Genomic DNA, 72,089 nt, shown 5'->3' with positions numbered 1-72,089 from the left:
ACACTCTTGTGATGATACTCATTTCTTGGCAAGATCTCAACATTATTCATGTCTGAGAAAAGCCACCATATTGTATCTAAGAGGGCAACATGTTTTCTTCCAGTCATTCTTGACCTCATTTGTGGCTGTGTTACCTTCCCTGCCCCCATGCCCATTATCTCCAGATCCTACAGAGAATTGATTCATCTTCCCAAATGCAAACTTCTCGGAATATTTATTTGAAATCTGCCTGATGCTAGGCCTGGGCACTGTCCCTGAGCTTTTGTGCTCAAGGTTAGCACTCTACTTGAGCCACAGCTCTACTTTCAGCTTTTGTGGTGGCTGATTGGAGACAACTTTCACAGACTTCCCTGCCCCAGATGGCTTTGAAACACTTCCTGGGCGGCTCTCTCTTGGTTAAAGATCTCGGCCTCCTCTTCTCAAGCACACTAGTTCATGGATCTTTGTCCAAGGTGGAGATGGGGAGTATGGAATAGAAAAACATCACAAAAGATGTCTATGCATGCCCTTAACGTAAAGTCCTAGAAGTAGAATTCCTGTCTCAAATGTATGGACAGCCAAGCTCATGCCTATAATCATAGAGGGCTGAGATCTGAGGATACCAGTTCAAAGCCATCCCTGACAGGAAGGTCCATGAGACTCCTTTCTCCAATAAGCTACTCAGAAAACACCGGAAGTGGCGCTGTGGCTCAAGTGGCTAGCCTTGAACAAAAACAGTTCATGGACAGCACTCAGGCCTTGACTTCAAGCCCCAGGACCGGCAAAAAAAAAAAAAAATGTATGGACACTCTATAGCTAATGATACCCATTATAAAGTTGTCCTATAGAATGGTCAAGCTAAGATATGGACTACACTATTTATTACTAGACGTGTACCTCTACACTAGACATTACCAGGTACTGCCACAAACTCTAATAACTAGTTGTCACTTATTCAACATGCATGTTAGCATGGTATGTTACCTTTTTAAAATTTATTTCTCGTGGCCATACTTCAACTGAGATAATAGCTTGGCCATTCCTAGAATTCTCTTCCTAACATAGCTTGCATGGTTTCCCCCATTTGTAGTAGCTAGACTGTGCCTATAAACCTACATGTAGAGGGCTGGGAATATGGCCTTGTGGTAGAGTGCTTGCCTCATATACATAAAGCACTGTGCTGTGGCTCAAGTGGCAGAGTGCTAGCCTTGGGCAAAAAGAAGCTAGGGACAGAGCTCAGGCCCTGACTTCAAGCCTCAGGACTGGCAAAAACAAACAAACAAAAATCCCTACAAGTAAACACAGTGGGTGGTGGGAAAAAATACACCAAGACATGATAAATTATCCAGGATTCTAGGAATTCACACACAGTGAGACCAAAGGAGGACACTCTTAGGGGAGGAACACAAAGGCATAATGCCTATATGCATCTAATCATATAAAATACTATTTAACTCCAAAAAATAGAAACCAGAAGTTTTATTTTTCTTCGTTGCTGTTTTTGTCTTATTTTCTTTTTGTCTTGTTTGTTTGTTATCTGTCTTTGGGAGAGTATGGGGGAGCACAGAAAGGGTAGGGCAAAGGGTAAACAAATGCAGCAGTGGTACTCAATAGACACTGTTGAGAATGGACTATACAACTTGTGGGTGGGGATGGGAGGGAAAAACTGGGAGACAGGGAGGGAAAGGGGGACATTGCCTGACTTAGGTAACTATAACACCTCTGTACTTTACCTTTACAATAACAATAAAAAAAGAGCCTGAATAAAACTCTCTTCCTGTTGCTCTGTCTCTTTATACTATCTTTCCTGAACTTATCCAGCCTGATATCTCATGATGTTTGGTTTGGTTTGGTTTGGCTTGTGCCCTTCACCCTCCGGTAAATTATAACCTTATAAGAATTAGGGTTAAAGGACTCACTTCCACCAAGCCTTCAAAGAACAACAACACACCCTATTTCACTGAACTCTCATAATGGCACTGTCTCCTGCCTATAGGAGGCATATTTGGATTTTGTTTTGCAATAATGTTTTTTTGTCCATTGGCAGGTAGTATGGATTTCATATTATCTTTGGGATAATGTCGATGTGACTTGGTAGGCCAGTTCTTCTGGTCCCTGGGGATAGATGCTACTAGAAAGAAAATACTTCTTCCTTGCTGATATTTGCCTTACATTTTAAGGCTATCGGAGTGTGGTAACCATTCTCTTTCCTCACTCAGCCCAAGGGAAGGTAGCAATGTTTATCTGAGTGAAAATACTTGACATGTTCATCTCAATAACCCTGTGAATTCATGTTGACTATAACATCATGGGGCAAAGTATGATTAGAGTAAGCCTTGGTAGGGAAGGAAAAGCTTCAGGAAAGACTTAGGCCACTATGATGTTTCCTAGTAGGTAATATGTTCGGGTTGCTAATACAATCATCTTGACCTCACACTAAACTGATCCTTGAAGTTGCCTTTCACCAGCAATGAGGGAGATGGTGTGTTTCTGTGCTTTAGTGAGCCAATCAGAGCTGACACTGTGCTTTCACAAGAACAATGGGATATTGACGAGTCAGGCTTTTCTCATGGGCTTGAATGGAACAAGATGGCAGCCTGTACACTTAAAGGCTATCATGGAAGCAGAGCCAAAGCCAAGGGAAAATCCCAGTCTTACTGAGTCCCTTAAAGCTACTTCTTCCTGAAGACAAGTCTACAATGTAAACTTCCAGATTAGTGATCCAATGTGTTCTTCCATTTGTTTATGCTGATGGAAATTGGATTTTCAGTTGCTTCTACTAGAAACAGTCAAGTTATGGGAATTACTGAATGATATGTAGGCAGGGCATTGGGGCTCATGCCTGTAATCTTAGCTACTCAGGAAGCTGAGATCTCGGGCTGGGAATATGGCCTAATGGCAAGAGCACTTGCCTCCTACACATGAAGCTCTCAGTTCCATTCCCCAGCACCACATATATGGAAAACGGCCAGAAGGGGCGCTGTGGCTCAAGTGGCAGAGTGCTAGCCTTGAGCGGGAAGAAGCCAGGGACAGTGCTCAGGCCCTGAGTCCAAGGCCCAGGACTGGCCAAAAAAAAAAAGGAAGCTGAGATCTGAGGATCGAGATTCAAGGCCAGCCCAAACAGGAAAGTCTGTGAGACTCCTGTCTCCGATTAAACACCAGAAAGTCCGAAGTGGCACTGTGGCTCAACAGTAGAGTGCTAGCCTTTAGCTGAAGAGCTTAGGGACAGCACCCAGCCCCAGAGTACAAATCCCACAGACAAAGGGGATAAGGGGATATGAAGGTGAAGTGAGAAGCCACTGGTGGATTGCCACTGGAGTGTGTAAAAGAAGCTCGGGTGAACTTTATGGAAAAGCTCCGAGTTTGCATCAGTTAAAGATACATCATGAATCACGATCATCAACTAAGATATCAAAACAAATAAAGTAAAGTCTCAGCTGGACACTACTGGTTTATGTTTTCCATTCTTTCTACTCAAGAGTCCAAGATCTGAGGATCCCAGTTCAAAGCCAGCCCCAGACAGAAAAATCTGTAACTCACTTATCTGTAATTAGCCACCAAAAAGCCAGAAGCAGAGGTGTGGCTCAAGTGGAAGAGCACCAGCCTTGAGTGAAAAAGTTAAGGGGCAGCACCCAGGCCCTGAGTCCAAGCAGCGGCCCAAAAAGAAAACAAAGTACCCTCAAGCTAGTTGCTGTCATTTAGTGAAGATAGGTGTAAGAATCACCTCATGCAAGGTGGGAAGTTGTGTGTGTCATGAGAACACATAGTAGGGCAACAGCTACCACTGCCTATGGGTGCCAGCTGGAGTGAGGACTTATCAGAAGACACATCAGCTGTGTTTTGAAAGCTGAGTAAGGAGTCACTTGGAAGAAGACAGCAGGATCGACTTTCCAGACAGAGAAAGAAAGTTGCGCAACATTGGAGCACAAGATAATATGGTGTTGGGGAAGAACTTAGACTTACTGAACCCTGAAGAATGAGAGCAAAGATATAAGCACACGATGATATGCTTACAGTATATAATTCACATAAAAGGAAAGCTAGAGGCACAGTATAAAAAGGGACATTGTCACCAGACTTTAGAGCACCCTAAATGCCAATAGAAGCTGTACAACTTCACCCTGTAATAAGTGCTGGGATAAAAGTGAAGTGACACTTTTAGTAGACAATTGTATGATAGAAACAATAGAAAATAAACAATCTGCTACCCACCAATAGTGCCAACTGGATGCTAAAACACATTAGAAAGCTATTTTCATTAGTTCATCTGTAATAATTACAGTGGTTCTTTGCATTTCTCTTGGCAGACAGTAGGTATTCAGTCATCATTACAAATGATCATTGAATTGTATCCATTTCTGCTTGTTTTATCTCTTCTTCAAATATGTATCTATGTTTCATTGACAAAGTTTATACTTGTTGGCCCAAGTTATCAGCATCTATAAGAATGAGTTTATAATGGCACTGGTCCAGGGTAGAGAATGCACAGTGATTCCACAATTGTCTATTGAAAAAGTACATCCTGCTAAGTCTCTGGAAAACAAAATAGTGAAAAACTAGAATACTCTTTTGTGAAACATCTAAAATTTTTAGGTTTAAAATACCAAGAAGGAATAAACACACAGGCCCTTCCCTCAAGAAATTCACAAGGGGGGATGAAAACTGCAATATAATAATATGGATCATCCTCTTATTCTTAAGATCATAATATATCCTTAGGCGAGGAACTTCAGAGCTCTGTGGTTATATAAGCAAACAAGATGGTTTAATAAGAAAATAAAAGGCCGCTCTCCAAGTATATGTTTTATTGTTTTTAAATTGGTAGGTCTGACTGAAAGAATAACAATATGTAGAGAAAAGGAAGCAGAAGCAGATGCTTGTGGCTCACACTTGTGATTCTAGCTCTTCTGGTGACTGAAATCTGAGGATCATGGTTCAAAACCAGCCTGGGCAGGAAAGTCCATGAGATTCTTGTCTCCACTTAACCACCAAAAAACTGGAAGTGAAGGTGTAGCTCAAGTGGTACAGTGCTAGACTTGAGAAAAAATGCTTAGGGACAGTGCCCAGGCCCTGAGTTCAAGCCCCAGGACCAGCACAGAGGAAGGAAGGAAGAGAGGGAGGGAGGGAGGAGAAAGAAAGAAGAAAAGGAAATGGAGGGGCTGGGGATATGGCCTAGTGGCAAGAGTGCTTGCCTCGTATACATGAGGCCCTGGGTTCAATTCCCCAGCACCACATATACAGAAAATGGCCAGAAGTGGCGCTGTGGCTCAAGTGGCAGAGTGCTAGCCTTGAGCAAAAAGAAGCCAGGGACAGTGCTCAGGCCCTGAGTCCAAGCCCCAGGACTGGCCAAAAAAAAAAAAAAAAAAAAAGGAAGTGGAAATGTCACTACCATTAACTGCAACCCAAGCACCTGCAGGCAAACCCTGGTTTGCTTCCCATAATGCTTTGAGGGCACAGCCCCCAGCTTGTTCCACAGATAAATGCAGTTCATGGAAGACCCTCACTTTCAGCGAAGGCCTTGTGCTTCTTCAGTGGATACAACAATGGTTCTGAAATTTTAATGAACTGGAGATTCACTGCCAAATTTGGTGCAAACTGCACTACCAGAGACTCTTAGGCAGTAGATATGGGCTAGGATTTGCACAGATTAAACATTCCATATGATTCTGAAGCTGAAGGCCCATGGACCATGTCTGGAAAATCATTTGCTCTTTAAGTTACCAAGAAGACAAATACCTACATTTAGAGTTTGATGCTGTGATTTGGACTGTAGTTAAGGTGTAATGCCACAGATGAGAGAGAAAGATGAAGTTTGCTCAGTGGAAAGGAAAACCAGGATGAAAGTAAGAGAGATCCCCAAGGAGAAGGTGATATTTGGTCTGAGGTTAAAAGATGAGAGGATTTTTTTCGGTCAGGAAGTAAAATTAAGAAAAAGAACAAGGAAAACAAATACAGGGGGGAAATGATGGAAGAGATGACATGTGTCAAGATGCATTGTCCTCATAAACTTCCATGTTGAATCGAAAACCCTTCATATAACTACTTGGAGATAATAAGAAATTTTGATATATAACAAAACATAAATTATAATCATAAACTGACAAGTTGAAATCTTTTTAGCAAGTACTTAAAGATATAGCTGGGTGCTGGTGGCTCACACTTATAATCCTAGCTACTCAAGAGATTGCAAGTGTGAAAGAACTCTATGATGAGAACTTTAAAAACCTGAAAAAGGAAATTAAGGCAGAACTTAACAAATGGAAAAAACTCCCTTGCTCCTGGATTGGGAGGATTAACATCGTGAAAATGGCAATATTACCAAAAGCTGTCTACAAATTCAATGCAATACCCATCAATATCCCAACATCATTTCTTCCGTGAAATAGAGGAAGCAATTCAGAAATTCATATGGAACAATAAAAAAAAAAACAAATAGCAAAAACAATCCTAAGTAGAAAGAACAGTGCAGGAGGAATATCAATACCAAATTAAGTTGTAATACAAAGCTATAGTAATAAAAACAGCTTGGTACTGGCACAAGAACAGTCCTGAGGACCAATGGAACAGAATGGAAGACCCAGAAATGAACCCAGAGACCTACGGCTACCTAATCTTTGACGAAGAAGCTAAAAATATAGCTTGGAACAAAGCCTCTTCAAAAAATGGTGCTAGAAAAACTTGGTAAACATCTGTAACAAACTAAAACTAGACACCTATTTATCACCCTGCAGCAAAATCAACTCCAAATGGATCAAAGACCTGGAAATAAAACCAGACACCCTGAAAACGCTACAAGAAGGAATAGGAGAAACTCTAGGACTCCTTGGCAATGGAAGAAACTTCCTCATCAAAGGCCCAGAAATGCAACAAATCAAAGAAAGGCTGGACAAGTGGGACTGTATCAAACTGCAGAGCTTCTGCAGGGCACAGGATATAGCTTCCAAGATAAATAGAAAGCCCACAGATTGGGAAAAGATCTTTACCAGTCATACAATGGACAAAGGCCTGATATCTAAAATATACACACAACTCAAAAAGATAAATTCCCTAAAACAAACAATCAAAGAACCAACAGCCCTCTCAACCAATGGACCTAAAAGGAGACTTAAAAGACCTAGAAAGAGACTTCTCCAAAGAGGAAATGAGAATGACCAAGAGTCACATGAAAAAGTGCTCTACATCACTGGCCATAAAAGAAAGGCAAATCAAAACAACATTGAGATACCACCTCACCCCAGTAAGAATGTCTATTACCAGGAAATCCAACAATAACAAATGCTGGAGAGGATGTGGCCAAAAGGGAACCCTACTACATTGTTGGTGGGAATGCAAACTTGTTCAACCCCTCTGGAAAGCAGTGTGGAGGTTCCTAAGAAGGCTAAACATAGAGCTCCCCTATGATCCAGCAGCCCCACTTTTGGGCATCTACCCAAAAGAATACAAGCAAAACCACACTACAGCCACCAGCACAACTATGTTCATCGCAGCACAACTCATCATTGCGAAAACATGGAACCAACCAAGATGCCCCTCAGCAGACAAGTGGATCAAGAAAATGTGGTACATATACACAATGGAATTCTATGCCTCCATCAGAAGGAGCTACACTGCCCCATTCCTAAGGAAATGGAAGGACTTGGAAAAGATCATACTAAGTGAAGTGACCCAGACCCAAAGAAATATAAACCCTATGGTGTCCCTTATAGGGAATAGCTAGTACATGAATAGGCTAGTCATGGTAGAAGATCAAAATACCCCAATAGCTAGATCACATAAGAAGATGCCAAGTGAAATGAAATCCATGTTATGGAAACTTTTGTAATTATTTTCAACATGCCATGTGAACTCATACTATTTTTTTTCTCTTTTACCTTGTCTGTTTGTTTGACTGATTGGTTTGTTTAACTTTGTTTCTCTTGTACTCCCTTCCTGTGGCTGTACCCTCACTACCACTATATCACATCTGAGTACTCTGGATACTGTTTATACAGGCATTAGAACTGGGGAAGGGAGAGGGAATACCAAAATCAAGAGACAAAGAACAAAAAGACAAAAAGACAAACCACTCAAAAAGCAACAAAACCATTTAGTATAAACCAACTACACAACTCTTGGGGGAAGAGGGGAAGGAGGAGGAGGGGTGGGAAATGAGGGAAGAGGTAAGAAGTAGAACAAGAAATGTACTCACTGCCTTTCATATGAATCTGTAACCCCTCTGTATCACACTTTGACAATAAAGAAAAATAAATAAATATAAAAAAAGAGATTGCGAGCTAAAGATCTCAGCTTGAAGCCAGCCTAGGCAGCAAAGTCCTTGAGACTAATCTCTAATTAATCTGCAAAATGCCAGAAATTGAGGTGTGGTTCAAATGGTAGCATGCCAGCCTTGAGGAAAAAAGAATAAACCAAGGGACAGTGCCCAGGCCAAATTCAAGTCCCAGCAAACACACACACACACACACACACACACACACACACACACACGATTAAAAAATAAATTTATAGGGGCTGGGGATATAGCCTAGTGGCAAGAGTGCCTGCCTCGGATACACGAGGCCCTAGGTTCGATTCCCCAGCACCACATATACAGAAAACGGCCAGAAGCGGCGCTGTGGCTCAAGTGGCAGAGTGCTAGCCTTGAGCGGAAAGAAGCCAGGGACAGTGCTCAGGCCCTGAGTTCAAGGCCCAGGACTGGCCAAAAAAAAAAAATAATAAATAAAAAAAAATAAATTTATAAAACAACAGTGCATGTAAAAAAAATAGCAGATAGAAATAGCAAGATATAAAACTACGAGAAAAGACATGAGTTGTGTTAGAAATTGCTTGTGATGTTAGAGTGTCGGGTAGGCAAAGATGACTTCTGCAGAGGGGTACACCCTCAGACAAAAATCCCAGCATGCAATCCCACAGAGCAGGCAGGCTGCTCCTTTTTTATCTCTCACCCAGCAAACCCCACCCCTCTGCTCCCATTGGCTGAGCTCAGGTTCACATTCTACAAAAGGATGTGGTTCTGTTACAAGGGTGTAATTAAAATTCAAGGAGCTTCTAAAAGGATGTATTAATTAAGGTCCTCAGAAAAAGGATGTGTGTGACTAAAATGTAATTAACAAAGCCAAGCCAAAGCATGACCCAGAACAAAGAGGCAGATGACAGATGAGAACTGAGTATATAAGGTGGATTCTAAAGGGAACATGGAAGGCGGTTTCTAGTAATAAAAAGAAAGGACACAGACAGCTGTTCATGTGACGTGGACTCCAGGACTCCACCCAGCACTGTCAGGGCAGGTGGCTGAACAGTTGAAAAGACAAATAAATGGAGGGATAAATCAGGAGACAAAAAAAAAATAATAATAATAAGCTAGGGTTGGGATACTAAGGTCCAACAGAAATTCTAAGACTCTATGACATTGTGTGAGCTAGAGAACTGACTTTTAAGGAACAAAGAAAAAAAGAACAAAGTAGAGTGAGTCATTTCTCTCCACTATATAAATACCCAAGAGATGTAGTATTCAGTTTCCCTTTGGGTAAGCATGGAGGACTGTTCTTTAAACTGCCAGTAGATGGCGCCAGAGTTTTTGAAAGTGAAGGTAAACAAAACTAGATTTAAATCCTTGTTCCATAACAAAACAAAACAAAACAAAATTACCAGGAAAAAGACCCCAAAATCAAAGTAAGACACAGAATTAGAATGTATTTAGGGTACAAGACTCAAATTACCTTCTGTATTATAGTTCTCTATCTTAACTTGTGACTGAAATATTGCATAAGCTATCCAGAAATACAAGGGATGGGTCACCTGATCATCAAGGCCACAACTATTAAAACCATGAACAAGGACGAACTCCAGCGTCTCACTCCTGTAATCCTAGCAACTCAGAAGGCTGAGATCTGAGGATTGAGGTTCAAAGCCAGCCCTGGCAGAAAAGTCCATGATATTCTTATCTCCAATTAACCAAACAAGGCCATAAGCCTCTTATCAGAATTAAAACTATGACTCAAGTGATAGAGCACCAACCTTAAGATAAAATGCTAAGGGACAGGGACATTGGCCCTAAATTCAAGCCCCAGTGCCAGCACACACGCACGCGCACACACACACACACACACACACACACACACACACACACACACACACAAACACTGAACAAAACTACATTTATCAGAAGTTAAAAACATTCATTTTCTGGGCTGGAAATATGGACTAGTGGTAAAGTGCTCACCTTGTATACCTGAAGCCCTGAATTTGATTCCTCAGCACCACATATATAGAAAAAGCCAGAAGTGGCACTGTGACTCAAGTGGTAGAGTGCTAGCCTTGAGCAAAAAGAAGCCAGGGACAGTGCTCAGGCCTTGAATTCAAGCCCCAGGACTGGCAAAAAAAACCAAAACAAAACAAAAATATTCATTTTCTGTAAAGCTTCTAATCATAAAAATACATGATAAATATTATATGTACATATGATATAGTTATATGGGTATTTATAAAACTTATTTTCAAGGCTATACTATATAGTCACAGTTGATTTAATGACTGCTTTGGAATATACTTCAAGCTTGAATAATCATTAAATATTATTATATTCTTTATAGCTTTGAATTTAAAATAAAGTTCAAATATATTTAGAATCTACCCCCCTAAGTCCTACATAGTGCACTTAATGAATATGTCCATGACATTGATAAGTCTGGCTGATTAAAGATGTGTAAAAACGAAAGTTACACAGAGAATAATGCTAGAGGGAGAGGGGTTTGAAGGAGAAGGTTGCCCATAGAAAAATGGCAATTCTTTTGAACCTTCATGTTTTATCTCAAAATTATAATCAAATATTGTAAATATATGTGTATTTCAAATCTCTTGCCATACAAATAAACTGAAGAGTTTTTTTTCCAAAATAAATACAAATGACCAATAAATATGTTGAAAATATTCAACATTGTTAGCCACCAAGAAAATGCAAACTAAACCTATATTAGGATTAAATGCATGCATCAACTGTCAAAGTGTCTCTGAGTACCATCAAAAAAAAGGAAGAATGAAAGGAAAGCAATGACACTGACATTCTATCTGCACCTAGTCACAAGGAAAGTCATAAGCAAGCAAACAAGCAAGCAAGAAAGACCCACAAGGGGCTGGGAATACGGCCTAGTGGCAAGAGTGCTGCCTTGTATACATGAAGCCCTGGGTTCGATTCCCCAGCACCACATATATAGGAAAAGTCAGAAGTGGCGCCATTCCTCAAGTGGTAGAGTGCTAGCCTTGAGCAAAAAGAAGCCAGGGACAGTGCTCAGGCCCTGAGTCCAAGGCCCAGAACTGGCAAAAAAAAAAAAAGAAAATGAAAGACCCCCACAAGTGCTGATGTGAGTATGAGAATGCAGGGAGGAAAAAAAATTCTTATACAGTTGTTGATGGAAATATAAATTAATCCAACCACTAAAAATAACCATATGATTCTGCTATACCATTCCTGGGTATGCCCATAGAAATCAGAGTCAGTCAACAATAAATATAACTACATTCCTGCATGTATAGTAGACCTACTCACAAGAGACAAGACTTTAAATCAGCCTGGATGCCCCTCAACAGATGGATGAAGAAAATGTGATACATATATACATATATATGTACACACACACACACACACACACACACAGAGTAGTATTTAGCCTTGAAGAAGAACAAAATCACCAGATGCTAGTGGCCCACGCCTGTAATCCTAGCTACTCGGGAGGTAGAGATCAAGAGGTTCTGCAGGCCAGCCTAGGCAAAGAATTCACAAAACTACATCTCAACCAATAACTGGATATGATGTCCAGAGACACTTACAGCAGCAAGCACACGTGGGGTAATAGAAATCCAGGCCTGCACTGTCTCAGAAATAATCAGAGCAAAAGGCCTGAAAGTGTGGCTCAAGTAGGTAGTAGTGCCTACGTAGCACTCTGGCCTCCCAACATTGGTATTCAGAAACTTACTGCACAGGGAAGCCAAAGGAAGTGTGCGCTGATACAGAGTAGCTGTAAAAGGAAGTTGAACAAGTTTATGGAAAGGAATATTTTCATATTGAGGGTTGTAGGAAGGATAGAAGGAGGAAGGAGAGAAACAGAAGGGAGTTACTGTAATTCTGAAAAGTGATGAGTTTTAAGTCCCTATATAGAGTATAAAAATAGCAGCTGAAATACAATCCCAAATCCAAGAAGCAGAGAGCTCAAGACTCAGGGAGCAAGAAGCAAGCAGCATTCTAGTGCATTCTGAGAGGCGTAAAGCAGGGGGAAGCATCTCAGGATATCTGGAATCCAGGGATCCAAGGGAGGAGAAGAGCCCTTTCTCTTAGTGGATGATGCCTTTGAATACTGATTTTTGCTACAGAAATTGTAGCTTGGGCACTGGCCCTGAGCTTTTCTGCTCAAAGCCTGTACTCTGCCACTTAAGCCACAGCTCCACTTCTGGTTTTGGGGGGGAGTGTTTAATTGGAGATGAGAGTATCATGGACTTTTCTGATCAGGTTGGCTACAAACCCCATGGACCTCAGATCTCAGTCTCTTGAGTAGCTAGGATTACAGGTGTGCGCTACCAGCACCCAGCTTCTTTTAGGATTGTGAATCAATTAGAGCACCCATTTGTTTTTACATAGATCTTAAATCAGGGCTGGGAGTATGGCCTAGTGGCAAGAGTGCTTGCCTTGTATACATGAGGCCCTGGGTTCAATTCCCAAGCACCACATATATAGAAAACAGCCAGAAGTGGCCCTGTGGCTCAAGTGGCAGAGTGTTAGCCTTGAGCAAAAAGAAGCCAGGGACAGTGCTCAGGCCCTGAGTCCAAGGCCCAGGACTGGCCAAAAAAAAAAAAAGAAAAAAAAGAAAAAAAAGACTACCATAGATCTTGAATCATAAGCAAAATTGTTTTCAAGTGGACCTATTTCCCATGATTTTTCCTAGGTTTCCTAGTTGATAAGGAATGTTTTAGATTTAATTTACCCTTAATGTTTTACATATTAATATAGCAAGTCTTCAACAACTTCCCATGTTGTCAAACAGAACTACATTCTTCATTTCAAAATGAAATTATATTATCTGCTCTTTACTTTTCATTTAAACTCTAATTTTCTTTCATAATATATTGGTGTGGTCGAGTGCTCACTTTCATCACTGATTCGTACCATAACCTTTTGCACATATTGAAAGTTACAAAAAAAAAAAAACAACTCTGAAGACTAGACATACCAGATACCTGAATTTCCTGATATAATAATAATAACCTACAGTCAAAATGGAGTTTAAATACATTCCAAAACAATTATTTCTATGCAAAGAACTTGTGGATGAAGTCTTGCCAGAGACTTGTCTGTGTTCATAATTCCAATTTTTTTTAAAGTACTAATTATAAAACATGGAAAGTTGCTACTATTTACTTAGTGGTAATTCTGAGAAGTGTTAGTTGAGTCTAGCTCAAGGTCTCATGAAGATGATGGACTCTGCTTGATTCCATGCTGTGGGATGCCCAAGGAGCAATGGCACAAAACTGCATCCGTGGCACCTTTTCCAATTCTGATCACAATGCTGATCAGCACATGCAAGGAGTGGTGGTGGGACTGAGGTCTTTACATGTGAAAAACCACCATTGTAGCCTTCTATGCGTCCTCCAACAGTTCTACTGCTTGAGGAAGCCTAATGTAGGTCACACTGCACTGAACATTTGTCTTTCATTCTATCCATGAAGGTTGCACTACATCCAGTAATGCAATTCATTAGGAGTGAGCAGGAGTATCATGAAGAGAAGTAGTATAAGGTTCAAAACCAAATTACTTCAACTCAGGTCTGGCCACTGATACTAGTTGTATCACCAGAAGCAATGCCTTCTCAAACCCTCAGTTCTAAAGCCATAAAATAGAGATCATGATCATAATATCTACCTCATAAATATTTGATGACAATGAAATGAGCTATTTCACACATAAGCTCTTAGCTCGGAGCACCTGCCACAGAATAGGGGTTCAAAGTGAGGTATTCGTCATAGTTCTTATTCCAGGAAATGCCATTTAGGAGATGTTTGTTCAGGATGGTAGAGACCCTGGATGTGAGACAGAAAGAGCTGGAAGCAGAGAAGTTTCCTCCAATGCTTCTGCCAAAAGCAACTTGAAAGGTAAACATTTGTTTGGGAATAGTACAAGTTCAATGGCAATGAGCAAGAACTGAAGGTCAACAGTTGTTTCCTGTGGGAACTGGCTTGTGATTCCACATCTGGTGATCAGCTCTAGTAGAGAGAAATAAGCAAATTGTCCTCTCTGTGACCTTACAATATACCGACTTTTATTCTAATCTACCTTATGTCCCGCCCTTTCCTTGCATAAATATTTTAAATAATGGTCTTGTGTAAGTTGATTTTTTTGTTTATTTTGCTGGTACTTGAGTTTGAACTCAGGCCTTGACCTTAGCTCAATTTGCTTGCTCAAATGATGCTCTACCACTTGAGCCATACCTCCATTCCAGATTTTTGGAGACAGAGTCTTAAAGATGGAGTCTATGTCACCATTGCGTCAATGATGAAGACATGCTATGTACTAAAACAGTACATTGCCATTGGCTTAAAAATATCCTCTTTCCCATTCACAAATCATTTCTTATTCCATGGTACATTACTGTATTGTGATGTAAAATGTATTCCCAGTCAACATTTATTTGATTCAAAATCCTTTTGAAAAGATCCATGTCCCTCATAATTTTAGTGCTACATGTACCCTAACACACACAATTTGCCTTGAGCCTTAATGGAAAGATATTCATCCTCACAGTCTTTGTTCTTTTTGCAAATAGAGAATGAATGATTTCATATGTGTCCTTTAAAGACGCTTGAGATGCAGAATCAAGGAGCGAAAAGATGCAATTAGTATCCAGCTCATGTTCCTCAGGTCTAGACGGAATTTTTTTTAATATCTTACCTCAAACCTCTGCTTTTATCCCTTCATTTGCACTGCATACCACATAAATGGAAGTCGCCTATATCCTCAGTCTCTAAATTATTCATTCTGTCCTCAGTATCAGCCATCTAGAGATGCCAGCCATACACAAAACAAGACTTGACTCTTCAGAAATACTGCATGTTAATATTAACAAATAGTTGGAATGTTTTCATTAATTCAAAACATATTCACTGAGCCTAGGTGTGGTAGTGCAGGCCTATAATCCGAGCACTTAAGAAGTTGAGGCAGAAGGATCAAATGTTTTAGACCACACAGCATAAACCTGGGCTACACAGCATAACCCTGTCTCAAGACAAAAATAATAAATTTCATGAAACTCTGTTGGTTTTCACATTGTGCTGCTAAGTGTTGCTTACCCAAAGACAAGTAAAACAATGACTTGCCTTTGTAAGGCTTACTATTTAGTAAAGGCATTGGATATGAAGCAAGTAGACACAATTGATTTATAATTGTATTTAAATTTATAATTTAATATACTATAATTTATCATTATAATGAACAAGGAAAGAAAAGCAAAAGGGGATGTGGATTGTGAAGGGGAGGGGCCGAATGTATGTTGAAAAATCAAAGATGAAAAAAAAAAAAGAAAAATCAAAGATGACATGAAGTATGATATGTAATTTGAGGACCAAGGGAATTTTAGAGCTTGGCCAATAAACACTTGTGAGAAAGTCCTTAGGACAATAGATTGCTTAGCACATAAGAAAATTCCAAGAAGTGGCACTGTGGCTCAAGTGGTAGAGTGCTAGCCTTCAGCTGAGCACAAAAGCTCAGAGGCAATTGCCAGGCCCTGAGTTCAAGCCTCACAACTAAAAGAAAGAAACAGAGAGAGAAAGAGAGAGAGACAGAGACAGAGACACAGAGAGAGAGAAGGAAGGAAGGAACGAAGGAAGGAAGGAAGGAACGAAGGAAGGAAGGAAGGAAGGAAGGAAGGAAGGAAGGAAGGAAGGAAGGAAGGAAGGAAGGAAGGAAGGAAGGAAGGAAGGAAGGAAAGAAAAAAGGAAGACAGGCAGGCAGACAAGGGGGGAGGGAAGGAAGGAAGGAAAGATGTAAGGAAAGAAGGAAGGAAGGAAAGAAATAAGGAAAAGAAAAGAAAGGAAAAGGAAAGAGTCCAAAATGGTAGCACTTAGGGAAGAATGGAGAGAATTATGTAAGTTCAACATGTTCCATAGATGGGTGATTCCTTCCAGTTATTACTGTGAATTTTCAGATAATTTATGGTATGGATTTAAATATCAGGTTCCTAGTAAAATTATGCAAATAAGCAGACTCCTGCATCTCCTGTACTCCCCCCACCCCCCGCCACAGCTCCCCTCAGAAATGTCCCTGAGAAATAGTGGCTACATCTTTTAACCAAATAGATCAAGCATTCTACATTCATTATAAAACAAACATAAAACTTACAATTTTTCTCCTTTAACCATGCAACATAAAATCATTTTCCTATATTTTCCTATCTAGAGCAAATTATGTAATGATTGTTACTGCAGTCATTAATACACAGCCTAGTCTAATGTAGTTTTTACAATGTAAGTCTCCATCTCATTTTACATTGGCGTCTTTCCCTAGATTGAGCAAAGGTCCACTGGGCCTGCATAATGCAGAAAGAACATACACTCATTCTGCTCATTCTACCTCTCTTCTTCATACTGGTGACAGAGGAGACGGCTTGCAAAGCCTCAGATCCTGAAAAAGTATTCTATATCAAATTAAAGTGTCTGTGTGAGTGTGTGTGTGTGTGTGTGTGTGTCTGTGTCTGTGTCTGTGTGTTGGCATAGGAGCTTGAACTCAATGCCTGCATGCTATCCCATAGGATTTTTTGCTCAAGCCTGGTGCTCTAATCACATAAACCAAACTCCACTGCCAGCCTTTCCGTGGTTCGTTGGAAATAAGTGTCTCATGAACTTTTCTGTCTGAGCTGGCTTCAAACCAGGATACTCAGATCTCAGCCTCCTGCATAGCTAGTGTTATAAGCATGAACCATAGGCATCTGACAGGACAAAAAAAGGCTATCCTTACTAGGAATTGGGTTTTATCTTGTCAAGGGACAAAGAAAAATTTACAAGGGAATTACACAAATAAGCGCTCATTTCAGCTTGACCCTTTGGACACAGCATGAAAATGGATTAGAGAAGGGCGAGGCAGAGATGTGCATTGCAAGAACACTGGCCTCTGTTTTGCTTTCTGCACAGGCCCTCCTCACAGACTTCTCTTAAATGACACATAGCAGCCTTCGTCACTTTTGAAGTACCCTTCCAAGTCATTCCTCTGACTTGGGACAAGTGAGATGAGCCATTTCTGAGGATTTAATAAAACACCACTGTGAAGAAAGAAGCACTTTTGTTTGATTAACCATGACTTGAGGGTAGCTTGGTTTGCAGCATAAGAAAAATAAATGCAGAAAGGGCAAACTCAACAGTCCAACAGATTTTATTTAGTCTCCATTTGCCTGGGAAGGGCAATCCAGCCTCCTTCAACCTGGGAATGGAGCCCTCCCTTACAACTAGGGTCCCTTTAAATAGTAGGCAGAATAGGTGAGATAAGGGGGTAGGATGGGGGAGGGACAGCATCTCTGTCCACCAGGGGCATCAGTGTCTTGGTCTTGGGCTCTCTTCCAAGATACAGAGTGCATTTGTTCAGGGAGAAGGGAGGGAAGATGATTCTAACATACGGCTGTCAGGAGGAAAGCTGAGTGCTTTCATTGTAAGCCATTTTCCATCATGGAGTTTCCGCTGGGGCTTCAAAATCTGGGACAATGTAAATTGAAGCACTAGACTCTGGAGCAACACGTCTTAAGGACTGATAATACATGACCCAACCTCCCACCTCCAGGAGATGTTGAGCAGAGGAAGCCTACCATGAGAAGTGCTTAAAAAGGGCGTTTGGGTAGCATGGATGGGATGACTCTACAGGTACAGGAGCTTCTATGCCCTCTCAAAAAAAAGAAGAAAGCCTACAGCCTGGAGAGATGGGAATGCCAAGGTTGACAAGTAGACATCTTTGTTTGCCTGCCTCTGCTGTGAGAAGCCTAAAGATATGAGACAATGATGAGACTGGCCTATTATAGCTAAAAGAGAGCTATGCCAGACAAGCTCTGCAGTTCAGTAGAAGTGAGAAAATGATGTTTGCCTCTCTGGACCTAGATATGCACATTGGAGCAAAAAGGCAGCCTGGGATCTGAGAGATCAAGGACCCACACAGAGCACTGGAATTACTTTGTGTTACTGGAAGACTGGAGCTAAAGGTGTGAAGCGGGGTGTTAGTGGCTCATGCCCTTCATCCTAGCTACTCAGGAGGCTGAAATTTGAGGACTGAGTTTCAAAGCCAGCCCAGGCAAAAAGGCCCTGTGACAATACCAATTAACTACCAAAATCACGTAAAGTAAATGGTGCTGTGGCTCAAAGTGGTAGAGTACTAGCCTTGAGCACAAAAGCTCAAGGACAGTGCCCAGGCCCAGAATTCAAGCCCCAGGACCCTCACAAAGAAAAGGTTTTTTTTTGTTTGTTTGTTTTTGGCCAGTCCTGGGCCTTGGACTCTGGGCCTGAGCACTGTCCCTGGCTTCTTCCCGCTCAAGGCTAGCACTCCGCCACTTGAGCCACAGCGCCGCTTCTGGCCGTTTTCTGTATATGTGATGCTGGGGGAATCAAACCTAGGGCCTCGTGTATCCGAGGCAGGCACTCTTGCCACTAGGCTATATCCCCAGCCCACAAAGAAAAGTTTTAAAAGACTAAAGGTGTGACAGCATGACTCCGTTAAAAGGAACCGCAGTGGCCCCCTTCTAGTAGGAGGGTCTCTCGGAAGAGAAAGTACTTTAAGAGAAAAAGAGCTCTGACTTGCTTCACTTGCATCTCCAATCTCTCATCTGTGTCTCCTGCTCTTCACACTGGGTTTGAGTGTGATTCACTATTTTTTTCCAGTGTAAAAATTGAACCCAGAGCCTCACATGCATGTTGGACAAGCAATCTACCAGTGAGCTACATCCCAAGCCCTTTTTATTTTATTTTGATACAGGTTTCTGTGTTTCCCAAAGTGGCCTCAAAACTTGCGACCCTCCTTCTTCTGCTACCTGGCTGGATTTAAAGGTGTGCACCACCTTGCCTAGCTGTGAATGACTTTTTGTGGGCCAGTACTGGGGCTTGAACTCAGGGCCTTATACTCTCACTTGAATTTCTTGTTCCGGGCTGGCACTCTACTGATAGAATTACCCCTGAAGGCCAGGCCTTTCTCTGGTTAATTGAGGACAGAGTCTCACAGTCTTTTCTACTTGAGATGGCTTTGAATCACAGTCCTCCAGATCTCAGCCTCCTGAGTATCTAGGATCACAGGCATGAGCTACCTGCTTCTGGTTTGTGATTCACTTTTAACCATTAAAATGCAGCAAAAGTGACCCTGCATTGCCATTCTGAGGTTAGATAAGAAAGGCTGGTGTCTCTTTCATGTTGTTTGCTGAGAAACTAACTTTTGGAATGCCGCTGAATTCACCATACCTTGAGGGAGCCCAGATAACACTGAAAAGCCAAATACAGGTATTTCCATTTGACATCCCACCAGGCAAAAAAGTGAAGACACTTCTAGATGATTCCAGCTCCAGCTCTGGAATTTCCCCTGGCCATCCGGGCTACCCAGCTGAACACCAGAGAGTATGCTGGGATGAGCCATGGAATTATACTTTGTCCACAAATCCTGACCCACAAAATGTGTGAGCATAATAACATACTTATTTTAAGCTCATAACCTTGGGGTAATTCATTATACAACAATAACAACTACAGTCATTCAAGAATTTAATCCACAGTACTCTCTTTATCTTACAGGTTCAATTCTACCTTATATATCTGCTGAGATTTGAATTATGCCTCCAGCCCAATTGACATACAGCCATACTCTCAAGGGCCTCTGAATGTGACCTGCTATGGAAATAAATTCTTTGTGGAGGTACTCCAGATAAAGTGTGGCCATTAGAGCATGTCTCCAAAATGTAAAGACAGATATAACCTCTGAGAAATTGGCAATATACAGTCATTAAATATTAAAACAGACATTTTATCTCTAATTAACCAGCAAAAAGCTAAAAGTGGAGCTGTGGCTCAAATGGTAGAATGCCAGCATTGAGTGAGAAAGCTAAAAGGTAGTGCTCAAGTATGTTCAAGACCCAGTACCCCCCCACACACACATACATATACACGCCTATATATTAATACTACCTAATAACTTACAAATAAGTGAGTTTACAGTCACTCAATGAAGAGCTTTGAAGACTCAAGAATGTTGTAGAGAGGTTACTCAATCAGATAAAATATTAAATTGGTCTCCTCAAGAAAATCTTTTGTTTTTTAGTATTTTACGACACTAGAGACTTTATATTCTCTCCTGAACTGTGCAATAAAAAAGATACAGAGGGATACCTAGTAAAATTTTGATAATAACATTTTATTAAGACCTCAAAGAAAAAGAAAACTAGAAAAAGTGATTGAGAACATTCTGGAATGTAAACAAGAAAGCACACAGGGTTTCATCTTATTCAATCAACTAAGTTTTCCTCAATCCTATCGCCATAGAAGCTGGTGGTAGCATTTTCTCAAATGCAATTTACATAGAATTAGATATAATTGGTTCTGTCACTATTGAAATGTAAGGGCGTAGAAAAGGATTACTTTTATATGGGTTGTCTCCGTGACATTTTCAAACTATCTTGTCTGAGGGTCAATCTCTGAAACAGTTTCTTTTTAGTACACTGTACTTAAAGAAAGCTCTGATTCTAAAATAAATAATGAAAAGGTTAAAAGGTCTGTCCCAGTGTACAATATTGTTAATATTTCAAAGCTGTCCATCTTCTTTCTAGTTTCTTTAAAAAAAATACCATTTAAGAATTCTTAAAAGCAACAGGGAGGCTGAGACAGGAGGATTGTGAGTTTGAAGCCATCCTGGGCAACTTACCAAGACTGTCTCAAAAAGAAAGAAAGAAAAGAAATGTGCTTGTGGAGTTCATAAATAAGCTTCAATTATGACCCTTGCTATCAAAACAGGAAATACAGAGCTAGGTCAGCTGTACAGTGATTGCATAGTGTATACAAAACTCTGAGTTTGGCCCCCAGAAAATACAGAATTATATATGCCCAAGGGACCATCATTGCAGTCACAACCCTATTTTTACCTTGGAATGATGAGCTCTTTCCAATCTACACAGTCTTTATTCTTTGGGGAAAAAATAAATTTAGAGAAAGACTGAGGCGGGCTGGCGTCAAAGGAAAGAGTTGCGAAAGTCAATGAAAGGACTTTCCCAGCTTTATAAGATTCCTCAAAAAAAAAAGGTGGTTTTATTCCTTATCTCAAAATAAATTTAGGTTTAAGATTTTAAAAAACTTAAACCAAACCAAACAAGAAAGACACCAGAAACATTCCCCCCCAAATTATAAATCCTTTTTTAATCTTCAAAGTGGAAGGTCTTAAAACACCAAAGCCAGTACATTGGTAAATTTAATTTTATAAATTTTAAATATCTTATATGAAGATATACAAGTAGAAATAAAATAAAACCATGAGCAACACAACACAAATGGCCATTCAAAAAAACGCTACTTGATTTCATGCTTACTTAAAAGAAAATTGAAATTGAATTGGGTGCTGGTGTTTCACACCTGTAATTTCAGCTACTTGGGAGGCTAAAATTCAGGAGATCATGGTTTGGGGCCAGGCTGGGCAGAAAAGTTCATGAGACCCCCATCTCAAGGACAAGAAGCTATTAGGGATGGCATTTGCATCCCAGCTGCACTGGGCAGGAAGTGACTATCCAAACAACCCATGCAAAACAGGGATGGAGACATGCCAGCCATGCTCAGTGCCAGCCTAGCCCTGAGTTCCAACCCCATCATGCTGTACAAAAAGAAGAAAAAGGAGGAGGAGGAGGAAGAGGAGGAGGAGGAGGAGGAGGAGGAGGAGGAGGAGGAGGAGGAGGAGGAGGAGGAGGAGGAGGAGGAGGAGGAACAATCATATAATCTATATTCGAATTAATAAAATCTATTGTCATGAGTGGAGAAAACCAGACCATATCATATACCGTTTATGAAGCACAACTTATAAATATATAAATATTGCTATTAAAGATGGTGTACAGAGGGGTTACAGTTACTTAAGTCAGGTACTGAGTACATTTCTTTTTGAACATTATCACCCTTCCCTTGCTCTCTTCGAAGTTGCAAATTTGGGGGGGAAAATTAACATCATGGACGCTTCCTGAAATTACCTTTCTATCACTTTAATGTTTCCTTTTATTTTTCAGTCTTCCAACATCTATTCAACTGATTCTCTATATTAAATCTGTTAAAATAACTGGTATGTTCATAGTTTATCAACAATACAATGAATAGAGTGTAATTTATTTTTAACATTTTTGTTAGCTTACATTAGTTATACAAAGGGAATTTCCACATATTTACAAGATATTCCAATCAATCTTATCCCCTTTATCCCTCTCCTTCAGTAAAATATAATGTACTCTTAATATTAAGTATAAAAAAGAATGAATAATCTCCTAATATACCTAATGATATGGATGCATCTTATGAATAATTATGAGTGAAAGAAACCAAATACAAAAATAATATCTGGTTCTATTAATGGAATATATAAAACTAAGTAAATTTAATGCACAATATCTAGAAGTCAGGAAGATTGTGCAACCCTACTATGCACTAATAATCTACTATGTGCTTTTCATGTGCTTTAGTTCCAGCCTAATGCCTCTCTTTCCCACACTCCACCTGTTTGACTGTACTCATTCCAATTTCAATCTCCCAGTTGTACTTCATCCCCGTGGGCGGGGCAAACACTCTCTTTGGCAATGACTTGTAGATATAATGATCTGATCCCATTTCCTGAAGGGTTACCTACTTCAAGTCCCAGCCCTCCCTGATCTTCCCAGTCCTGCATTGTCCTTAGATCAGAATCTAAAACACAATTTTTCACAGACCTACACACCTGTGCAATGACAGCCCAAATCATCACGCACAACACCACCATTGTGTCTCATAGACAGGTTATGCAATATCTGAATGAGACTGCTAAAATCATTAATTCATCCTTAGGTACTGTCAGCTTTCCCCAATGCCATAATAGCAGCTACTCTTCCGGGATCTGATGAGGCCTTGGAAATTCAGGAGGGCCAACCATTTGATCCTGACTCTCACATTTTTATGATTTGCTTTTATTGTTGTTGTTTCTCTGAAGGGAGGATTCAGTAAGGAAGTTTGAATTCAAGGCCTTTATCACTTCAGCCATGCCTTGATTGCTTTATAGGTAAATATATGCATACATACATATATACATGCATACACACACATTCTGGTGCTAGAGGCATAGCTCTAGTGGTAAAGCACTTACATGGCAAGGGCTTTGAGTTCAAATCATACACATGCAAAAAAACATTCTAAGACTTGAGAATTATCTTTAAAAAGAAAATTACAAGGGTAAAATAGTGGCTCACCCCTGTAATTCTAGCTGTTCAGGAGGGGGAACGAAGATAGAGAGAATTAAGTTAGTAATGTAACTTCAATGTACACGCAGAGATATTACTAAAGCAAGTCAATTTCTTCTCTGGTGCTTTGGGACAACATCTATACAAGTTACCAAAGAAAGTAGAGGTGGGGCTCAAGTGGAAGTGGGGACCAGTGTGTGAAGCAGTTGGAAGTCAACATCTATTCCCCTCCACCCACCTACCCCATCAAGGACTAGAAATTTAAAACAAACAAAACACTGAACTCCTATATGGAGACTGCCACTAAAAGAGGGAATCAACTGAAAGTCTGAATGCACTGAAAGCCAAGGCTTGCTGTTGGATTTTATTTTTTTCTTACTCTACTTTCAGACAGCATCAGCATCCCTACCTACTGAACTCCCTCGTAGTTTCCCTTCTTCCCCAACTCGGGTCACACTTTTATCCAAAACATGGCTCAGAGGTATGTGACAGAAATCCTTGTAACACTGGAAAAATCAACAAGGTCTTAGGAAAACCTGGCAAAATGAAAGGTGATAGAATTATTAACTGAGGAGAAGATATTGTATGATAAAAGCTGTGGTGCAATGCACAACATAGCTCCACAGAGGCTAACATTTGCAGAGTACTGTAAACACTGAGTAATGATTTAGCCATAATCAGTGCTGCCCCCAACATGAAACTGTGTCCCCTCCTTGAGGGAAGGACAGGATGGGACATGGGAAGGCTCTAGCTATAATCATCTAACCTTCAGTTCATGCCATCCTCACCACTTCAATGTACCCCCACTCCCCACTTAATCCCAGAAACTGGGAAGTTGATGATAACCACATTTCCTCAAAGCTCTTGCTACAGATCTGGATGCAATCCAAGTTCTGTCATAACATTCATGAGAGTGCTTTTCCTGGTGGCTGTGGCTGTTAGAAAATGAAGTAGTCAGACTACTGAGAACCTTTGCAGTGTTTGGGCCTTCTGGGAACACGGCACCACAATGAGATGAAAGCAGCATCTTCATCCCTGAGCCAAGTAGTCCTCTCATGACTTTGCCCCTATTCAACGATTGCCTGCCCACCCTACTCCCAACAATGTGGTACGTGCCTAATTCCTTAATTCCTTGCATTTAATTCACAGATTAAATATTGACCAAGACTAAGAGAAAAGTAAGACCCAAATAACATATTGAGAAATAGAAGTACAATACTTTAGAGATCTAGAATTACCAGAGAAATGAACTAGACGAATGGAGACAAGGAACCCTGGAGAATTGACAGGCTAGAATAGATCTAAATGATTGTAACTTATATGTTATACTTAAGGTGCCTCCGAAAACATAACTCAGGACATACCTTATTCATCTGATTGTTAAAGTTAAAGGCAGTTAGCACAGGCCAGGTTTTCACATGCACACATATCAGTTCTCTTCTCTAAAAGTTTTCTTATGTCCATTTACCTGTGTTAACATTGCCAGAGAAAGAGGTATATCAAAGGCTTTCACAGTATGTTTGCCTTAATAGTCTCTCACTGACTGCTAAAAACAAAATAAATATCAGTAGGTGTGAATACAAACAATATTTTGATGCATTCATTTGAGCCAATATTCTCTTTGGCAAATTTTGAACCACTTTCATCCTGTGTTTCTATAATCACTTTTGGTTCTTTTCCTTGCACTGAATGATCATTTTTGCATCTGCTAACTCCAGCCAGCCTGCACAGAGTCACACAAGGTTGTCCACGTGCCTTTATTGTATTCTGGTTTATAGTCTTTACATGCTCAAGAGTAGTATTGTTTTATTTTGTAACTGTACCCCCTTTGCACAACACCTTGTCAATAAAATTTAATTTTTAAAAAAGAGTAGTATTTCTGGATCATATGATAATTATTCATTTCTGAGGAACCTTCCTACTGATTTCCATAGTGGTTAAACCAGTTTACATTTCTGCCAACAGACAGCTGTTAAATAATAGAGAGTGAGGGAAATGAGGAAACCAAGAGTAAGTGAAGGGGTCAATCTGACCAAAGAGCCATGGTGAACCCCTTTGAACAATTAACATGCAGGTCCTGTTGGGGTGTGGTATTAGTAGGAGGGGGAGGGGCAAACAGAGATAGAAGAAGAGTGAAAAAGGTCAAAATACATTATATACATGTGTGAAGATAGAACAAGGAAACTGGCTGCGATTGTTGTGGGATGGGGGAAGGAATGAAAGATAGTAATGGTGAAGGTTGAGTAATATACCTTGTGAGCATAAGCACACATGTTCAAATGAACCACTTCCTACCCTGGTACAATCAACTGCTAATAAAAAGTATGAGGGGAGATCAGCTTACAACATTCCTGAATGAATTCTAATAAGCTAGAGGATCCAGTACCAGCCTATCAGAGAAAACCCAAGATTACACTGGTAACAAACAGAAATTTTATTATTTAAAAATAACAAACTGCTATGGAGAAATTTACATCTTAACAGTCATGAAGCCACCAATCTTCATACTGGAGTAAAAGATGCAATTTTATAAATCCAAGTTAACAGATTATTTTTTTCTAATCCATAAACTAGAAGCCCTACAAAGAATGGGGAAAAAATTGTATTCTGAAGCAGAATACAGACACAATTTTATAACAGTGGTATCTCCATCCCAAATTAGGTGACGTGGTCTGTGGTAAACTTGGGGAGTTTGTTCCATGTTGTTTGAACCTCCCTCAGGTAGCAAGCATAATTCTGGCCTGTATAGTCAAGTAGGGTACCACTTCATTTCCTTAGCATCCTGAGGCATTTTCTGGAAGGACATATTGCCTGACAATTTAAGTGAGGCATTACAGTTTTCCAAAGTAATAATTCACTCTTCTCCTGCTATTTAATGCATGGTGTTTGGGATTTTTTCTTTTTTTGGCCAATCCTGGGGCTTGAACTCAGGGCCAGGACTCTGTACCACTTCTGGCTTTTCTGATTATGTGGTACTGAGGGATCAAATCCAGGGCTTCGTGAATGCTAGGCAAGCACTCTACCACTAAGCCACATGGGGAAATATTTTTAAATCAACCATTCTCTCTTTTGAATCATGTAAGCTATCCCCTGCACCAGCTATGGTGAGTGAGGAGCAGTGCTCCAATCAAGGCAAAAGTCAAGACTTTCAATGAGTGATTAGGCAAGCTGGCTGCTCTTACGCCAGGACCCTATAAGGTCCTGAGAAAAGTTGGCTGGAGCATGAACTAATACACAGATCATGGCAAAGCTTCAAGAATCTGAGTGAAAGAGCCAGAATTCTGATGCAGCCAATCTTGAAAATGGCCCTATCTCTTCACTTGTTTTGTATCTTTTAAATTAACTTAAAGTAGTTATACAAAGAGGCTTCAAATAAGTGAGCAAATAAATCCCTTTTCTTTTAGCCAGTTTAAATTCAATTTTCTATTTCAATAAAAACATCTTCTTAGGTACAACTTATCAATTCAACATATTAATGTATGTGTGTTTTATTTTGTTTTGCTTTAAATTTTCTGTGTTATTCAACACTGCCAAAATACATGTCCCTGAGCTTATTACCTTTCTTCTGCTCTTTTAACCCATCCAGTATTCCTGGGACAAGCATAGATAATAGCAAGGTGCTGTGAACTTAGGCTCCTTTCTTTTACTTTTCTAAAGGAATCTTTCCTTCACACAGGCCCGTGTAACCCAGTTTTGAGCTATTTATCCTCACTCGAACCTTATACACCATCAGAACACTACACCTGCTAATTACACAGTGACTTCTTAAAGCCAATCTGGCACTTCAAGTAAGACACACCTGCCTTGGAGCCCAGCCCTCGGCTCCAGCAAGCTGTCCAGGCTGAGTCCTTAAAACTCACCTGTCTTAGAGGAGAACAGAGAACAACAGCAGTACTTTCTACCATTGGGGAGGGGGGAATTTTTTGTTTTTATGACAAATCCCTTTCTATTTTTAGCTGCAAAGTGCTCTTGTTTATGCCTGCCCTCCTGAACAGGAGCATTTCCTCAAGTTTGGTGACCTATAATTCCAGTTTTAATTCCAAACAAGCTGAGTGCTTGGAATTCAATATTCCAATGTCATTGGATTACTTCTCAGAGAAAACAAAACAGCCTCAGACTGTGTTTCATTGAACAACCTGTGAAGTACTTTATATTTGAGTTTAAGGGTGACGCGTTAAGCAGAATATTTATGGAAAGAAATACATCTTAAGAGTGATGGATGCAAAAGGCAGTTAGGTAGGGAAAGTAAAAGGACTAACACTGTCCTCTTGAGAAGAAATCTCTCTCTCCCCCTCCCTCTCCCTCTCTCTCTCCTCCCTCTCCCCCCTCTCTGTGTGCATGGGGGGGGGGGGACCCAGGGTCTTGAAATTGGGGCCTGGACATTGTCCCTGAGATTCTTTGCTCAAGGCTAGTGCTCTACCACTTCAGCCACAGCTCTACTTCCAGATTTTTTTTTTTTTTTTTTTTTTTTTTTTTTTTTTTTTTTGGCCAGTCCTGGGCCTTGGACTCAGGGCCTGAGCACTGTCCCTGGCTTCTTTTTGCTCAAGGCTAGCACTCTGCCACTTGAGCCACAGCGCCACTTCTGGCCATTTTCTATATATGTGGTGCTGGGGAATTGAACCCAGGGCCTCATGTCTACGAGGCAAGCACTCTTGCCACTAGGCCATATCCCCAGACTATTTTTGTTTCTTGGTAGTTAATTGGAGTTAAGAGTCTCAAGGACTGTCCTTCCCAAGCTGGCTTTGAACTGCAATCCTCAGATCTCAGACTCCTGAGCAACTAGGATTACAGGCATGAGCCTCTGGCACCTGGTTGGCTGAGATGAAAATTCTTAAGAAGAAAAGTGACAGCTGTCTTCAACAGCTAAAAGTCTGTCTAATCAGAGTATTTCATGCTTTTATGATATGTAAAAACAATGAGTAAACAAAGCAATTTAGTCCAGATTAAATGCATAATAAAGGATTAAAATGCATAATATTATGCATAATGGTGCATAATAATAATTAAAATTCTTCCTGAATGTAAGAGGCTGACTTGTATGATAACGAGCTCCTATCCCTAAAAATTTTCTGGTGGCAAGTCAGCAGCACTCACGCCATCAGGGAATGCTGGAAATGCACACTGCCAGCTGGCTTTGAAGATCTTAGATCCTCTTGAAATTCTAGAGCATATCTCAAAATTTCAATCAGTAAAATCTTTATTCGGCCTTCTCAAGCTTTAGTATGCAGAAGAGAGTAAGTTAAAGCATATATACAGGCCCCCACTTCTCAAAGATTCTCATTAGTAAGTCCAATTCTTTTTTTAAAAAACTAAGAATTTGTTTTTCTTTCTTTTTAATCAGCATATATTAGTCATACAAGAGGGCTTCTTTTTTAGAAAAATGTTATTGTAAAAGTGATGTACAGAGGGATTACAGTTACATGATTCAGGTAATGAGCGCATTTCCTTTTTGAACCATGTCACCCACTCCTTATTCTCTCCCAGTTTTTCCCCTCCTGACTTCCGTAAAAGTTTTATAGTTCATTTCCAACATAGTATCGCTGTGATATTTTCATACATGTATATACATACCTTGATCAAAGTTACCCCCTCTTTGTTCTCCCTCATTCTTCCTCTACACTTCTTTTACAACAGTTTCAACATGCTTATAAAGCACTTCAACCATATTCACCATCTTTCCCTCTCTCTCTACCATCCCCACTTCTTCTGGTACCCATGTTCACCCTGTTGTACAAAGCTCATTCATTTCTCTTTATAGAAATCAAGCAAAGGAGTTTCACCATGGCATTTCACAAAAGTTATACGTCATATTTTCGTCAAGAAATTTGAGGGGCAGTACTGGGGTTTGAACTTGCTAGACAGGTAGCCTATTACTAAGCTGTGCCTGTAGACTTCCTATGTTAATAAGCTCCTAAATGATGCTTTATTCTGTTGGTCCGTGGACAATGCTTTGAATATCCCCACAAATCATAATTATTTATTAGGTATCTGTCAAGAGATGAAGGAAAACTAAATGGCTTTGGCAAGCAAAAAGGAAAATAAAAATGAATGCATAGTTGGCAATCATATAGGAAACAAAACAAATGTAATGACTACTTCAAAGGAAAATAAGCCTTCTAAAATGTAGACCACATCTACCCAACACTATGAAAACATTTGGAGGAGAAATTAATTGGTACATATGGTTGTGGGTGTTCCCTCTTAACCACACTAAACATTCCATCAAAGCCCTTCTTTAAAACATTTGGCTAAGTAATTCTGAAGAGCTATAAGACTTTTTTAAATCTCTTGTTTGGGGATCAAGAGACCATTCAGGCTCAGAATTTTTTTTGAGCTAACTCAATGCCTCTTTATCAACTTTCATTGGACTAGTAAGAAACTGTGGTGTGAATTCTTCAATTATGAGTAAAGCATAGCAAGTTGGAGCTTATCATACAATTTAACGTATAAACATTTTTATTCCTCAGTGATGAGGTAGGAATCACAGCATGTAGATACTGTCTTTCCCCCCAAAATTAACATTGGAATAACATTTTAAAGAGCTTTGATGTTTATGAATTAAACAATAAAAATAAATTTTCTGACAAAAGTGCTTGTAGAATTTATGTATTTTCCTCTTTCTTCTGAGAAAGCCTATAACTCTGTGTTAAATGTATAAAACTATATATGTTAAAATATATAAAACTGTGTATATGTATAAATTAATATTACATTTGAATTTTGTAGATCTTTGAAAATTTTTCTCTGCCCACTTCACAACCCAGGCCTTGTAATTCAATATCCACTTGTACATCTTTTGATTGAATGGATTTCATTTTTCTCTGTATAAAGTTAAAATACTGGCTGCTAAAAAAAGCTTCAGCTATTTCTGTCAGCTTTCTCCTGGGACTATGCTCCCTAGATAGGCAGTTATTTAAACTAGTGCAATTACACTGTCTTTTTTTTTTCCTTCTACTAGTTATCATTTTTTAACTCATCATTCTATTCTTTAAGAAAACAATAGAGAACAGAGAAAACCTCCTTCAAATGGTCAGTGTACTCCTCCAGGCACAGCAGAAACTGGCTATATTTGGATTGAAGTATGTATTTTGACCCTTTGTCCTAAGGAGCCCAGTGTATTGCACTCTGAAAACCCATGTTCTTCTCTTAGTCCTTTGGAGAAATTAGTTTTTCCTTCTCACTTGAATAAAAATATATAGGCAGTCAGAAAGAAGAAATAATTTTATTTAAAATAAAGAAGGGAAGAAAAGCAAAAAGTGAATCACAGGAAATCACGTTCCTTGAGTCTGAATATCCCAGCATCTGCTCTCCGCAAGAGAAGATCCTGTAGCTCACAGATGGGTCACAAAATTCACTCTGCCTTGTGTGTGTGTGTGCCCCCAGGGTGCCATTGGAGGCTTGCTGCTGTGCATTCTATTAGTTACTTGAATGTTTGTCTCCTTGTGCCCCAAATCTTCCTGAAATTGTTGAACTACACACTGATTTCATAAAGCGTGATATCAACACAACTCCTTGGATGAAATTCACCTATGGCGTTGTCTAGCAGATGGGAAGTGATCATTTGCTCATGTCAAAGACTGGGAAGAATTCTATTAACCAGGCTTAAGGAATCATTTGATAACATTTTGTCAACATGTCTTATGGCTCAATTAAATAATTTACACTAAAGGGTTTGTTAATTAATAAAAGTATGGTAATTATAAAAGCACTATTCAAAATTAATTTCTTTCCATCTCTTTTAGATTTGGTAAAAAGTATAACGGGCCAAAAACTTGTGAATGGAACACAGAGAGAAGCAATAGGTCTTAGTTGTTTATGGTACAACTTTGAGGTTGACAGAAAATAATAGGCATACTTCCTGGGGAAAATGTTCTCTCTCTCTCTCTCTCTCTCTCTCTCTCTCTCACACACACACACACACACACACACACACAAAATCTATCTCCTTACATTATCTTTATTATTTAAATAGCACTTGTGTATGTGCTCAGGATTGAACTGCAGGTCTAGTGTATATTAGGCAAGTACTCTTAAACATTTGTAAATGCTTTGTGTTTCCTATTACATTTTAAACAAATATGTGTAATAATGAAAGAACAATAATAATAGCAGAAAATGTAGACATTAAAGTTGTATATTCTCATCAATGAGTCCATTCATGGTAACTTTGAACCTATAAATGTCAAGAAATAATGGAGAAATATATATTTTATGTTACTTAATGTAGAATGTAACTTAATCACACAAACCATAACACTAATTAGAATTACAGCACGCATTCTTCACACAGGTAGAGAGAATAGTCTAAATTTCCTCCGAATGATCATTGGAGTTGTCTCAAATTAAATAAGCAGGATTTTAAAAATAATAAAGACTTGCATACACCATGACTAATGGCAACCTCTCATAAGATACATCAAAATATAGATCCAAAATAAAAGATGATCTCTAACGGTTCAATTGAAGGCAAAATTGGGAGGTTATTGCAGCACTCCATGTAGAAACTGAAAACCAGCTGGGAGCACGAAACACATAAGGTTTCTTCCAAACCACCCACCCACACAGTGGCTGTCTTCCTGCTCCAGGTCTGGCTGTAGAGACCAAAATGCCCAAGCCTGGGGAACATACAGTACTCGGAAATCTGTGGTGTTGGCCCCATTCCCACCACCCACACCAGCTCTGTCCTCAGCAGCATCAATGGACTCATGTGGTGGTAAGAAGGAGCTTGGACACAAGTCTCTTGCACAGAGGTTGAACAATGCATCATGAGTTCAAGTTCAGCCAATGTTGAAAAGGTACATTCTTTTTTTTTTTTTTTTTTTTGGCCAGTCCTGGGCCTTGGACTCAGGGCCTGAGCACTGTCCCTGGCTTCTTCCCGCTCAAGGCTAGCACTCTGCCACTTGAGCCCCAGCGCCGCTTCTGGCCGTTTTCTGTATATGTGGTGCTGGGGAATCGAACCTAGGGCCTCGTGTATCCGAGGCAGGCACTCTTGCCACTAGGCTATATCCCCAGCCCCTGAAAAGGTACATTCTTCAGTGCAGGAAACCTGAGACATGAGGGAAGGAGATTTTCCTAATTATAAATAAAGAAAGGAAAAGAAAATACTAAGAAGGAATCACAGGAAGAAAACCCATGTGAGAAGTGAAATCCATTCCAAAGGAGTTAGAAAAGGAAGAAAAATAAGTAATTGAGTTGCATAAACGACAATTAAAGCCTGTCTGCCTAAAATCATTAGTGAATGAATTAGGATGGTGAGCAGTTTTCTGGGGGCCTGTGAATTTATCCTTTAACTAGTAGTACACATTTAAATACAAATTGAAATCATCTTGAAAGCAAATCCTTCTCAAATCTGGGGCACATTGCTTTGACTTCTTCAACATAATTATTCTTACAAATACATGAAAGGAAACATGGAACAATGTTTTATAAACTCCAGCCTGAGAATGGGCACTTAGTAGACTCGTTAGAATCAGGTAGAACCCATTAAAATACAGAGAAAAAGTTTTTATTTTCTGGGAAAGGGGTGATGTCCATAAGTCTATGCTTTTTAAAATATTTTCAGGTAATCCTGATTTGAAGTCAGTTTCAGAAACCAAGAGAGTAAAATGAATACTAGCTTAGCCATTCATGCTCAGAAACATTTTGCATAGGCATGCATGCTTTCAGTATGCATTTATTGATCATCTGATATGTCTTAATACTGAACTCTGTCCGGCTCGTTTGGACTGCTATAACATAATGCCATAGATTGGCTGGGCTGAAGAACAACAGACATTTATTTCTCACATTTATTTCTCACACTTCTGGAAACTTGGCAGTCCAAGATCAAGGTATTCATAGATTCAATGTCTGGGAATGGCCTGCTAGTTTCTCCTAGACAGCATCTCACTATGTCCTCACATACAAGAAGAGCAAGGGATTTCTTGCTGTCTCTTTTATAAGGACATTACTCTCACTCATAAGGACTTTCCCCATTTGAACCTCCAACTAATAATAAATACTCTGGCACACAAAGATGAATTTTACATGATTATTAAAGAATTCATATTTGAGCTAAGTATGTAACTACAGTGCAAAAAGGTCAATCCAATAATAGGAGTTAGCTCTCTCTCTCTCTCTCTCTCTCTCTTCCTTCTCTTCCGGCCATGGATCACCTCGGCCACAGGCCAGCAGTTCGGCCTGAAAAAAAAAAAAAAACAATAATAGGAGTTAATGAAAATCTATACTAGACAGTGAAAGTATCTCTAACTCACCCCAAGCTTTCAAGGAGAGCTGATATCCTAGATTTGAGTCTTAAGGATTTGAGAGAGAATGAGGGGAGATTTTCCCACAAATCCTACTACCAGAAATTGATGGTAAACAGAAGAGAGGGTTGATAGGAGTTCCAAGGTTATTTTTCAGGCCATAGGAAACTGTGCAATTAAAATGTCAATGAGCTGGGATCCAGTTCAAAGGTACTGAGAGGAGGCTGAGATCTGAGGATCACAATTCAAAGCCAGCCCAGGCAGGAAAGTCTATGAGACTCTTACCTCCAATAAATTACAAAAAAAAAAAGCCAGAAATGGAGTTGTAGGTCAAGTGAAACAGTGCTAGCCTTGAATAAAAGAAGCTCAGGGACAGTGCCCAGGCCCTGAGTTCAAGCCCCAGGATTGGAATTAAAAACAAAAAAGAAAGTCAATGAATAGCACTATCACACTACATTACAGTAAGATGACTAGCTGGCTACATGGAAGAGACGGCAGGTATGGATGGTCTGAAACTTAAATGTAACCAAGGGTATCCTCACACCCACTGAATAGCTCCAGCTGAACTCACAGTTCTCCTCTCTCAGCCTCTCAGTGATGGAATTAGTGGCATGTATCACCTTGGAGTACAGATTTAAGATGTTTAAGAAAAGGAAGGAGACATTTGAGTTAGGAACCCATGAAAGAATTTCAAGCTGAAGGTATCAAGAGGCTCCTAAAAATTAAAAACAAAACAGGTTGATGATTGAAAGGGAAGGGGAAAGTGAGAAGAGGTACGAAAGTTAAGGGCAAAAACAAAAAGGAGTTAAGAATGCTGTCTCCATTCCAACCATTTTAGGTAAGCCATTTATTCCTTCTACATGTTATTAATACTATGTGGAACTTCAGTGGCTTCTAAGAGAACTTTTAATTCTAGAAGTCTATGAATCATTATGATACTGGTTATGTATTATTCAGTGATGGCCTCAATGCCTTTTAAAGATTTCCCTACACTAAGTGGCCCCTAGACTTCAATGTAGATGCTATTCTAAAATACTATTAAATTCTCTCTTTTGATGTTAACTTGTGAACTATAATGGCAGCTGCTGACAGCTGTGTGCTTACACTACATTGACTTTTGTAATAACAAAAGAAAAAGAATGGCAAAATTCAATTAAAGTGTCACTATTATTCAATTACAAAAATAAGCAGTACAGGGCTGGGGATATAGCCTAGTGGCAAGAGTGCCTGCCTCGGATACACGAGGCCCTAGGTTTAATTCCCCAGCACCACATATACAGAAAACGGCCAGAAGCGGCGCTGTGGCTCAAGTGGCAGAGTGCTAGCCTTGAGCGGGAAGAAGCCAGGGACTGTGCTCGGGCCCTGAGTCCAAGGCCCAGGACTGGCCAAAAAAAATAAAAATAAAAATAAGCAGTACAGCCAAAACTGGGCTTCCTTTCTCTACTGGCTCAAACTAATCATTTTCCACCTTCTAAGTACACTGGCACACATTTTATTCAGGGGTGTCAACAAACAATGTGGAAAGTAACATTTGGGTAAAATTTCCAAAATTTAGAATTAAGCATTGTCTATAATTGAAACATTTAATTGAAACATTAAGGAGTTATAAAATATAAATATTTTATTCTGACATTTAATGGATTGGAGCTAATGGACTGCAGAAGTAGAAAGGACCTGGTTACTATTCACAAATGGTTTTCAGGGTCTTCAGGCCTCTCTCTTCCCTACCTAAATTATGAAATTGAAAAAGAAAGTCTTAGCCATCATGAGTATAATACTCCTCTATATTAATTACAGTTTGGCAAACATCTTTTTTCTCTTAGTCAAGATAATTATTAGACTTTTCAAAAAATATTTTAATGAGAAAGTAAGCAGAGCAAACATTTTTTATATACATACAGGACTGGGTGAGTTTCTACAGGATAAGGACCCTAGATCCATAATTAAAATTCAGCAGGTCCCAGTGGCTCAAGCCTGTAATCCCAACAACTGGAAAGGCAGCAATGAAGGGATATAATTTCAGGCCATACTGGACTTTCCTCTTCTGGACTTGACAATATTGAGACAATTGTCAAGTTTTCTCCTTGTACCCAAAACTTGCCTTTGCTGGCACTCATACCTAGACTAGAATAGACAAATTGTGTGTCTTTGTTTATTTGTACTGCTATAACAAAACACCTGAGATTGAATAGTAAAAAGATCATATAAATTTATTGCTCACAGTACTAGAGGCTGTGAGTCCAAGATCAAGATCTACCATGACCATTGTCCCTTCTCCTAAGTTGGTGCACAGAATGCTAAGTCCCCATCAGAGAAGGGATAAACGGGAAACGGGGTGGACACTATGTCCCAGTACAGCTGAGCAGGAGAGAAGGAATTCACTGCTGCAAGGCCTTTTAGAAGGATGCTATTGCTATCTGGGCAGGCTCTGCTTTTATCATTTAGTTATTACAAGCCACATCTCTTATTATTATTTTTCCATTGTTCATTCAGCTTGAGCATACGATTTGGGGGAAGGACCATAGCAACATGGAACTGGGCTGTTGCTTGTATATCCCCTGCCATGACACTTATTCTTTCCCCAATAAGTTTTCTCAAGCCTTACAGAGTGTGCCAGATAGTCACTACCCATAATTGGCACATGAGATGAAATCCATCTGCCTTTCTAGAGCTAGGCTTATATCCACTAGAACCATATTGGCAGATACGATTTAGGATCTGATTTCTTCTTCAGCTAGAAACATATATTCTTGAATTCCTGTTTCAGGACTCTGAATTCTTTTTTAAGCCAACTACTAATTTAGTTGCTATGTGAGGAAATTTAAGACCTATACTTAATGGACCATATCTGGTCCATTCGTATGATATTAATGCTAGCTAATATACTCTGAGTATGAGCTTAGGCAACAATAATACCTTGTATCTTGCAAATATGAAAACTGCGAAACACAGATGGCCAGGTTTCAGGAAGAGTGAAGACTTAAAACCATTAACTTCTACAGCTATAGCATCTGTACATCTCCAGATCTTTCCAAATGCTCCTGGGGAGAGTATTTCTTCATATATGCATTCAGAGTGACTGAAAACACACACAGTGAAAAAAATATAGCAAAATATTAGCTATGCAGTTTGGGTTATAACTCTGTGTTCTCATCGTATGATCCTTGTCATTTGTGGGGAGCTGTGACACTTTACAAACTAAAAGATTGGGGGAAAAAAAAGGAATTCTAAGCCTACTTTCTGCTACACACAAAAAAAGAACTATTCAATTATGTAGCCTTGAAATGTGTCTTAGAATTGCAAAAGGACAGTATATTCTCACAAGACATTTTGAAAGATTGAGTTGTTTGATTTTTTTTTTGCAGTGAGGAGAGATTGATAAAATAATATTTGATACTTTAGCTATGACTGGCCAAAAAAGATATAGCATGAGAAAATTGCTTTCACTCTTTTGCTTAAAAAAAAATTAAATTCTGGACGTCAGGTGTAGTGGTATAAACCTGGAATCCTACCAACTTGGGAAAGAGAAATTGGGGGATCATGGTTCAAGATCAGCCCATTCATGAAACTTTATCTCAATCAAAGCTGTGCGTGGTAAGGTGTACCTGTCATTCCAGCAACAATCGGAAGTACAAATAGTAGGATCATAATCCAGACCAGCCCTGCCATAAAGGAGACCCTATCGCAAAAATAATCAACAGGAAAAAGGGCTTCAAAAGTGGCTCAAATGGTAGAGTGACTGCTTCATGAACACAGGGACCTGAGTTCAAACCCCAGTATGACAAAAAAAAAAAAAAATCAACTTCTCCAATCAGAACAATATGACTAATTGGAATAAATTACAGCAGTTGAGATACTTTGGTTAGAGCTGGTTATATAGAAACATAGAATTTTTAAAGCAGGAAGAAGTATTTCAAATTTTCAATCCAACCTGTTCATTTTACTGATGGTGAAAATCAGAAGCAAGACATTACATGAGTTTCCAAATTTTCTACAGTTTGGCAGTAACAGAACTATCCATTTTCTTAGCACTCATTATTCTGTCTCCTTCAATAAGTAATGAAAAGTCAACCCAACATGGTTTATGAGAAAGAAAAGAAAAGGGCAACACTATGGTGATAGATTTCTCTTTTGGCTAAGAGACTGAAGAAAGAATTCTTTGTAGTACTAATACTTGGAGTAGGTGGCTAAAACTGTTCCTTTCTCAATCTCATGATTCTGTCAGGTTGACTTAATTTACTCTTTTGTCCTATGAAGTAAGCCTCCTTCAGTTCAAGGCATATTGTCATTCATCAGTCCATAGACATGATTTTACTTTTCCTGTTATACAAACTCAAGTCCCAGAATTGAGTCTCATCGGCTCTGATTTACTTAATTTGGGTCCAGTGCAAATCCTTAAGCCATTTGCAGTGGCAAAAGGAGGTGGCGAAGGGTAAAACACATTTGATTTTTCAGGAAATGTCATTCCTGAACCCAGGAATAGAGTCTTCTTTACTGAAATCACAGACTGAATGGGAAATAAGTAGGATAATTTTAAAAGGTGGAGTATTATTAACACCAGAAGTAGGTACAGCTTGTTATCTGCCTCTGAGTAATGAATATACTTTGCCTTAGAGCAAAGATACAGCATGGTGCATGGTGAGCTGGTGGCTCATTCCTATTATCCTAAGTACTGGGGAGACTCAGCTCCGGGGATCCTCATTGGGAGACAGCCCATGCAGGAAAGTCTATGAGATCCTTATTGCCAATAATTTACCCAAAATTGGAACTGGGTAGAGCATTAGCCTTGAGAAAAAGGTCAGGAACAGTGCCCCGGCCCTGAGTTCAAGCCCCAGGATGGCACAAAAATGAAAATAAAAATAAAATACAGAGGTATAGATTACATTGGCAAAGTCCAAATCTATCCATTAACAGCAATGGAACTAATAAAGTCTAAGGTAAAGATACAATAACACTTTAAAAAAAATTCCAAAGTCTTGTCTTGAAGACAACAATAAAGACACTTTTTTCTCTCTCTCTTGTAGTTCAGAAATTCATTGCGATCAATAGGCGGTGTAGAGAAGGATCTACTTTCAATTCAGTAGATGGGAAGAACTTTCTAGCAATTAAATTGCTAGAATTTAACAGGTAGTATCATGCAGTAGTAAGTTGCTCATGGAACCCTTCAAACAGAAGGAGGGAAGCCATCTGCCAGGGGGTTACAGAAGGGACTGAAACCTTGGGGGAGAGTTCTCTCTAAACTGCCTCTTAAATTCTCTCCCAACTCTTAAGAGTCTTAATTATTGAGAACAGCATGAATAAAAGATCCAAACCTATTCAAGAGCTAAATTATTCAACAAAAGGTAATAGAACTTTTCTGCTACAAAGTTGAATCAACCAGACAGTTGGGCACTAGAGATGGCATTTGACAAGGAAATGGATAGATCTTTTTTAAATGTGATTTATTTTTACATTAATTTTACAAAGAAATGCATCACCTATAATCATATTATCCAAGATGCCATTTTAAAAATGTCTTCACAATTTGATCTATATGTTCACACAACATATAGATATAGCAAAGCTGAATTTGGTGCTATTGTTTTCTTCATAATTCCTGGACTACAGGATAATGGTAGGGTTTTATTATCATCAGTGTATACCATTATGGCTAATAATGTATTTAAACCGTGTTTGCCCATTATCTCTGGTGGCTCCTTTCTATAATCTTATCTGCTTGGGAGGTAGAGATCAAGAGGACTTCAGTTCAGTGCCAGCCTAGGCAAGAGTTGGAGAGTCCCTTGGTAAAACCAATATACCAGCAGCAGCTATGTAGCTGTCATCACAGCTCTACAGAAAGGTGAGCATGGGAGGGCCTTAGAACCTACCAGCTATCCTGGGAAAAACAACAACAACAACAACCAAAAAAAAAAACCCCACAACAGAAGACCCATCTTAACATAAAAAGCCGGTATGTATCTATCATCTCAGCTTCAGTGGAAACGAAGAGGATTGTGGTTCAGCTTGGCCTAGGCCATCTAAAAATTAACCTCAGCTCAAAGGGCTAGAGGTGTGGCTCGAGCAGAATGCTTGCCTAGCAAAGCACAAAGGCCTGAGTTCAACTCCAATTACCACCAGAAAAAAGTAAGTGCCTCACACTGATGGAAAACCTTCATCATAATGGTTTTAAGGTCTTATATATTTTGGTGAATATACTACAGTTTACTGATCCACTTCCATACTGGAAAAATCTTAGGCAACTTGTTTTAGCTTTTCATGATAGTTCTGCCTTGAACAACTTTATACAAAAATGCAAAACAAAACAGCACATTTTCTGCCTTTTAAAAAATATCTTCTTTTTAGAAGGTGAGGGTACGGTTCAAGTGATAGAGTTCCTGCCTAGCAAGTGTAAGTCCTTGAATTCAAAACCTAGTACTATCAAAAACTTGATTTTTTTGATGGATAAATAATTGGTATGCATATGTGAAATAAAATGTGATATATAAACTTAATGGGATGGTTAGGGGCAGCGAATTACATAACTATCATCCCCCCATTTATCATCATTTTATAATGAGAACTTTTTAAACCTCTTTTGGAAATTCTAAAGTATACAACTAAATTCTAAAGTATACAGGGTGTTATTAACGATGGTGACTGAACTGTGTAGGATATCTGGAAATTTTATTCCTCCTGTCTCAAGGAAACTTTGTACTCTTTCACTGATCCTCCCTCTTATCCCAGTCCACACCCTTTTGAATTATTTCCTAGGTCTGAGGTTAATGAGCCAAAGGTTATGGATAGCTGTATGGTTCAGAAAGAAGGCTGTCCATTTGCAGAGCTTCAAATGGCTGAGTTTAATCATCCCCAAAGTATTGCTCACATTGGTTTTACTGAATATTTTAAAAATTGCTGACATTTATTAAATGGTAGTTTGTAATTATTTACATTTTTAATACTTTGTGTGTGTGTGTGTGTATGAATATGTGTGTGTGTGTGAATGTGTGAATAATGGAACTGAAACTCCAGACCAGGGCCCTGGCCCTTAGCAGTTTTGCTCAAGGCTGAGACTCTACCACTTAAGCCACAGCTCAGCTTCTGGCATTCTGGTGGTTAACTGGAAATGAGTCTCAAACTTCTTGCCTGAGCTGGCTTTGAACCTCAGTCCTGAGATCTCAGCCTCCTGACTTCTAGGGTGATAGAAGTGACCTACTAGTAATGTTCTTATTTTCAATACTTTAAAAAAATGTTATTATTCCTATCAAAAGAGAGAACTCAGCAGTCACAGGAACAAAAGGGGGAGGAGATAAAAGAGAAGATGGAAATTAATTTTAAAATACAGGATACAGTTCTCTTCCCAATCAGAAGTGACTGTCAGGAAAGCTAGAGAACAGTAAGAGGGCATTGGTTCAGTAACTCCCTGACTCCCTTCCCTTATATTGAAGAATCTACCAGTGAATTCTTTCTTCACTAAATTTTCATATTACCACATTTCCTGCAATTTCAGCCAGGATTTCAAACATTTCAAAAATTCTGAAAATTGTGATAAATAAGAAGAAAGCAGATGAACACTCTTTGAGGCAAAAATTTAACAATAGCAAACACATAAGAAAACGACTTCAGAGTATGTAAAAGAAATCAAATGGAAAAATGAATTGTGGGGTTGTTTCCACAAACAGGTGGTCTCCCTCCCCACCCCAACATTACATGATCAGTTGTATTTAGGTCACTCTTATTTGCTCATTTTTCTCTCTGGAAAGATGTACAAATGAAGTGTTTTTTTGGTAATTTTAACGATATTAAAAATAAGTCATTCAAGGCATGAAAGTGGGAGATTTCAAGTCCTTTTTCTCACAACAACTGCACAAATTGCATGTGAATGATACAAGCCACTTCTTAGAGGAGAACCAGTTCCTTGCTATACTCTAATTCCTGGGGAGACAAAGATAAATATGCTAACAAAACCACAGCTAACCACCGTACAATTGAAGATAATGTGCTATAGTTGCCTAGGTAATAACAATCTTACATTTCCCATGGGAAACTGGCTGGTAGCTTTATGCTATTCATAGCGTGCAGTGCAGTAACAGAGAAACAACCCACTCTTCGCTAAAGATATGTTTGAAAGTGTATGCTCTGGGATGCAATGTGAATAACGTTTCTGTGTAAAGTGCTATTATTAGATTTGTATAAAGAGGTGAGTCTCCCAATCTCCAGGAGGAAAAATAAGAATCCCTTGAAACAAAAGAATATCTCCTCCAAAAGGAACTTGAAATTGTTCTGACTTCAGTCTTAAGTGAGGATTAGAAGTTTCTGGTCACTCTGTGGTCAAAGATCTTGGCTTTTGCCAAGAGAGGCAGTCTACAATTAGGAGATGAAAATGGAAGTTTCATGAGAGTAGAGATAAAATCCTGAACCTAATGGCTTGTGGTGATTCGGAAATAAACACCTGCTGAGACACTGAATGAATACACTTCTCAAAGAATCAAGAAGTCTGAATTGATCAAAGATGGGTTAATATATCCTAGACTACCAAACTTGAGTGAAACTTGTCATCTAAGCTGAATAAGCCAACCTCTGTATTTCTCGTCATATAAGAATCCTGTGCTTCCTGCACACCCATATTCATTGCTGCACTATTCACTGTAGCTAAGTTATGGAAACGGCTCAGATGACCACCTGTGAATAAATGGGTCAAGAAATGTTGAAATATGCACATATGTATAATATAGTGGAAATATGTAATATAATATATAGTGTATTTTATATATAATAGACTTTTACTCATGTATCAAGAAGAATAATATGTCATTTGTAGGGAATTGGATGGACCTGGAAATTTTTATGTTAAACAAAGTAAGTCAGGCTCAGAGAGAAAATGGGCACATTTCTTTTCTCATATGTGGAGGATAGTTCTCAATTATGAACATATATAAATGCATATTTGCACCATATGTATACACACACACACCACCCAAAAATTGACCTAAAGTATGGTACACACTGGGGAAGACTGTAATGGGTAACTCCTTTGAACAGCTAAGAGTTTAATAAAATGAATACCAAGAAGCTGAAAAATGTTTTGTCAGAGGTGGGGAGATCAAGGAGAGGAAGAACAGATTAAATACAGCCATAATAGTCAGTGTACAAATGTGAAAATGGAAGGAGGCAACCCGAGGGGATATATGAGGTTGGGGAAAGGGGGAGAATGATGGAAGGAGTGATAATAGTCAAAATGCATTGTACTCATAAACTGATTTGTTGGGCCTAAACCCCATTGGACAGCTAAACATAATAAAAGTTAAAATAAATAAATGTTTTTGAGTCCTCATGTAGGAAAAGAGTTTCTGTTCATCCCTTAAAGGTGCATACTCCTTGGACTTGCTAAGTTAGAGGACACTGGGCCAAGAGGTTAAGGTCTTCCTTTGACAGTAAAGGACTGAGGTCCATTGTAAGTAATCCTAAAGTTTTATTTAAACTAAATGAGGTCACTTTTCTTTATAAGAAATCATAGCCAAACCAAAATTTCAAAAAGGAAAGTACAGTCATTAGAAGAAAGGAATGAGGCCCATCAGAGAGGTTTCCAGGTTCCCATGGCGACATTTGTTTCTAATTATACATCTATAAAAGTCAATAGTATTCTCGAATGTTTTAAAGGCTTTTAAGAAAGGAATTAAACCATATTCATTTTTCTTTCAAGTTGTGATATCCAAAAGCATGTTTTCTACTCCCTAGGGAGACTGTCTGTGCAGAAGAAACAATTCCAAACAATTTTTGTGAGACTACATGTGAGAGATTCTGTGCGTATGAGAAATAGGCTAGGTGTCCATTTCAGACTGGGATACATTGTGTGTGCAAATGACTACATGTACATGAGGTCATGTATGTACAGGAGAAGCACTGTGCATGAGAGACTTGTTAGGAAAAAAAATACAAGAGTCATATGACTACCAAAAAACAGGAAACAGATCTTTAAAGACAGACTGTGAGTTCCTGCCTCATTTAATTCCTTCCTTCTCTGGGCCTGAAAACATTTTAATAGTAGACCTCAAATCATACTCCTGTACATTTTTTTGCCTTCTGCGGCAGATAGCCTCTTTTATCTATACAATAATTTTCCCTATATATATACATACATATACATATATTTTCTAGTTGGGAAAGCCCTTTAAGAGTAGCAAAATTATAAACGGGATGCCTCTCCTTTATCAGTCACCAAGAGACACATTTCCTCACTCATCTATAGGAATATACACAAAGGCAGATACATCACTAAAGGATTCCAAAGCTACACCAACCAATACATAGCAGTGGATATTCAGAGAGAAAGAGACACCTCTCTTCAGAGCAATGTTAGGCAAGAAGGTAGAAGGGAGGAGAGAAAAGAGGCAAGGAAATGAGAACAATGGACAGTATGCTGAAGGACAGACCATCCTCAGCACACTTGAGCACACCCCAGCAGCAGGCAAGAACATAGAGTGTAAATGAGTGCTGTGTGCTTGTGTGTGTCTTTCTCCCTTTCATTCACACCCTCGCCTGTCGCTCACAAAACATCTCTAACTTACACAGTTTCTTTCACACACTTAGCTCCTCTCACACTTAGCATCTCACACTTTCGCTCCATTGCTGTCTTGTGCCTACATTTTCTCCCATACAATCCAAAACATACCTGATCTTACATAGGCTTGACAAATGCGCATACATTCTCTACACAATGTGAAGACAAGTGTCTCGCAAATGCACAACCTCATAGACTCACATATACACGTCCTAATAGTCTCCCAGGCACACAACACAATGGCTCTCAAGTTCCCAGGCTTTCCTATACACACACTCTCTCTCATAGTGTTAGGCACAATCTTTGTTACATAAACCCTCAGTACACACACACACACACACACACACACACACACACACACACACACACACACACACACACACACACACACACACACACACACACACACACACACACACACACACACACACACACACACACACACACACACACACACACACACACACACACACACACACTGGAACCGCCCTCCCGGGCCCCGCCCCCTGGCTCGCCCCTCTCTCCACAGCCCCGCCCGTTCCCGAGGCTCCGCCCCGTAAGGCTCTCCGCAGCCCCGCCCGTTCCCTAGACTCCGCCCCCAGAGCGGCCCCGCCCCGGGGCGGGGCGAGAGCCTGACTGGAGGGGCCAGGCGGCTCCGGCACTTTGCGCGCCGGGCCGGCGGGGCGCTGCGGCGGAGACTCCTGTCCGCAGCGGCGGGCGCTGCGCTCCGACCGGGGCAGCTGCGGGGCGTCTCGTGTTGTGGCTCAGCGGCCGCCGGGAGTCGGCGGCGGGATGGGATCGGCCGGGGAACTGCTGCGGAGCGGCGGCGGCGGCGACGAGGATCGCGACGAGGACGGCGAGGCGCCAGCGGAGCGGGCGGCGGCGGGGACGGAGCGGGAGACCGGGGCGAGTCCGCGGCGGCGCGGGCGGCCGCAGGAGAGCGGCGAGCAGGTGAGCGCGGACGGGGCCCGGCGGCGCGGCGCGGACCGGGGGGCGGAGGGAGGCGGCCGGGCGGCGTTCCGGGAAGCCGCCCGAGAAGCGGTTGGTCGGCGCGGCCGGGCGGGGCCGCCCCGACGTCGCGGTCGGGCAGGTGGGCTGGCCGGGAACGCCCTCGCCAACGGCCCCTTCCTCACCTGGAGCCGCTTTGCTCCAACCTGATCCACCCGCCCCCCCCCCGGGCCGGTGCGGGGCTCCGGTGCCGGGGCGCCTCCGCCTCGCGCTTCCGGGCACTCACCTGGCTCCCCGCGTGGCCCGCTGCCCTCGCCTCCCCGACGGGGCGGCGTCCCTGGCGCGTGGCGGAGCCGGTGCGGTGCCCGGAGCGCTCGGGGCCGGGGCTTTCCCAAGCAAGCACCGATGGAGTCTAAACTTCACCCGAGACGATCAGCTTTGGGTCGGTACCCGGGGGAACGCCGGGCCAGCGGCCCCAGAGAGGGCGGGAGTCCGCGAGGAGGTCCGAAGCCCTCCGATGAGCCCGAGCTTATTAAATAAAGTGTCGGGCAGTTCAAAGATTGGATTCACATGAGAAGGGGCGTGCATTTTCACCCGCAAACCCAATGATTGTACCTTGAAAACGGTCCGTGACGAACTAGGTTTTAAAAATCCCTGAGCCCCCAATCTCAATGATCGTTGGCCTTCGGTGCAGCTCTACCGTCGGGATAATCAATTAGCATCCGTTACCAGTTCCTCTCCAGGTTCCCTTCTTGGTCACGTTTCACGAAACTCCAGGATCGTCACAGAATGGGTCTGGAAAGTATAACTTACAATGCTTTCATGTCTTACCCAGGAAGCAAAAAAAAAAAAAAAAAAATAGTGTGCAGTCACACAAAATATACCTGAGCAGAGTTGATGGCGCTAGGATGAGGACGGGAGGAGGAGATGGTGACTGAAGTGAATAACTGGCAGCTGGGAGATCGTCCTATTTCCCTTCCTGGTGGTTTTCCTGCTTAACTACCAGCATGACTCAGTAGAGAAAAGTCTTGTTTCCTCTTCCTTGCTGTATTGGAAGTGGAGAAAACAGCTACAAGAACTCCCTGGGAGGGGGTGTGGGGGGGTGACAGGTAGTTTTGAGCTGAAGTTTCCAAAGCAAATTTTTAAATAGTTGCAAAAGCTTATGCAAAATGTTTATTCAGTTGTGAGTTTCATCGATACCATTAGGTAGAGGTTAGCATCTAGAGCTCTGTTCTTAACCAAAATTGGCTGTGGTATAAATAAAATGGATAGAACAGAAAGCTAGGAAACATTGTCACCAGTTTTCCTCATGGAATATCATTTCATTTTCCTCTATTCCCTTGAAGGTGTTATTTTTATTTCCTTTTTAACCTCATATTTTACACTAATTTCACATACACAATAATTGAAAAATCACATCCTACATAACATTTCCTCTTACATCAACACCAAGGAAGAGCTTATAAAAAAGCCAAAAGAAGCAAAAGTAAATAACTGTCCAACCCAATCCATTGATATGAGAAGTAAGCTTTTTTGATAAATAATTTCTTGGTGATATCACAGAGCCTTGTTTTTCTAGCGACATTAACGTCTGCAAATGAAATTTAAGATTTCTATGTAATGTCAGATAATGATGGGAGTAATTTTGTGAATTTAGAGATCATTTGAGGGAGAATTAAATGTTCACAACAATTAAACTTTTTTTTTTTTGGCCACTCCTGGGGCATGGACTCAGAGAATGAGCACTATACCTGACTTCTTTTTACTCAAGGCTAGCACTCTACCATTTGAGCCACAGCGCCACTTCCGGCCTTTTCTGTTTATGTGGTGCTGAGCAATCGAACCCAGGGCTTCATGCATGCAAGGCAATCACTCTACTGCTAAGCCATATTATCCCAGCCCCACAACTATTAAACATATTCTAAGGACCCATTTTAATTTTTTTATGAAATGATGTTTTGTTATTCACTTTTTGTAGTTGTCATTTGCTTTCTTTTTGTTGTAGGGACAGCAAGGACTCCAAATTACAAATGGAGCAACCTGTACAAGTTGCAATTTGTAGTCTTTTTTTTTGTTTTGTTATTTTGAGGTAGGGTGTTACATACAGTGTATCCCTGTTTGGCCTTGAGATCCTCCTCCCTTAGCCTCATGAGCACTGAGATTACAGGAGTGCATTATTTTGCTTAGCTACAGTGCACTTTTCCACAAAAACAATTATATAAAGGGGACCAAAGCTAATTACCTGCTGTCCTTTCTGCTTACTATGCTTACTCGGAGTTCCAGAAGCTTAGCAGTCTCGTGCATAGTAAGAGGAAATTGAAGTCAGCAGCCAGCAGATGCCTTCTTATCTCCATCGGGGTGAAGGCAGTGTGTTGTACAGCCACATTGCTCAGCGCCCTGTCAGCTCTTCGTTTTCTATTATGGCTCCCCTTTCTGTTCCTGTTTACTTCAGAGTTCCCTTTTCTGATAAGAAGCAGGTTTCTTCTGTGGGCTGTTTTACCAGAAAAAGGTTTCTCCATATACATGCTTTCCCTTGTTACTATTCCTTTCCATTTCTGACTGGAAGACCTTTTCTTCAACTTAGAAGACTTCCACCAAAGTGTCCATATAATGTCTGTCTTTGGATGATTGTTGTTAAAATACCAGATCAAAATTTATTTCATGTAATACTGAAATGCTGGTATTGACACCAATGTATTGTTACCATCACACTATCATTTATCCTTGCCTAGTTCTTTTGAATAAAAGCTAAGTAAGATTCCTCTATCCTTTGGGCTTAAATCATTGCAGGTAGGATGAACAGCAAAGGAAGTCCATTAAAACTAAATATCATACCAAAAAAACCTTAGAGAAAGGAGTTATGTCTGCTTTAGTCAGGCACCTAAGAGAAATAAGCAAGAAAGATATCCAAGGAATTAGAGACAGGATACTGTGGCTTCACAGGTGTGTTGATAATTGTGTGCATTAGTGATGATCCAACTATGTTCTTAACAGTGAATGGAGGTGGCTTTATGGTAAAGGCCTATGACCTTCTGCATGGCCGGAAAGCAAAACAGCTCCACACTTTTTATTTTGTATTTGTAATGTCAGTGGCATCTGGTCTAGTGCACAGCTCACAGCCTGAATGACTGAAGACTGCCCTCCTCACCAAAAATAGGCCAGTCTCATGACTTTCCCATTGTTTCAGAGTCTTCTTTGTAAAAATAATGTGACCTGTAATCCTGGCTACTCAGGAGGCCGAGATCTGAGGATCACGGTTCAAAGCCAGCTTTAGCACGAGACTCTCATCATAATCATTGGAAAGCCAGAAGTGGAGCTGTGACTGAAGTGGTAAAGCTCTAGCCTTGAGAAAAAAGCTCAGCGACAGTGCCCAGGCCCTGAGTTCAAGCCCTAGTACCAGGATACACATATACACATACACACATACACACATGTCCAGATAGATATATAGACACAGACGGACAGACAAGTAGATAGATAGATAGATAGATAGATAGATAGATAGATAGATAGATAGATAGAGATAGATAGAGGCTAATACTTAATTCCTGTAATAGTGCACATTTTAAACCATTTCACACTTTGTTTCATTAGTAATACTGTATGAAAAAAAATCTTTGCTTGTAAATCCTCACAATTCTGCCATGAAACAAACTCTTTGAAATGGAAGAGCTTGATTAGTGAGACAAACTCTTTGAAGCTTTTTCAAACACCCTAAAGGATTCCACTCGAGGAAGGTTGTTCTAGAGCATATTCCAGGCTCATAAGGAGCATGCTGACCAGAAGTCACCTATGCCAGCAGCCAGCACTATCAGTTAAGGCTTTGCCATTTTAGGATGCAAAACATCCTTTGCTGTTCTATCACTAGATTTACTGAATGCTTGTATTGTTTTTTTTTATTTTTAATAGTATGTGTTCACTGTACAAAATGATTTTGTGCAATTTTATCATATATAACATTTTGACCATACTTTCTTTCCTCTCTGGCCCACTTACTCTCATTTGAGAGAAAACATGTTATTTGTTATTCCAAGCCTGGCTTATATTGTCTTATAATTTTACTTACAATGTGTTTTATTAAGACATGCTTTCAGGGCTGGGAATATGGCTTAGTGGCAAGAGTGCTTGCCTCCTACACATGAAGCTCTCAGTTCGATTCCCTAGCACCACATATATGGAAAGTGGCCAGAAGGGGCGCTGTGGCTCAGGTGGCAGAGTGCTAGCCTTGAGCGGAAAGAAGCCAGGGAAGGTGCTCAGGCCCTGAGTCCAAGGCCCAGGACTAGCAAAAAAAAAAAGGCATGCTTTCAATTTGTATTAGTCAAAGATATCTCTGGTAACTCACACAGTATAACACAAATTCATACTTACATATTTTTTCTAGAAATTATAGTGGTATTATGAACTCAATACTGTATTTGCTCTCATGTAAATACTTTTATGGTTTTATTTGTTATCCTATATATTTAAACCATTGAGCTTGTTTTTCTAATCACTGACTAATCACTTTCTACTTTCTTCTGCAATCCTATAATTTATATAAACCCCTTATATTTTCATATGTACATAAGGAAACAGTTTTGCATATAAGTCTATAGTAAGCTTTTAATTTTTTTATTGCTATTTTGAAAGTGACTTGTCCCACATCATATTTTTTGCTGCTAGTTTCCAGCTATTGACTTTTATATATTTAGTTCTTACCTTCATACCTTTCTGAATTTTTATTAATTCTTACACTAATAATTGCTATTATCTTAGTCCTGACTCTTGCTTACTCTAGATATATAATTGTTCACTCTTCAGGTGAGAGATAAATTTCACTTCCTTTCAATGATAATACCACAGCTCTATGCCTTGGATTTTGAAATGCCTGGAATAATTAAGAAAACAAATGAAGGAATCTCTATAATAGTGTTTATCAGAGTTTTCTGTAAGATGATCAGTTTAAAAAGATGGAGACAGTCTGTGTGCCTTTTTTGATCTATAATTGGAAATATGAATAACTATACAAATTGTAAATGTGGAGAAACCTGTGCTAGCACTTACGGTAACTTTAGGTGAATTAATTAGCCCTCCTCTATGGGCTTCAGTTTCTTCATTGGATTATGATTCCCACCGTTCTGCTTAATGGCAGACATAATTATATCAACCTCAGGAGATTACTGGAGAGATCACACGAGTTAATAATAATATATAAAAAGTGCAATTAGAGCCATCCTTGGCACATAGCAGCATGCAAGTGTTAGCTGTTAGATGAAATTTTCAACTAGAACCCTAACTGAAAATAAACCCAACACAGGTAATGTTTAAGATAAAAAACAGTGCTCCTTAACTTGGATGTACATAAACATAATTGCACATCAAATACATATTTTGATGCAGCTGGTCTGAGGTCAGACCTGAAATTTTGCATCTCTCCCAGACTCTCAGCTAATGTTGATACTGTACTCACAAGGCCATACTTTGGCAGGGGAATAAAGGACAGATACGCAAATCAACCCGTAATATTCATGATACTTATCTTTCAACATGGTAGCCTAAGGAGATATATCTGAAAATAATTTAACAAGTTTTAGAAGTATGTGGACTCTTTGGAAGATATAAGCCAACCCACCAAGTGATCTAGGTGTAGAATTAATTTGCACCAGGCATCCTTGCTGTTGTTCATTTGTTATCATTATCTAAAGTAGAACCTTTACATCAGTAGGTCCCAACTGAGGGTAATTTTGCCTCAGGGAAGACTGAGAATGAACATTTTTAATTGTTCAGAGTAGCAGGATCCCCTACAGCAAAGTAATGCTCAGCCCAAAATGTCAGTGATTTCAATCCTATTCAAGATGCATGATGAAACTGGCTGCAAGTGGCTCACACCTGTAATCCTAGTTACTCAAGAGGCTGAAATCTGAGATCTCTTTCCAGAAATCACAGAGAGAATGGGAAATAAGTAGAGTAATTTTTTTATGCTGGAGTACTGTTAACACGAAGGAGGTACAACTTGTTTTCTGCCTATGAGTAATGAATATATTTTATCTTCTACTGGTAGTAGTGGCTCACACCTTTAATCCTAGCTACTCCAGAGAATGAGATCTGAAGGTTGAAGTTCAAAGCCATCTGGGGCAGGAAAGACTGTGAGACTTTTATCTCTAATTAACAACCAAGAAAGCCAGAAGCAAAGCTGTGGCTGAAGAGTGGTAGTCTTGAGCAAAAAGCTCAGGGTTGGTAACAAGGCCCTGAGTTCAAGCCTCAGGCTCAGCACACAAAAAAACAACAACAACAAAAACACATGATGATTAAAGTGTTTCAGGTTGCCCAAAAGGTGATCAAAAATACTTATTTAGAATCTGCATTCCAAATTCCTTTTCTTGGTGTCTCTTCCAGCAAACTCCTATGCAATTTGCTTGATTTGCTCTTCCTTGAATTCCTTTTCTGCTTTTTTTCCTACTACCCATCTCCTTTCTATTCAGATTCAGGCTCGTTTTCCTATTTTCTGTTCTTTCTTCCTTCCTTCCTTCCTTCCTTCCTTCCTTCCTTCCTTCCTTCCTTCCTTCCTTCCTTCCTTCCTTCCTTCTTTCCTTCCTTCCTTCCTTCCTTCCTTCCTTCCTTCCTATCATCAATCTTCCTTTCTCTTCTCCCACATCTTCCTCTTCTCTGTAGAAGGTGAACATTATGAAAAATGAAGGTGGTGTGGCATTATAACCCTGAGTTTAAATCCTGGCTTTCCTACTTTATTGGCCTGGTCTGATCCTGATTACTTAATCTCTTAGAGACTTAGTTTCCTCATTTGTAATGGGTATAGTAATGTGCAGGTCTTTGTCTACAAAGTGCCTAGCATAGAGTAGGCTCTCAATAAATATTAGCTCCTTATTTCTTCTGCACTTGCTCTCTTCTCACCTTTTCCTCTAGTAAAGGACCATGATAGCAGTCTTACCATCAATAGAAACTGTATTCTTTATTTGTACCTGTTAAGCCTTAGCCCTACTGTCTTTAGTTTCTGTCTTCTCTGGACTTCAGTCTTATCTTGCATAGGGGTCACCTATCTTCAGAAAGCTACCAGTTATGTTTTGGTTTTTCAGATATAGTTTTTGTGTGTGTATTTAATAAGACATTTGAAAAGTAGTTTCATTTGAGCAATTGAATCTATAGTTATTGATGCAGAGATGTTTTCTGTTCTCTGATTTTATTTTTCTCATATTCAGTGTCCCTCCCTTGGCATGGGAAGAGGAAATGGCCAGCCCAGTTTCTTGCTGTTTTCTTCTAGCAGCAACTGCAGTTTATCAGAGTTCAGATCGAAAAGAAAGCATGGTGTAAATGTTTTGAACTTCATGGGAAGTAAAGGATAAAGTTATTAGCAATAATAGCTAAGCATAATGTGATTAAGTTTAGACATAATGTTATTTAAATTTTCATCTGTGGTTGTTACTAGATTTCCTTTGATACAAATTTTTTATGATCTGTGTTCGAGAATTTGTTCATTCTTTCAATTAACCAGGAAATGGTTACTTTTTTTATCCTCCTATCTTACTTGTATATTCAATACGAAGAGAGGGAAAATTTAGTATGACACCTTATGTGTTGCTAATTTCATAAGCCTAACTGATTAAAAATCCCATAGCTTTAAAAGGTAATAACCTGTAGCAAAAAGTTAATTTTAACTGCTACAAACTGAAAATTATGAAAGAAAGTTATTTTTTATGTTTGGCTTTGGTGACTTAAAATAGACTCACTCATCTTCTAGAAACATCCAGCATACTTCAATAAACATACCAAGATACCAAGTAGTTAGCAATGTTGCCAGGTTTGTTTTTACAAAAATTTTAGGAAAAGTACTAAATGCACAAATATCTAATCCGCACTTTAAGAAGGTGGCTTAAATCAGTCCTGTTCTCTTCTTTGTGACCCACAGTTACCTACCACGAGGTCAAGAAAGGCCTTTGTATTATATAATTTTGTTATTTTTTTCATCACATAGCCATTCTGTGCACTACGATTTTAAAAGAATTTAAATAGTCACAGTTTAAATGAAAAATAAATAAAAGTTTTAATGTTTTGCAGTTTATGATTGTTTCACAGATTACTGAAAATCTGGTTGATAATCTCATTGATTTGTATCCTTCCTCTCAAAGCCACCTTTTTCTTTATTGGTTATATAGTTTAGTGAGAGATAAGTGTAAAAGAATGCCATAGTTGGCATCTAGTAATAAATAACAAGCAAGTGATAAATCTAGTAATAAATAAGTGATAAATAAGTTATAAATCATATAATTTATAATATTGTGACTAGGTCAAGTTTTATATAATTAGCAAATATGTATGTGGTTCTGACCACTTCATAATCTGAAGATTCTTAACCTGAATCACAGCTGGTCAGATTCAGTGTTGAGATCCAAACCATACTTAAATATACTTAACCACTAAGCCAGTGTTTGGCCATAAAATCAATTTGATGGATTTTAAACAAATAGGATAGGACAGGACAGGTGTTGTCAGAGTGCATCACACCTAGGAGGAGTGTAAACTTGTGGAACTTTATATGTACTAGGTTAAAATATGAAATATATTTCTTGTGGATCAGCCTCAATCACTACACCTACGCAATCAGCTCAATTCTGTCTCTGACCTCTACGTGGAACTGTGTTTCCTGGCAGATCTTCATTACCATCAGTTTAACTGCCATTTCTCCTGAGATCCCAGCTCTTGACTCTTCTATGAAAAGAACCTCCTACCCCACTATCTCTATTCTACTACCCTATTCTATTTTCCTCATAGCTCTTCTCACTAGTTATACTTATCTTGTTCATTATTACATGTGTTTATTTTGTCACTCCCTTCTTGCTACAAGCTCATTCTAAAACATATTCTTCAAGAGAATAGCGATTACATGATCTGGCAAATGCTTCAGCAAAGTGCTTTGGCATTTCTGAGTGAATGTAAAATCTGTCAAAATTTTGTTTCAAAAAGACACTGCTGTTAAAAACTCACTGCTTTTGCCAAAGCAGTGTGTCTACTCAGGCAAACTTATCATGACAGAAATTAACTTCAGAAAGGAAGAAATTTGGACTTTGTATAAAACAGAACCATATTCTCTTGTTGGAATCAACAGAAAGAGACATAATAGTGTGCAGTGAGCTTGATAGATTGCTGTAAAACATGGGTAGAAATTCAGGCAAGGAAGGCCAAGCATGGTGCGCACCCCGGTCTAACAGTCCTAACACTTTGGCTGAGGCAGGAAGATAATGAGTTCAAGGCCAAGCTGAGCTGCACAGTAAGTTTTAGGCCACCTTTAATACAAAGTTAGATGTAGACTCAGTTGTTGTCCAAATGTTTTCACTTACAGGCAGGAGATCCTGGAGGAACGCCAAACTCGGGACAAATAATGATGAGTTGGTACTGGGCATGTTGAATTTAAAGGGGTACACATGACATGAAATTATGTATTTTCAATTTCAATATACAAACCTAAAACCTAGAATTACCTGAACTGAGAAATAATGCTTTAAAATTTAGAACTATAGATTTTTTTTATTAAAAAAGAATGATTTAATTCAGCTCGTAACAGGTAGAGAAATGGGTTGTAAATATGGAACCTGTGTATGTTTCTTTATATATTCAGCAGCTTAGTGACTAGAAGTATAGATTATTTACTTTGTGTACTCTGCAGCACTTACTGTGGTTATTTGGGGGCAATCAGCTATTGTTTATTAATCTAAATTGACAACAAGGTCTATTTTGCAAGCTTCCATGTTATACGAATCAAGGATTGTGGCTTACAAGAGTTGAAGTTTAGTAATATACTTGATACTGAGGAAGGAGTTTACACACAGCAAGAACAAGAGTGTGGTTTCCTGAAAGATAGCTGCCATCAGTTGGTCTAGCCTACCAGTCAGACCTCTGGCAAGCTTACCACAAGTAAGGCATTGCATATCTCAAATAAAATGCAGGTGCAAAACATGCTGAGAGAAGAGGCTTGTAACTTTGAAAAGTAACTACAGACTATCACGTCAAGCAGAAAACTTCTAGTTGTTTTTGCTGCCTCACCGTTCACCTAAAGTTTAAACAGCTAATATAATCTGACGATGTTATTTACATACTATTTTCAAAGAATCTCTTCCTTAAGAAATGTCATACTTTTCTTTACAAGATTAGATCCCTGAAGATTCTTTAGTTCTGTAAATAATTAAAAACTGTTTAAGCCTTTCCCCCATTTAGTTCAAATGATTGATATCTTAATAGACATTTTATTTAATAACAAATAATAATTGCACAACAGTGGTTGTTTCAGATCTGCAAAGAATGTCAGCTAACTCACTATGTTTGATAGAAATTAGTACCCAAAACTAGAAGCTTTTGTTGTAGAAGCCATAGTAAACAACTACCAACCATTGCTATACAAATGACACTCTCCTAGCTTTTTGAAAAATTATCAGATTTTTAAGTACTGTTACATGAGTATTTGCTGTGAGATAAAATGAGATTCCATTATAGAGCTTAGTAAGAAATTTATAATAAACAGTTAATTTTAAAGAAAGCTTAATTCTAATAAGCATTCTTCTATAAGCCATACCAATATGTTTAACACTATAAAAATTGAAAATATACAATATATAAACCATTTTTAAGCTTCGTTAAAGCTATGCTGTCTTGGCCTACATATGGACTTACAACTTCCACCAGAAAATTTTGAAGAAAGGTGTTCACAAAGTCACAAATGTTGATTATTACACTTGCAAGGTAAGTGCTCTACCATTTGAGCCACAACTCTAGTCCATTTTGCTTTTGTTTTTCAAATAGAATCTTGCTTTTTTGCCCAGATGGCCTGGACAGTGATACTCCTATTTATATTTCCCTGCATAGCTGGAATGGCAGGCACATGCCACCACACCCAGATTTTTGTTGATTAAGATGGAAGTCTCACTGATGTTTTGCTGGGGCTAGCCTCCCAACTACAGGACTCACACAATTTTAGACTCCTAAATTACAAGGATTACAGGATTGAGCCAACATGTCCAACTTGGTTTATGTTTTTCAACAGATTCTGGTTAAACAACAAGAATGCCAGCATAACTAAGATACTGAGTGCTTTTAGGAGCAGTCCTTATCTAGGTAGTACTTCAGATTGTGTCTAGTACCTTTGTTTTGCAATCTCTTGCTTTTCTTGGTTTTTTTCCTAAAAAGGAAGTGTGACTAGCCTAATATGCCAGTATTCTCATTCCAGTTAGGATCTCTTCTATTTTTTCTTTTGATTTAGGATTGAAAGGGTATGTTCTAGTATAAAACTGTGATACACAGTTGAAATGATAGACTATTACAGAGCTAAATTTATAACTAATACAGATGCGTTCGAAATTCATCAATAATTTCATGTTACAGCTTGTCATGTGCTTATCTTCCCTTCCTATATAATTCATTGTCTTACTGGCATTTGAGCGTGAGCCTCCTGCCCTGCGCACCTGCCTCCCCCCCAAGAAAAAAGAGAAAAAATCTTTTCTGTTAAGAAGTTGAGTGGAACAATGGAGTGGGTTAAATGACACAAAGTTCTATTTATGTTAGGGAAGAAAATTTGTCAGTCTCACAGACCTACTCCCAACTCCCTTCTATTATCCTTTCTTTTTTTTTTTTTTGTATCTCCTTATAACGACAGTTCACCAAAAATTATATCTATACAAGAAACCTTTCCCTAGTCATCGGAGCACATTCTGCTCATGTTAGAAATTCTTTGTTCCTAGCCACTTTTTTTTTCTGATTCTTTAACATTAAAAAAAACTCAAATTCCATTCATTGGATATGTTAAGATCACAGCTAGAGAACAGTTCACTCTGTAACAATTCTTTTAATAAAATCCTTCATAAAAGTCTTTCAGTTTTTTTTTATATTATATTACATATTTGTGCTTTTCAGCTAGCATACTTCCCAATCTTGGGAGAACTATTTCCTTTTCTATAAAATCATGGTTCCCATAGGAAAAAGGTTTAAGCACATTACTAAAGAAGTCAGAAAATTCCAAAGGAGAGGAGTTAGTTATTTTATGGCCTAATATTATGCATGTTCTCTCATTCGAAAACTAAATAAAATGGCTGGCGGCCTCTGAACTTTCCTTTGTGGTTACTCTTTATGCCAATTAATGTAAATTTTTTTCCCTAATAGGCAGGAGGATAGTAAATGATATAGATGGGTTTGGGGCTTTCTTTATTTATGTATTTTTATTTTGGTGGTACTAAGGACTGAATTTAGGGCCTCACCTTTCAATCTTGTAAGCAAGCATTGGACCTCTTTGGCAGGTCTCCAGGCCCCTTTTCAATTAGTTGCTTTGCTGTGGGGTTATGCTTTATTGGGCAGCTGGGCTGGGCTGCAACCCCCCTCGTACATCCCAAGTCTCCAGGGGTCACAGATACTGGCCACTTTGCCCAGCCACTGGTTTAGATAAAGTCTCAAACTCTTTTTGCCTGGACCAGCCTCAAACCACAATTCCCTGACCTCTTCCTCCTAGGTAGCTAGGATTACAGGCTAGAGCCACTGTGCCCAATTTGTCTTTTTAGAAAATGTAAATGCACATTCTAGATATTTAATAAGTGTTGCTTTTTATTAGAAAATGTGTTGTAAAATCAGTTAAAAACTTCCAACACCTAAATGTTGTTGTCAAGGCTTAAATATTTCAGAACATATCTTCAAAGGTTCAGTTTTTCAGGTAAAGAGGAATGAAAAGCAAGAAATGAATTTTTGCAAGTGACTGATGCTAGAGTAAAGATGTTTTGACAACCATAGAATCAGCTTGTTGTATATCAGTGATTTAAACATCTGGCCTATTACATAATAACACAAAAGTAGTTTAAACTATAAAAACTTATCACATCTCTACTAAAGATGTACTTGATAAATGCTAATCTCCATGTTAGATTGTTAGCTTCTTGAGGTTAAGGATGTAGCCAGTAATCTAACACATTATTGTCACTAGGAAAATTTGATTTAGTTCTATTAAATGTAACTGTCTTTAAAGCAAAATTATAAATGTGATGAATATAAATGATAGCTTAAGGTAGTTTTCTTTATTCTTATTCATGTTAATATGTTTTTGTCCTGTGGGCTATGATAAGAATTAACTTGAGTGAGTGGAAATTAGAATGTCATGTTAATGCTCACACAGCATTCTTGTTTGAATTATGACACTTTTGCATCTTTTACTAATAAAAAGTATTTTAATTAAGCTTAAATACTGTTTTAACAGGTAGATGTGAGCATGATGCTAGGTGTATTAAACACAAGTAAGAGTAAAAAACCAGGGTCCTGAGATTCAACTTTCCCACTAATTTTCCTTAGGCTTAATGAAAAAAAAATGAGTTAATTAGGGCAAAAGTACTTGGTAGACCATTGGGCAATGAAGGAATTGCATTTTTAGTGGCATGTATGAGAAATAATGAAGAAAGAAAAGAAAGCTACCAATATTGTGAAATTTTTATTGGTGAATATTTTTAAACTTTTAAGAAAGTATTAGTAGAAACCCTATCTGACTGAATGGCCCTCAGAAGTCAAATGTTTAGTCCCAGAAGTTGACAGTCACAGGATATAAGTAAATGCTTAAAGTTCCAAGATTGATTTCAGAAAACTAGCTGTCAGCCATCCTGAAATTGTCCTTTAATTCACTATCAAAAGTAACGGATACCCCAAAATAACCAGTGTAGGACTTTTGGAACAATAAAGACTCTCTCCCCAGCAAAATATCAATGAACTGGCAAAATAATTAAATATTAGGCAAAGTGAAATGACACCCTTTTACAGTCTTTGGAATCATCCTAAGGTCATATAGCAGATGGAGAAACATTCACTCAAGAAAACCTACTCAAGTTTAGAGCAGTATTGATGGCACTTGAGCCACATCTCATTCAACTAGTTCCGTTCACAGTGCTGTGTTACAGAAGCTCTACCCCGAAAAGGATGGGCTTTACCGTCTTCCACTCCCAGTCTAGGTAGGGTTGCAGGTTCTTCCTGGAAAGCTAGGCCCTTGGTGTTTCTTATCTTTTTACCCTTCCCTCCATGCTCCATTTACAGATAGATACTCTATTCTAAGAACTCATAACCAAGAGGACCAAGTATCTATTTCTCTAAACTGCCTTCACCCCAGTTCAGCCAGCCAGGAACACTGAAGCCCGATCTTCACTGCAGTTCACTGTAAGGCAGAGTTTCCATACCAGGAGAGAGAAGCCAAGAAGATCAAGGGCTTTCTTTTTCCCAACCCCAGTGCCTAATATTAGAGCAAGTTTTGTCATCCTAGAGAACATGAGTTACTACCCCCCACCAGTGCAAATGGTGCAGGAGCTGTGCCCAGGAAGAAAGATAGACCATAGATGTGAAGAGCCTGATGTTTTTTGAAAAAGGGAATAGAGAACTCTATGCCTAATGTTACAGTTGAAAACAACCTGCATCTTGGTGAAAGGCAATTAAAAGGAAGCTAGTAACGCCATAGTATATCAAAACAGAGCTGGCTAGGGAAAGAATCAGCCAAGAACAACAACCCTCTTGGGTCAGAATCAACTCAGAGGGTCAGGAAAGCAGGGTTGATGTGCTAGGCCGCACCCACTCAGGAGCAATCACAGGAGGATGTGGGGTAGACTTGAAAGCATTCCGCATTCTGCATGAAGACCCATTAGCGCAGAACAAAAGCCTCTGTTTCACAAAGGGCTTAAATGTAGCCTCTGATAAAAGAGTGAGCTATAAGCTGCTCTAACCCAGGGCAGCTCCTAGGAAATGAGGCATTAGAATAATATGGAAGTCATCCCTGGAAGTCTGGAAAACTATGTACATGCCCAAGGCAAAACTTCTCAGGGGCCGTGACAGTAGGAACTTGGAAGCTGCTATTTCCATGTCTGTGCATAAGGCTATCATGTCAAATCTCTGAACATGGGTAGTGGTCGCCAAGCAGTCCTTCTATTTATTTACAGTGATGAAGAAAAAAGGCTAGGGGGCAGGGGCTAAGCATACCCTACAACCAATAAATGGCTTATATTAACCCATGGGAACCCCAGGTAAATGAGACTAGAAAATAAAAATAAGTGAGTAAAGAGCAAACAGACCATAAAATTCCTCCAGCAACTCACTAAACAAATAAGCAAACCACGGCTACCACTTTGGTAGGAGCTGGGGAAATCAATACCTACTGCTGCTAAAAGATATTATCTAAAAAATGCCTGCTGTCCAAAAATATAGATCATGAGAGCTGGAGAAACGAAACAGGAAAGTGTAACCCATAAGAGCAGGGTAGGCAATAGAATCTACCTTTGACAAGGGCCACATGAACACAAAAACTGCCAGGCATGGCAACATATACCTTTGACCCCAGGACCCTGGAGGTAGAGGTGATGTAGAAAGATCACAAGTATAAAACCCACTTTAGCTACATACCAAGACACTGTCTCAGCAAAAATAAAACCTCAAAAACAACTATAAATATGGTGTTAAAACTAAAGAGAATATGCTTAAAAGAATGAAAGATCAAGGGCTGGGAATGTGGCTTAGCAGTAGAGTGCTTGCCTAGCATGCATGAAGCCCTAGGTTTGATTCTTCAGCACCACATAAACAGAAAAGGCCAGAAGTGGCACTGTGGCTCAAGCCTTGAGCAAAAAAAGGAAGTCAGGGACAGTGCTCAGGCCCTGAGTTCAGGACTGGGGGAAAAAAAGAATGAAAGAGAAATATGATTGCAGTGTCTTACCAACTAGAGAAGATAACAGATTTTTTTAATCAAATGGGAATTCAGAAATTGAATTAATATAATACCCCAAATGAAAATAATTTCAACTGGCACATGAAAACAATCAACCTGAAGAGATGTCTGTAGAGGTATATAGTCTTAAGGACGGGGGGGGGGGGGGGGGGCGGGGGGCGGGGAGAGAGAGGATATGTAATAAAAAAAAACCTTGGAGAAATATGGCAATTGACTAAGCACACCAAGATACAAATAGAGAATAGAGAGCAACAGAGAAAATAATATTTAGAAAGACATAACCACTACAAACTTCATGAAGAATATTGTTAACTATCCAAGAAACAAAAAAAGTCTTAAGGATAAACATGAGATATACAGACATATCATAGTTAAAATGTTGAAAGACATCAAATATGACAAATGTACTCACTGCCTAATGTATGTAACTATAACCCTTCTGTACTTTACCTTGACAATAAAAAATAAATAAAAAATGTTGAAAGGCAGAAATCTTGAAAGCAAAGGATAACACATCTCAAAAGGAAACCTCAATAAAGTCAAGATTAAAAGGAAGTAAGATAGAATGATAGACATAAATCAAAGGTTGGTAGATTACAATCCTACTAAAGTTTAAAAGCAGTCAACAGAAGTAAAGTTGAGTAAAGGCAAAAGGAGCCGTTACAGCAATATTTAATTTGTCATGTATTCATTTGTTCAGTAAAGCTCAATTGACAAACTACTCTGCTATCCAATAATTATTTTTCTTTTATTTGTTATGCATCCTGGCAGGTATACTGTAATTTACCTTCCTTATTATAATGTACATGAGGCCCACAATATTGTGTTATCTAAATATCTGTAATTACTGCATATCCACATATTTTCATGGGTCTTTAAAAATAACATTTAGAAAGTTACATCCAAATATTCCCATTTGCCTCACCTCCACTGTTTAATACACTTTCACGTTAATTACTGCTTGTAATAATAAAACCAAATTAGTAAGGAAGTAATAAGAATCATGGTTAATCACTTAGACTTTGGAATTAACTAACAATACTTGTTATAGAAAATGAAGATTAAGTGGGATAATGAAAACAGCACTTCCTTAAAATAATGCCTACCACAGTGAAAACAGAATAATGGCTGTCATTTTTTTAATCATCTTTGTAATCTCCTGTAGTCAGAACTCTTAGTCCTAAGCGACAAAATTCAGCTCCTACCAAATTTTGCAAAACAAGAAATTAATGGTTTATACTATTGAAAAGACCAGAGATCGGTGTGTTATCAAAATCTGTACATTTAATAAGCTATTTCAGCAAGATTCTGTCTCTAAGCATTTTTAGCTTTCTTTTGGCTTTATTCTTAGTCAGATTTCTTTTTATGACAATAAAATGCCCTATGTCTTAACCAGCTAACTCATCTTCATAGCTTTTAAAGCTTTAACAAAAAAAAAAGAAATCTTTCTTCAATAGCAAAAGTCTTAAGTTGGGCTTTCTCTCTTTGGCCTATCGAGGGTTATATGCTCATTCCTTCACTACACGCATGTCCAAGCAAATGAAATGTTTTCTAGGTGTATGTCCAAGCAAATGAAATGTTCTGCTTATTCGGGCTGAGTGAGATATCGCCACCAACACAGGGAGCAAGAGTAAGGAAAGTTACAAGTGTACTCAGAAGGAAACGAAGGGATTCCTGTTCAGGATAAAGGTCAAATCAATACCAGGCACTCAAAGCAAGCAGATTCCCAATGCTGTGTATGTTAGAACACCACAAAATGTGATCCGGCACATGAGAAAACAGTTAAAAGTGAATCTGAAATTGTTGTGGACTCAGGGAAAGCCTGCTTAAAGAAGCGGGGTGCTTTTCTACAAGTGAATAAGCAAGAGGTTCTACTGTACTACTACTGTGTGCTCGTTGTACTGTATGTATGTCGTATGTGCACTGTATCAGTATATACTGTGCGCATTGCACCATGGGCAGGGGATTTGCATAGAAAACACTGCCTCAATTTCTTTATAATCAAATTATTATAACAGCTAAAGAAAATGAAACTGATTTTAATTATTATAAGGAAAATGATGACTAAAGTATTCATTAGGTCAGGCAGCATGGTATAATAGAAAGTAACAATCTGAAGACATTCATTCTACCAAAATACAGTAATAATAATAATAATTGCTATGAGAGCTTATTATGTATAAAGAAGATGTTTTTATGTTTTCTCATCTTGTCATAAGAAGTCTGTGAGGTAAGTAGGAATGATGCTCCTTATGCAGATATCAAAAACAGATTCAATTGTTAAATACTTTGCCCTAGGCCTTGCAGCTAATACCTGAGAATAGGATGTGACTCTGTCTCATTCTCTTCTGAAGCCTGTGAATTTTTCAGTAGCTTGTGTTACTTGGCCTCTTGAGCACTTCTTTCTACAGTAAGAGACTTTGGTTTAATTGTCTTAAAGAATACTTTTCAAAAATCATGTTACTTTTTTAAAGGATTCACCTTAAATTGGTTATCATTCTTTTAGGATTTTGTCATTATCTTTTAGGATTTTGAATCCGCCAAAACATACATTTTTACATGTATCTTCAATCATAAACAAAAAGATGAGAAGAATATCACTTTGAGAACACTTTTTAATGTTCATGGCATTGTTAGTATTCTGTGTGACCATCAAGGAAAGTCCTTTGACAAATGTTTTTCCAGTAGGGCCTCACACACACAATAAAATTTGGCAAGGACACGAGAGTGCTTAATGTTAGAACAGGGAAGGGCTCCATCTGCATGCCTGCTCAAGTGCAGTTCTGCGTGTGACGTGTAAAGCTACTCCGCCAAGCACATCTCTTCATTCTGCTTGGAGGCTTGTTCGGTTTTGGTTTTGTGTTCTTTCTTTCTTCCTTTTTTTTCTTTCTTTCTTTCTTACTTTATTCTTTCTTTGTTCCTTCCTTTTTCCTTTTTTGACATTTGACTCTAGATCCTAGTCACTCCTTTAAAAGCTATGAAGATGCACTCATCTACAAATAGGTTTGTCTCATTCCCATTTTTGCTCAAGATGAAAATAAAAACTGGAGCAGTTTTCTGGTTTTTTAAACTGTGAGAAAATAAAAAGCAAAAAAAATGGTACTGATGTGCAATTTGCTGTGTTGAATGTACTCATTCTCTATGAAACAAAATGTGTTACCATAGCTTTTCTTTTTTCAGAGACGAAATATTTAAAAATTCCTCTAAGCTACATTTGACAGGCATTAGCTTTTAATGTAATAACTGGAAGGAAAAGGAAATTTGACTAGTGATGTGGCCCTAGCGTAAGACTGGGTTCATAGCACAGATCCTTCAGTTACTAAGTATAAGTCAGTGTCTGTACATTTAACTCTCTTCTTTTAAAGCTATAGGAATTAGGCTTAACATGAATATTTTGGCTAGCAGCTACTATAACCTGTAATTAGTCTAGAATTTATAAATATTTCAACTTGTACCTGTACTCATGGAGGAATAAAATGAACCTAGATATTATACTTACGTTTTATTAATGTTATTATGGAATATTTGTATTGTTCATAAAGCAAATGTTTATTATTAACAGACATGGGCCAGGCACAATGCAATATACTAAATACTAATATTAAAATTTATATGGTATACCTTTTGTCATAAGTATCATTAATGGACTAAAGATATGACAGGAATTAGATATACAAGTAAATTTTAATACAACACTGTGATAGGCAGAAGAGTGGTCTTTTCAAAGACATTCACATCTTAATCCTCAGGACCTGTGAATATGATACATTGCCTGGCACACTGACAATGTGATTAAGTTTAAGGACCTTGAAGTAGAGTATCCTGGACTTCCCAGGCAGGCCAGACTTGATCACATGGGTCCTTAAGGCAGAGACTCAGTCTAATGTGGCACAGGCCTGTAATCTCAGCATTTCTTCATAGGCAGAGGATTTCAAGTTCAAGGTCAGCTTCCCACATTACATAAAGAGGCCATGCCTTGGGAAAAACAAAAGCAGAGAGTCTTTCCTTGCTGCTATTAGAATTCTATATATTACTGGCCTTGAAGATAGAGGCATGGGGTCTAAGAACCAAAGACGATAGACGTCCTCTTGCAAGTGGAAAGGTGTGGGAGTGGACTCTTTCCTAGAGCCTCACAAAAGAAACACAACTCTGCAGACACGACTTATAAAGTTCAGAACTATAAAGTTATGTAATTGTATTCTTTTAAGCCAGTAAAGTGTACTATATAGTAATATCAGAGGAACTAATTCAGGAAAGAGATATTGCCTCATTTTATAGAGCTTACTGTGAAGTTAGAAAGATAGGAATCAAATAATCACACCCACACTTTTTCATGGACTTACAATGCTTTGGAAGTGCATTACCTGATGCTAAACAAGGTTTATACTGAGAAAAGGAGAGAAGAAAGAGTGTTTTAGGCAGAGAAAACAGCAAATTACAATCCCTGTCTGGCAAAGCATAACCTGAAGCTGAAACAAAGACATGTGTGATTGAAACAGAGACAGACAGAGGGATGCTGAAGGACAGAAGGAGTACCAGGACCCAGACAGAGGCCAGGATAAGCATAGTTCTAAAATCAGGGTGGAGGTGGCATGAGTGAATTTGAGCATGAAAGGATCACTGTGGCTGCTGGGTGGTGGAATGCATGCACACTAGAGGCAGGAAACTACTTCACTGGCCAAGGTGGTAGATTATCCATACAATTTAAGGCCATGTGGAGTGTAACATAATGGTAAAGTGATTAGAAAAATGCAGGACCACGTGAGGCAGAGAAGAGTCAAGAATGCCTCCAGTTTAGGGTCTTCAGATCTGGCATATGGATGGCAATGCTGTTCACTACAGCAAGAACATTGAAAAAACACCTATTTCTCACAATCATCCAGGTAGTTTAAATGTTATTGTGAATAGGGACTTCTAAAAATGGCTGAAGTGTATGCTCTTTTGACATCTACGTGAAGCAAGCCAAATGCTGTTACTTGGGGTGGTTTTGTGTCACTATGCAACATTTCGTTATATCTAACCACATTGACTACTAAAGATATATTTCTTAATATGATTTCCCTGAGTTCTACTCATTTATAATGCAGTTACTCTGAATTTGTCATTCGTATAAACTAACCACCATCATCTACCAGCTAGGTGGTAGTGGCTCACCTAGTGAGCCTATAATCTTAGTGCTAGTGGCCTATAATCTTAGCTACTCAAGAGGCTGCAATCTGAAGATCAGGTGCAAAATCAATCCAGGCAGACAAGTCTGAGATTCTATCCCCAATTACCAGCAATCGCCAGAGTTTAAGTGTTGCTCCTGCAGCCTGGAGTATCCATGCTGTGGGGTAGCACTTAGGCCCTAAGTTCATGCCTTAAGACCAGTACCAAAAGAAAAAAAAAAAAAAGAAGCCAAGCTAGAAATGCAAGGCTCTGAGTTCTAGCCTCAGTACATACATACAGAACATATATACATACACAGACATATATGCAGAAAAATATACCCCAACTGGTAGAATTATCAGGATTAAACTCACTGATTATATAACCTTCTAAGTTCTTTATCTCAACTTAACTACTGTTCCTATAGTGGAGTGCTAGTGCTGGCTGCTAGTGGATCTTTATAGCAAATTATTAACTCTTCAGGGACTTTGCAAGCTGGCTGTTAGTAACTCCAAAATGGCCACAATGGAGAACTAATAACAAATTGGGAGGCGATATCAAATCAGCAAATCTTTCTGCTTTCCCTTTATTTTATGTTTATGTGTCACATTTGCCACCACACCATTGCTTGACCCCTTAGTAACTGGAGCATTTAAGAGGATAATTTAGATACAGAAAATAGAGAAATGAGATCTTCTGTAATCTTACTGATTTGACAATACTGCCCGTCTCTTCTGTGTTTTCCGTTGTCATCTTGGGATTGTTTGAAATCTCTCCTCAGGTCATTGTTGACTATCTTGTGTATTTCTAATGAATTTCACTTGTGGAAATACACTACTTTGAAGCATTCTTCTACTGACTGTGTTTTCCTCTTTATTTGGTTGCTCAGTACTATTTGGTAACATGGTAAAATTTTAGTAATTATTAAATCTAGCTCATAGGTATATAGTTATTAATTGTACTTAGCTGATAGGTTTATAGTTATTCACTGTACTTACTTTCTTTAATTTTGTGAGTACATGAAGTTCTTCATAATTAAAGGAAGGTGAAAACAGCAGGCTTCCATAGCCACAAATTGTGCTCAAAATTGTGCCTTGCAAGTCTTCCCTTTATAGGCCCTATCCCACCAGCTATTCTAGGATACAAGATGCTGTGGTCATCTCCCTTCTCACCTGGCTTCTAGGGGTTAACTAATTCCTTACTTTGAATTAATGTTGCAATTCCTACTTCTTCCTATGAGGAACTCACCAGCATTTGTAGATTTAATTTAAATATGATGAGTGTACCTGCAGCACTCTGAAACTCTCCAGTAGATATTCTTTTTTTTTTTTCATTTTCTTAACTGTCAAAGTGAAGCACAAAGGGGTTACAGTTTCATATGTAAGGCAGTGAGTACATTTCTTGTTCAACTTGTTACCTCCTCCCTCATTTTCCCCATTTCTCCCTCCCCCTATCCCTCTCCCTTCCATGAGTTGTACAGTTGGTTTACACCAAATAGTTTTGTAAGTATTGCTTTTGGAATCGTTTGTCTTTTTATCCTTTGCCTCTCAATTTTGATATTCCCTTTCCCTTCCCTAGTTCTAATACAAGTACATCCAGTATCTAGGGTACTAAGATCAGATACAGTGATAGTGGGGACATTCTTAGAATTACTCCAAGCCTCCCACCCTGGTTTACTAAATCAGATACTCTGGTAATGAGCCCTGTAGTCTGTGATTTCACATATGCTCAATGCGATTCGACTGTGTGCTCCTTTAAAAAACATACTACATTAAAATATCACAGAGGCAGCAACAGCCAGAAGTAACCACCACTAGACCCAGGGTAGCAAAGCAAACCAATGAAATTACTAAATCTGAAAAGAATGAGAAAAGGCCCCACAGACCTGAAACCCAAAATTCCAAGAACAGGTCACTGCTTACCCGGTGGTATGAGTGTCTGAGTTCCAAGAAGGGACCTTATAGACCTTATAGAATCCAAGAAAGAGAAGGCAACTGGAGCTGGTGTCCAGAGCAGACACAATGAGATAGTTTCTACAGATGCTAGAAAAGTCCCAAGCTGCTATCAGGTGTTGCTACTGTAATGAAGGTTTGTTGGTAAATTGAAACTTAACAACATCAACCCAATCCAGATAAAGCTGGATAAGGCCAGGCTCTGGCTTTTAAAACAGTCCTCTTACAAGAACTATTTGAAGCACCCAAATAAATATCTTAATACCTTTTGAGGGCACCCTCTACCCAGTCGATCTCCCCCCACATCCCCGCCGCTTAAAGGTTTCCCTTGCCAACATAACACTGAAGACCAAACATGTAACACATGAGCCTTTCAGGGGACAAATGATAGCAAAAAATATAGAAGAGGGTGTGAAGTTTAGAGAGTAGCTTCATTGTAGTAAAATTGGGAGATAGTAGAAATAATACACATTTTATAGTATGTGTAGTTGGCTACACGTGGACATTTTCCAGAACTCTGACTCTTAGTAGCTTGTTGGCCTACACAAAATTAATCCTATGTGTTTCTCCTGATGGAATTAGTAAGAAGCATTTAGCATTTAGAGGATTATGAAAAGGCTTATGCTGAAGTTTCCGTAGCTGAGGAGTTCAGTTAAATGTAGTTCAATGTGATGGACTAATAAATAAAAACTCACAAGGACAGAACAATTAGAAGCCTACCTCTTAAAACAGGAGAAAAGCAAATAAGATTTTCAAACTGTGGTTACTGATGAGAAATACAAAGAGTTCTTCACAAGCAGCCATCTTTGTGTAATTCAGAGAAACTAGAAAACAGATGGAAGTGAACCACTTGTTTCCTTCACTGTGCAAATCAGTGGTCTGGATAGCTAGGATTATAGACATGAGCCACTATCACCCATCTAGACACAATTTTCTTATGTCACTATAAAAGGAAGATTCCCATTATATTAAGCTAACAAGTATTTATTGAATTATTATCAAAAGTATGCCTCTATTTTGAAAGATAAAGAACTGAGATAAGCCAGGCACAGTGCACTGATCAATCCTGTAATCTTAGGAGGCTTGAGATCTGAGGATCTCAGTTCAAACCCAGCCCGAGAGACTTTTATCTCCAATTAACCACCAGAAAACTGGAAATAGAGCTGTGCCTCAAAGTGGTAGAGCACTAGCCTTGAGCAAAAAGAAGTGAGGGACAGCATGCAGACTCTGAGTTCAAGTCCCATGACTGACCACAAAAAAAAGAGTACTATGAGATGTTACTCTTAAAGACCTTTGTCTAGTTCTTATTTTATGTTCATGTTTTGGTTATTTTTTTTCTTAAGGCTATTGAAGATTCACAAAGCCACACTGGTGAGACTGGCGGAGATGACTACAAAAAGATGGGAACGCTTTTTGGTGAACTGAACAAAAACCTCCTCAGTATGGGCTTCACAAGGATGTACTTTGGAGAACGAATTGTGGAACCCGTGATAGTCATCTTCTTTTGGCTTATGCTGTGGTTCCTTGGCCTGCAAGCCCTCGGACTGGTTGCTGTTCTTTGCCTTGTCATTATTTATGTGCAACAGTAGGACATGGCTGAATGAGTGGTTAGACATTTGAAAGCCATGTATGTAATTGATAGAGTTACACATTTTGGCTTTTTGAAAGCCAAAACATTTGACTTGTTTTTGGTGTGTTCGCTGTTTTGTAACTCAATTTATAAGTGGATATTGTTTAAAATTGAACCAAATTCTTTGTTATAACAAGGTTCAATATATATTTTGAATATATATTTTATTCAAAACTCTTATTTCACTACTGTGATTTATATTCACTTTAGACAACTATATCCCCACTCCAAATCTTAAATAACATCACCAACCAATGAGCAGGGAAAAATAAGTTGGAATTCAAATCAAGCAGTATAGTTCTTACAGAGTTTTAATAAAACATTTTTTAAAAAAAGAAAAGCTAAAAATAAGTTTTAATTGAAAAACTGTTCTAATCTCACTTCTATCAAATCCACATTACTTGGGAAATACTTGTCTTTCTATTGTCCCTGGCTCAACCTGAACCAAGATAATTTAAGTTGTAATTACTACATACTACCTTAGTACTGTGGTAAGTATGAATAAAGCTAGCACATTACTAGAGATTGAAAGGAGTATATTTATTGCTGGGGGAAGTTCTCAGGTTAAATTTTCTATAATGGCATACTCAGGCCTGGGATTTCTTTAATATATTGTTGACATTTTAGACAATTTTGGTGCTAATTACTTTTTTGTGGATTTTTTAAATATCATAAGCCAAGGCTTCATCCTAAGGTAATACCTATCCTTGTGTCTAACCACTTGCAGATGTCAGTGTATTTTTTTCCAAAAATTGTAATTTTATAGTTCTTTTGCAATTATCTTAAGATTTAAAATAGTGTATTTCCTATTTTGGCATGAATCCCTCCCCCCCCCCCCAAAAAAGAAAGATTTATATTTTATTGTAATTATTTAAAAATCTGATCATTTTTCTTTGATAACTTATGGGAAGTACAGTATTACAGGATAAAATCAGATGCTAAAATTTGGAATTTAAGATTAAAGCCAAGTCATTAATTGGCTAGTCATGTTATTGTTTCCTTAACTCAGTTCTGTGTGGCTGTATATTGAAACAAGCATTTCTTTAAATACACTTTGAAAACAAAACCTGGCTTTAGTGACATTTGGTTACAGGACCTTTAGACTTTGCACTTCCATCTCAAAGATTATTTGAATAAAGAAGAAGTAGATAACAATCTAGGAATTCAAATTAAATACAATTAAAATAGACAGTGGGCATTTTTCTTTGGAAGGGCACTGCTAACTGAAGTATGTCAAATATTTACTTGTCTGTTTTGTAAAGTTTTTACCCAATCCAATTTCACAATTTTACTCTGTGAGTTCTTAGTATCTTTCATCCTGAAACAGAAAATAATGAAAAACATTTAATTTCTAAAATCAGATAATCCTAAACAAAAATACTAGTTGGGGCCACAAAAAAATTACTGTACATTGGTGTAAGTATGGGCCTTTTACGATTTGGCTTTTGGAAATAAAAACTTTGTAATATATTATTGTGCTTTTAATTGGGTGTGAGATATTTTTTACAGTAACTTTTATGAGCTTAATATAGGTACAAGTTGTTTGAAAAGTTTCCTCTGTATAACATAGAATTGCAAAGTTTTCAAAAGAACCCAAGAGAGTTTGCATATCTGCATAGGATATTAATAAGCATATTCTAATATTTCTAATACTATCAGAAATGTAATTTCTCTTTAAAATGAAAAGAAAGACAGTATACATAGTAATGACTCTGGTCCCAACAGTGCTTACTATTGAAAACACATTAAAAATAAGTCCTAATATAATATAGTTCTTGTTTAGTATACTGCCAGTACTATGCATTTCCACATTAATGTTAATGCATTAAATTATATAAAGAAATAGAGAAGATCTTGCTGCTCTTCTTTCTTCATATATTATTGGCTAGTACAGAATGCCATCAAATCTTTGGGGTTGATATGGCAAAAAAAAAAAAAGACACCAGATTTAGCTAAAATCTTTTCTTTTATGAAATACAATTGAATGTAGTCTGTACAGATATCCTGAAAAGGACATGGTAATTTCTTTGCTTCCTGGCATAAGAAATTAGATTGAAAGCAATCCTTGGTTATTTCAGTCTTAAATATAAGCCAATTATAGAAACTTAATGCCTATGAATAAAGAAACAGAAGGTTATAATGTTAAGGTTATTAGATTATTAATATATACATCACCTATTCTGTCAGCCCTTTATTCAAAGGATAAAGGTTAAGATGGATATAAGCTGACTATAGATGGTATGAGTAAATCAATTTTCCTTAAAAGCTCAGCATATTGTAGAATTAAATCTCTCTGTGTGTGTGTGTGTGTGTGTGTGTGTGTGTGTGTACTGGGCTTTGAACTCAGGGCTTGAGGACTGCCCCTTAGCTTTTCACCCAAGGATAGCACTTTATCACATGAGCCACAATTCTACTTCGGCTAATTGGAAATTTAAAAAAAATATCTTGGACTTTCTTGTCTAAGCTGGCTAGCAACGAATAGAACCATGATCCTTGAA

At 38.9% G+C, this 72,089-nt stretch overlaps 1 protein-coding gene across 1 annotated transcript; it reads left to right on the top strand.

Moving 5' to 3' along the window:
• Window positions 1-44,900: 44,900 nt before the first annotated feature.
• On the top strand, window positions 44,901-71,561 carry Fam241a (family with sequence similarity 241 member A). The gene is made up of 2 exons (XM_048333472.1): window positions 44,901-45,158; window positions 69,305-71,561. Exons 1-2 carry the CDS (start codon window positions 45,000-45,002, stop codon window positions 69,548-69,550), a joined length of 405 nt encoding a protein of 134 aa, XP_048189429.1. The 5' UTR covers window positions 44,901-44,999; the 3' UTR covers window positions 69,551-71,561.
• Window positions 71,562-72,089: the final 528 nt, after the last annotated feature.

Source organism: Perognathus longimembris, chromosome 24 (assembly GCF_023159225.1).
Source record: "Perognathus longimembris pacificus isolate PPM17 chromosome 24, ASM2315922v1, whole genome shotgun sequence".
NCBI classification, from domain to species: Eukaryota; Metazoa; Chordata; class Mammalia; order Rodentia; family Heteromyidae; genus Perognathus; species Perognathus longimembris.
The sequence above is the reverse complement of the archived record's forward strand: the minus strand, read 5'-3'. Positions and strand labels throughout refer to the sequence as shown.

Coding starts and splice junctions, on each gene's coding strand:
- Fam241a (XM_048333472.1), top strand. CDS start 45,000: ATGGGATCGGCCGGGGAACTGCTGCGGAGCGGCGGCGGCGGCGACGAG. Junction 45,159..69,304: donor CGCAGGAGAGCGGCGAGCAG/GTGAGCGCGGAC, acceptor TTTTTTCTTAAG/GCTATTGAAGATTCACAAAG.